General features: G+C 50.6%; 1 protein-coding gene across 1 annotated transcript; it reads right to left on the bottom strand.

The window, feature by feature from the left end:
* Positions 1–669: 669 nt before the first annotated feature.
* Positions 670–32,311, bottom strand: LOC133347876 (Friend leukemia integration 1 transcription factor-like). The gene is given in 10 exon segments (XM_061560594.1): positions 670–3,079; positions 3,081–3,541; positions 5,050–5,097; positions 5,600–5,656; positions 6,239–6,310; positions 18,183–18,254; positions 22,546–22,749; positions 24,362–24,519; positions 29,711–29,964; positions 32,050–32,311. Coding segments are annotated over 10 exon segments (1,533 nt in total). The 5' UTR covers positions 32,176–32,311; the 3' UTR covers positions 670–2,998.
* Between the last annotated feature and the right edge of the window lie 28,637 nt (positions 32,312–60,948).

Raw genomic sequence — 60,948 nt, 5'->3', positions numbered from 1 at the left:
GAGTCAAATTGCTGGCGCTGTCTGCATCACGGAACACAGCCAAGAACACGACACTTCTCCTCTACTCGAATCAACGTTCTTAGGTCAAGGGCAAACAGATGTGCACACATACAGCAGCAGCATTGTCGATCTTAATTTGATTCAGCACGCTCTAGGGCTCGTGGTACCAGTTTGCCAATCATCAGGCACGCGCAGCATGTCATTACTTATTTCGATTTTTGTAAATGGACATTGCGGGTGGGAGGGGTGCGTGGAATGGCATGGCACGGTGGGTGTCAAGGACTGGAGTTTGGGGGTGGAAACCCTGGCATGGAATACGTTACATAGATACACAAAAAAAACATCTGCACGCATCGTGTGTTAGCAAATATAAGCCCGAGTTCAACTCGTCACGTAGCGGAGTTAGCAAATAATATTTAATGCATAATTTAATTAGTCATCTCTGTTTAAAAACACAACAATAAAACAGATAACACATAAAAAAATCAAGGCACGTGTATAAAGACATTTTTTTTGCCTTTTTCTTTTAATATTTTTTTGTGTGAAAGTGACGTTTTTACAAACGCCCAGCGTTCGTGTACGTGCGTTGCTGAGGGGACATTGTGGGCGGAGGGGAGCGGGTGGGAGATTCGAACCGGGGTTCAATGCAATCAGCGGTGAATAATTCGGTTACAGCAGAAGAAAAAAAAACGTCGCGCGACTCGGCTCTTTGAAGCGCTTTTAACAACAAAAACGACGGCGTGGGACTGACGAGTGGCTTGTTTATCTCCTCCTTGTGCTCACATATTTTATACATCTCCAAAGTGTCACCCCCCCACCCCCATCTCCCACCCCCGTCGTACGCGTGGCGGGTTTTCTCCTGGACTCTTCGCTCGATTTCACTCCCACACGCCGCCACCCAATTCTTGTAAATCTGGGGCTTGGGGGGCGGGGATCAGAGCAAAATGAGGGCAATTTGCCGCCAGGACTCAACCAAAAAGCGCCCCCCCCCCCCTCTCAACAACTGGCCGAATGTTCTTGTAGTTGCTCGTGAATAGCAGCCCCCAACCCTCCCCAACCTGTGTGGCAATCTGCCCACGGGTCTCAAAGAGACCTCTTGGGCAGCCCGAGCCTCAGCAGGATCCACCTTGAATACAGGAAAAAAGACGAGAGTCTTGAGACTCGGTGAGGTTTCTTCTTTCCGGGATAATGTTTGAAAAAGAAAAAAGGTCATTATTCCTATTGTTAATACCCGAATACGGCCGTATTTTGCTGCTGGTCTTAACCCACACACAAAATGGGGAACACGAGAGAAAAGAAAGGCACTTTTCAGTAATTGATACGCGACGCGTTGATTGTGCTCGCAGGCCCCGGAGACGGGCGGATGATACCTTGCAATGCCTTGCATTCGTTGTTTTCACAAAGTGGTGGTGGAAGAGAGGCTTCTTTTTTTAATTACAAAAACGACGACGACAAAATAATTCCACACCGGGACGCGCTTCGAATAATATTGTACAGTACACGATTAGGATTGTGAGAGCAAGTGGTTCTGGGTCCTTGGGATATTCTATGCGCGGTAGACAAAATAAGTTGGGGTAACAGAGGGTTTTTTTTCTCCCTTTCCGCATTTCAGTGCAACTACGCAGCACACGTGGCAAGTTTCCGTCGTGCCCGATACAACTCCTTACAAATGCTGCTTTGCGTTTCATTATTATTTTTGTTTTCTTCGACACACAACATCACATTGAGAACTTTGGTGGCGAGTGAGTGCGCTCCGTCAAGGGATATTCTTCTCACGTTTACGGTTACAGTATTACAAATCCAGTGGAGGAGGTGCACCTCTTTGAGTTCAAGGAGGTCAAGCAGGCGCTTGCTTGAAGACGACAGCGGCCATTTAAAAAAAAAAGTCTCTTAAAAAATCATTGTTCCTGTCTCAAGGAGACACGTCGTATTGTCACGCGCTGTCCATCTTTGTTCACTGTGCCTGGGTCATTCAGCTTTTGTTGTTGCTGTTGCTGACAGGCAGACATGTCTGGTTGTTGTTCTTGTTGTTGCTGCGATGGTGGTGGTGGTGGTGGCGGTGGTGGTGCAGACTTAATCGTCTCTCGTTGCTCTTCTCTCCGCATCTTTACAAAGTGTACCCAGAAGAAACGGTGGCACAGATCGTCTGGCCCGCAACAGGTGACTGTGGGTGAGACAGCGATCTCCGCAAAGCAAACTGTGCCCCCCCCCCTTCCTCACACAGGGTTGACACTGCAGTAGGGAGGGGGGGGGTGTTCGTTACCAAACGTCTGAAATTACGCTACTTGGGATACATCCTGTGCTGGTGACCCAGTGGAATGGAGCGCTTGACTCGGCTGGAGAGTTTCATTCCGAGGCAGCCCATCGCAGCTGTGGGCTCGCTAGCAACGACTACCACCACTCCGTGGGAAGTCCTAGCAGTGGTCGTCATGTGCAATGGACTGCTCCCGGTCATTGGAATGTGGAATTGTCACCACTGGCTCAGAGGTGATGAAGACAAAATACGCGCAGAAAAAACATTGGTCAGTTGAGCCGGAAAACACTTTTGACTTTGACGTGACCTGAATACAAAATGTCATCAATATCTGGTCAAGATATTCATGCTTCTTAAATTCACACCGCATCAGTGCTCGTTTGCAAGCATCGTCCAGACGTTGCAGGAGTGGGGCGAATGGATGGCGAGGGGGGGGGGGGAGTTGCAAGCAAGTTGTGCCTTGCGACGTTGTCCCATCCACCCGGTGACGTCGCGTGGGTTGTGGCCTAACCCCACACAGGAACTACTTTTTTGGGTACACTTTGTAACATTGCTTCTCCAACCCCCCCCCAACCCACAGGAAAATTGCAAGTCCGGCACAGGTGACTACCACCACCACTACTACTACAACCACTACAGGAACCCACTACCAACCACTCGGCATGGCATGCTACCGCCACCACCCCCGACCCTTCTAATCCCCCACCACCAGCCCCACCACCACCCCCATCACCACCACCACGCTCAATAATAGGTGCCCAGGTGCGAGGGCACGTGGGGGCTGGGGTGCCGCGCCACTCCGGGCGGCGCCGGGTACATGCCAGGCAGCCGCCGGCGAGCTCCAGTAGGGCGCGGTGGCCGCGAAGAAACTCGAGGTGGTGGCGGGCATCGAGGGCGGCGGGTGCTGCGACACGAAGTTGATCTTCTGCTGGTGGTGCGCGTGGTACGGCGACACGTAGGACAGCTCCGACGGGTACTTGTAGACGCTCGACTCGGTGGGGTGCGGCTGCAGCGCCTGTGCGATGCCGTGGAAGTCGAACTTGTAGGCGTAGCGCTTGCCGTGCACCTTGGTCATGATGTTCTTGTCGTAGTAGTAGCGCAGCGCGCGGCTCAGCTTGTCGTAGTTCATGTTGGGCTTGGACTTGCGCTCGCCCCAGCGGCGCGCCACCTCGTCCGGGTCGGTCATCTTGAACTCGCCGTTGGTGCCCTCCCACGTGATGCAGTTGGCGTTGGAGCTGTCGGAGAGCAGCTCGAGGAGGAACTGCCACAGCTGGATCTGGCCGCTCCCTGTGCGCATCAGGAGCAGCGAGGAGGAGGAGAACGGCATTGGTTGTTGGCAACGTTCGAGCGCGCCGCCGTCGGCGTGGCGGGCGGCGTCAGCTGCTGCTACCATAGGGCATCACCAATCATAACATTCGGCGTCAGCGTTAGCCATCAACGGGGTCATCGCAATCGGCACATTGTATTGTCATCGTGATTAGCAGCGGCAGTGGCAGCGGCGATTCATGCATTCAGTCGTAAATCGGCATTCGGCATCATCAAATCATGATCATCGTCATCATCAGTAGCAACAGAATCGGCAGCAACAGCATCATATCATCACTGTGAGCAATTTTCACCAACGTCATGATTTCATATCGTGAGCAGCAGTGGCATCTTAATCGGCTTCCGAAGTAATCGTACCAACCGGTCCATCAAGAAGTAGCCAAACTCCCATGGGTGGGGGGTGGGGGTGGCATGGGAGATCGAAGTGGGGGGGGGCAGAGGGTGGGCTGCCCCTGGCACCCCCTGCCGAGGGGGGAGCGTCACCCGAATGTCGAACCCCCAATTGTTTGGAAACGGAGTGAGCTTTTGTAACGTGGCGGCTGGTGGCTCAAACTTATTGGTGGGGCAGTGCCAGTGCCGGGGGGTGGGTGGGGCTAGGGCGGATGAGGGGGTGAGTTGGGGCTGGTGGGGGTGAGTGGGGGATGGAGGTGAGTGGGGGTGAGTGGGGGGAGGTGGAAGAAGGGGGGGGGGGGCGCAATGATGATACGTTGTCTCGATGCAGAGCTATGGAACTTTTAAATCTCGATTGAAAACTCATTCCTTTAAAACTGCTTTGTGTGTTTAGTTTGTTGTCCTTCCCCCGCACAATGCAATTAGCACGGTTGACGTTGCAAAAGAAGATCAACAATGATACAGACAATAATGTTTTACATGCAATTCCCATCAGGTGCCCATGGTGTAAACAAGTGTGGTCTTCAACTCTTATTTTCCTACTCTTAGATCTCTCTAGCCCCTCTATTTATGTCCTTTAAAGAATGGCCATTGCCAGAAACGTCAATAATTATCTAATATATATTAAGTTCATTTTAAGACCACGCAGCGTTTTTGACATTGTATAATTGCATTAATTATGCACCACTGGAGATATAGCAGCATCGCCACAGGTGGCGAGATGTTAACTACCTCGCCTGGTATACAGAGGTCGTGGGTTCGATCCCAACCCTGACGCCTGCTGCATATTTGGAGTTTGCATGTTTTCTCTCCCTGTGGTCGCATGGATTTTTCTCCGGGTCCTCCGGCTTTTCCTCCACATTTAGAATCGACGTGCATTTAGAGTATTTAGCAGCTATACATTTCCACACGATGATAAGCCACTTTCGTTGAGCTATCATTTGTGATAGCCAGGTCGCGTACGAAGAAAAGAGCGATATATCTCATTGGACCTGACCTGGTAAAATTAAAATAAAGTTGACTTTATAAAGCGTCTGGCTACGGCTCTGCTCATCCGAAGTGGGTGGGAGAATACGCACCGGGGTTAGCGAGGCGACTGCTCGTCGGTCCGAGGATCTGGTAGGGATCTGTAATCACAAAAACAGAGGAGGAAAATCGCACGTGAAGACCGGCACAAATATTTCCCTGAACAGACTTGTGACAAATGCTGTCGGCGAGCACCTACGACGGCCGGCACGGCACACGAGGGGGTGGGTGGGCCAGCATAACGCTCGGCCGCCTTTGTCTCCCCAGAGGCGAATGTTTTAATACTCCGCACCAGGTACTCATTTTTAAGTTCGAGTCGACCTCGGGGAAGGCCCAGGACGGTTCAGATAATCCGTCACCGGTGTTGAGCGTGAGCGGGAATCGAACTCGGGTGGCCGGGTTCGTGGCGCATCGCGCTAGCCGTTGCACTATTGCGCCCCGCAAAACAATTAGACGCAAATCTCATGAGAAGTCCCGCACCACGACCACCACCACGACCACCGCACACGCACACAACGCTCTGAACCAATGCAAACGATAACAAACCCCCCACCCCGTTCATGAATGCAAGGCGGGTGGATTGTGACACGCGAAACGCCGTACCAGGTTGTGTGCGCCCCTCGGTGGATTTGTTTAGGCTCTGCACGCTGGGCGTGCTCCCTTTGCACAAAGAGAAGAAACACAAAGGCGATCAACAATCGTTACAATATAAAAAAACAGGCAAAGCTCCCCCCTATAGCCTTGACAGACTGTTGGGGAAAGTGCTGTTTGCGAGCACCAATGAAGGCCGGCACGGGAACACGTGGGAGTGGGTAGGCCAATACCACGCCCAGGCCACCTTTGTCTTCCCAGTGACAATGTTACACTCTGCTCTGGGCAGTGATTTTTAAGGCTGAGTCGACCTAGTGGAAGTTTAGATTCAGATAATGGTCGCTGGTGCTGGTCGTGAGGACTAATCGAACTCGGGTCGCCGGCTTCGTAGCGCAGTGCGAAAACCACGGCGCCACCGTTCATATTACAATCTATACAGACACAAAATCAAACTCTGTTTTGGGGTCTGTTCCATCGGACCAGGCAGGGTTACAGGGACCGAGGGGAGTGTGGGGGAGGGTGGAGACTTTGGCGGCATAACTCAGGGATGGGCGAGGCCACAAATATGGACACGGATTTACTCAGCTGTGGATAAATCAGGGCTGATGGTGATGCTGCTGCTGGTGGTGGCGCATTGTGACGTTGTCTCACCTTTAGTGGTTGGGGTGGTCGGAGCGCCTGTCCAAGTCGCTGTGCGCCTGATGCTGTCATATGAAGATGGGTCTAGGGGCAGCACACACACACAAACCGCACAGCTGACGCGGCCGCACACGCATGTGTGTGGTGTGTGTGCGTGTGTGTGGTGTGTGCGCATGTGTGTGGTGTATGTGTGCGTGTGTGTGGTGTGTGCGCATGTGTGTGGTGTGTGTGTGCGTGTGTGCGTGCTTATGCGTGCACGTGTGTTTACGTGTGGTTGCAGTGGTGTGTACCTGTGCATATTTGACTCTTCCTGACATGTTGTGTTACATTTGTGTGTGTTTACATGTGTGTATGTGCGCGTGCGTGCGCGCGTGTGCACACGTGAATCAACCAAGCTTGTTTTTTGTTCTTTGTCGCAAACGAGAAGCCACCTACTCGTGAGCACATCTCCATGAGCCGAGCCGCTACGCCCGCAGTCCTGCCCCTGCATCCGCCGCCCCAACCCAACCGCACTCGACGACACTGCCGGACGATGGCCCTTTCCGCTAACCACGTGTCCAGCGTGCGAGTTCATCAGAGCGCTGCCGACCATCCCCTTCGCCTCCCCCTTTTCATCACCCTCGCGCACACACGCGCGTGCACGCTGCACAGGACACGCATCAAACACGGAGCGTGTTGACACGGCGGAGCGGAAACGTGAATGGATGCGGCACCGCTGGAACACCCGTGGGCACAGGTGGCGTGGCTCGGCACGTGAGAATAGACGGGGGTGGTGGGGGAATTGGTGGGGGGGGGGGTTAGTGGTGGGGGGGGGGTGGTCCCCGCTTGTCTCACCGCCCCAGCCCACTATTACACACGACCCCTATCCTCACTGCCTCCCCACCCCCTCCCACACACCGGGTAAACCGCACGGAAATTCACAACGGGAACCCACCGCCGTCGCTTCGCTGCCAGCCAGCCAGTGGCGTCGACATCCGAGTGTTCAGGCGGTGCGACTGCACGCCGGATCCCACGGGCCACAGGGGGGCCCAGGTAGCGTGGGCTATGGAGAGGGGGGAAATGTGAACGGATGCGCCGCCTCTCCCTTCGCTTCACGCCTTGCACCAGGGTCCCATGACAACCGCTCGCTACGACGCCCCTGCGGCGTGCTTACGCCGCTGTTGGCAAGATGTGCCGTGTGCACTTGCGAGGATGCCCACACTCGCTCCTTCGGGGTGAATACAACAACGGCAACAAAACCGTGATTTTGTGTGTTCGCGCATTTATCCAGGCCACGCGTTGCATTGGCTCACACGTGCTTTGCATGACGGGACGCCAGCAGTGACGACGGAAGACACATGTCATCTCTGCTCCTCGTTGTCCTAAGTAGGGAGACGCTGGAGTTTGACTTACGATGTTTTTCCACCGACACGAAATTCGCACTGAACAATGATAGTATCAGAACACCGCCAGTTTTTCGCCCGGACAAAAACCTCAACCGAGTCTCGAGGCGTTAGCAAGAGGACCCTGCTCCAGTGGGACGTTTGACCAATTCCATGAATGAGAGTTTGACTTCACGTGGGAGGAAATCAAGAGGAAAACAACCACGCTCCGTGCGAAGGCGTGAGACACTCGACAATGCCACTTCCTCGCCACACCTCGCAGCCCCAAACCTACAACACCTGGCAAGCCCTGGTTGGTCGCATATCCGAGTACTAACTCAGGTCCTGCTGAGCATCCCCGATCTGCGAGAGCCGGGACGAATTCTCAGTGGTCCGGTCCCATGGTGATCTGTATCAGTGGTCCTAAATAGAACCCGCCAAATATTATTGATCATACACTTAAGTAAAAAGTAAGCGCATACGAGGAAAACGATTTATGCGCATCGGCAGATTTCTATGTCACACTCTGGCCTTGGTAGCCGCTGCTGATGCTTCCATATTAGTTTTGCTAGCTCCTTTCATACCGAGTGGTGAAGAACAGGGGGAAAAAACCGAAAATACAAGCTGAAGCATCTCGCTTCAACACATTAGCGAGCCACCACCTGCCTTTTTCATGGCAATGGAGGCTTTGTTGACGGGCACTCACCTCGACCCCATTATTGGGCGAGGGAGGGAGAGCGCGAGAGAGCGAGATCCCTGAAGCACCACGGCTGCACTGCCCACAATGGGAAACGCGCACTCTCAAGACGCGTCGCGTTTTGTTTTTAACATCCGCGGCTCCGCTAACCGCCGTAGCCGCCGTCAGTTGCCATCATCGCCCGTTCCGTACGCGACAAGCGGTGCAGCTGCCGCGCCTTCGCGAGGTTTGCCCGTCGAATGGGAAAAGGCGCGCGGTGTCGAGCCCGCGCTCTCGCGTGATTTCAGAATATTTTGTTCTTTGTATTCATTCATTTATTCGGGAGGAGGAATCCGAAGAGCTATGAAGCTCTTTTTCGCAGATGGCCAGTAGGGGCGCTCGAGTCAGAGGAGTGCAAAGTTGAGAAAGGGTAAGCTAGTCGCTAGAAAAAATAAATACAAATAAAGTTATAAGCACGTAGTATGTTGAACTTCTTTCGCACCGTACGTAGCCAACCGTGCTAATCAGAGGTGCGGGGAAAGGTCAACAATTAAACGCAAAAGGAAACAAACACTAAACACAAAAAACACTAAACACAAAAAAACAATACGGGGGTTGCACGCGCCAATCCCACGATATGTAGATGACAATTCTCGTAAGCTGCACACGGAAATTCGGCAAACTGCGCATGAACATTCTGTGGACCTTCCGTGGCACCTGTAGGATCTACATAACAAACCCGTAGACTGTACATGGAAAATCTGTAGGATCTCGAGATTTTAAAGTTGCCGAGTTGATCCTTCCATGAAGTTCCTAGCATCGTATTTGTCGCGAAAGCCTACGTGTTGAACTTCCTAGCATCCACCACACGTACTTGTACTCAAAAGCCAGACGTTTATTTACGAGTTTCTTTGATGAAGTCCAACTCACCGACCCCATCCTAGCAGGGACATTACCTCTGCCTCAAACACCCACTAATTAAGACAAAGCTGATCTCGCCACTCATCCAAAGCGGTTCGTGTAGGGATACATGAGACATTCTACACTATACATAGAAACACTCACAGTAATGCCTGTGTTGGACGTGGACACGGTGAGGTAGTGGGAGATGCATGGAGAGACACATCTTCCACACGGGACTGCGAGTGATGGCGACGGCCTGGGGAAGCCTTCATCTAGCAGTGGATCGATCATGGCTGCTGATGATGAAAAGATGTTTGGAATTACTGTAACTCGCAGGCAATGCTTGTGGGCGGGCAAGTACACACTTCCTCAACACATGTGCAAACGCGTAAGGCCGACAAAGAATTGCGGGATTCCAAACCCAATGGTGCGCAGTGCATGAAAGTGGCCTCGTATAATGCTCAATTGAATGTTCACAATCGGAATCGTGACCATATGCTTCTGGCAAGGAGGGTAACTCACAGTTGTGTACGGGTTTCTATCTCAATAAGAGTCCATCGACAAAACCATACAACGTCAAGTCGATTTGCATTCGACTCTCACTCCCTACGACGTTAAATGCCGCGTCATCCGAAAGCCTCGGTTTCAACTGAAGTCTCCCTGCTGTAAAGCGCCTTGGAATAAGGCCGCCGCTATACGAATCTCGATGAGGTCTGATGTCTGCAATCTTTGCACGACGAGCAGCAGGCGATTCGAGTGTTTCGCGCGCGCGTGTTGCTCTCCAAGCTCCCGCCCTCCCCTCCCCTTTCCTCCTTCGGCACCACCGGCGAGGTTAACCGCACGTGGGCAACAAAGAATGTCCACAAGTCATTGAAAACACGTGGAGAGTGTGGCCGGTGGTCAGTGCGCCAACCGCTGGGTCACTTACGTGCCTCGCCTGTGACCCGGGCACAACATTGCATTCTCGCCAATTACACGCAACAACCGCATTGTTAGTGTTGCGTGTGTAGTGCAAGTAAATAACGCATTGACAAATGCCTTCAACTCCTCTTGCAAGCACAATGGATACGTTTAAATGCACGCCTCTGGTTTGACACGAGGTTTATCGTCGCAGACCCGAAGGCCCGTATAAGACAAAAAAACTAACGGCACTATTAATGAGCGCGTGATTCTCAATCATAGGGCTAAGAGTTAACATTCTTGTTAGAGGTCGACTTGTCCCACCATCATCCCTCGGATCAATAAAAATAAGTACCGCTTTTTTGATCAAACAACAGCAGTCCTGGGCATAACCTAGCCCACCTGCCATAGTAATGTGGAATTTCCACTACCGGGTCAAGAGAGACGACAGCTCGTTTGAGCACAGGCGAAACCATTTAATGAATCGGTAACATCTCGAAGCGTGGCGGTGCGTCACATTCCTGATTCATAAAGATTCCTAAACTTACGATGATCAAATCATATTTCACGATTCGCATACGTCACACGTAATGAGTTCACATCACCCCCCGCAGTCACGAGTTGCCACTGGGGCGCATTCGCCGCTTCTATTTAATCGAACCGTGACTGTGAATCGAGACCGTTCGTTTACTCGCGGGTGCTGCGGTGGATGCGTCGCTGTGGGAACTGCAGTTCCGCTTACTAGCCACTGCGCGGCGTAGGAGCACCGCGTTCTTTTCGCGAAAGTCGAGGATTTTCTTCTCGACTCCGGCAAACCCCAAGGCACTCGCTTTCGCTCTGTACAATCTATCAGAGATTTCGCTACACGGTGGCTCTGTTGATGAGCACCAGCAGGCTGAAACCAGTTCAGAGTTCACGCGTTTCAATCAATGCTGCTGGTTAACTAAAGTCTGGAAGACAGATATTGGCCGAAACACTGAAGGTCATTTTCATTTAGGATAAAACATGTTCTAGAGTTATTTACTCTATGTATCAATAAAAATAAGTACTTCTTTTTTGGTCAAACAACAGCAGCAGGGGTTGTCCTGAGCATAACCTAGCCCACCTGCCATAGTAATGTGGAATTTCCACTACCGGGTGAAGAGAGACGACAGCTCGTTTCAGCGAAACCATTTAATGAATCGGTGAGTAACATCTCAAAGTGTGGCGATGAGTCACATTCTAGATTCACAAAGATTCCTAAGCGTATGTTGAACTTATTTCGTACCATACGTAGCCAGTTACCGGGTTTCCAATCCACGCGTAATATTCACACCAAATGTGGTTTGCTGAAATAAAGAGTATTCTCTGGGTAAAAATTGACAGAGTAAATGAACACTATGCTGTACGTCCTTCCAAACAACCTGCAGGATTCATATTCTTGGTTCTTTCGGTAAAGTCAAGTAGAAGGGACTTTACCGAAAGAACCAAGAATATGAATCCCTGCACTATGGGGACCTCATTTGCCAGTAAAAATATGATAATTGGTTCTTTACCCTTCTATCTTGCCAGATAGAAGGGTAAAGAACCAATTATCATGAATCCCTGCAGTCACGAAAGCTTTAAATCGAAATTTAACCTGCAGGATACTATGCATGCACAAAATGAAAATGGATACACCGATTCATCATGACTTTGTGGGTCACATCGCGCGAGTTAAAATGTGTGTTATACACCCTCCTCCACCCGACGCAGCCGATGAATAAATTGGCCGCCCGATCCGACCTGAAAATCCATTGCGAATCGTATAATACCGGTGGTGAAAGACCTACGTGTGTTAAAATGTATACACTATACCCTTTATATATTGTTTTTAGGATACATGAATTGTGGGGGGGGGGGGGGGGGTTCATTGAATGCATTTTTATTCGGAAATAAGCTCCACGTGACTGAGTCGATCCAACAGAAGGCGGGTTATGATGAAGCCACGGTTAGGATAACAACAACCGTGTATATAACAACACACCACGGCCAGAATTGGCCGTTCAAGAGAAACAAAACCCCGCTTTTTGGGAGGGGGGAGAGAAAAAAAAAACCCCGCAAGAAACCAGCAGCTTACTTACTCAGTTTCTCCAAATGCTTTTGATTTTAATAAGCTCCCAAGTTGTCTCTGCCGCGTCTTACTGTGCGCCCAGAGACTCGGTGCCACGTTGAGAGCAGATGCCACGCTATTCGGTTTTTTTTGGTCTGCGTATGCCCGTGTCACCGTGACCTCGAAGTTATCCTGGATGTGATTGAGCCATCATTATATATAAAAAACATATATTACATTTTATATATTGTATAGCTATTACATATAACGCCAATATATTATATATTCTGGATATCATATATTAAAAACAAAATTAATGGAAATGAATAGTGGTCCGAGTCAACGGAGCCACGCGGGTGAATGGAGAACGGTTAACAATCAACACATTTAGCGGCTTTGAAAAAATTCCACCTCTTTGGAACCGTGGTGGAGGCGGGAGGGGGTGTTGGGGGTGAGTGGTGAAGAGAGGGAGAGAGTGGAGGTGGTGGTGTGGGTGGGTGGAGGTAGGTGGATTGGTTGGCGATGGAAGTCTGGTGCCAAACTGGAGAATTCGCCCCCTATCCCTCCTCCCCGATATCCCCCCCCCCAGTCCTACCTCCCAGTCGCCCCCCCCCCCGATGCCTCCATCCCTCCCCCCTTCCACTCCACGACCCAGCCTGGTTCGTCTAGCGGCGCGCTGGGGCCAAGAATAACAAACTCGTGTTGTTTTTCTGGTGCGTGCAATTATGCTCAAATGTTACGTTTTTGTTAAGCTCTCGGTTTATTTGTCCACGACAGTCGTATTTTCAGCCACCGCAACGAGTCGAGGAGTCCACTGCGCCGAGTGTGGCTAACTCACGTGTCAACCCCAGCTGCCTTTGGTATTGCAGCAACGATAATAATACTCGGGAGAAGAATGCCCTTTATTCATCTAGGAGAAATAATTTTCCGGGAGATGTTTTGGCCGAATCCATTCACGAGCAGTTCGGCTTCTTGCACGGGGAGGAAACCCAGAGAAGCACCCGCCACGCGCGCGAGGAGGAGGTGGAGGAGGAGGAGGAGGGGGAGGATGCTAACACTCAAAAGCTCCGCACAGACAGATTCAAGAATCCGTTGCGGAATTGGCGCCTGGATATCCACCTCGCGAACCACCCAAGCCTACGTACAAATATACAGCACCTGACACTCCCACCCACCTACTCACCGGCTCACAAGCCTACTTAACTGCCGAGATGTGATGAGATGGGTCACATTCAAGGTGATTTCGTCGTATGGACACCCATCGGTGAATTAAGACTGATTCACGCGTGCTGCACTGCCATCGTAGACGTCAGCCTTCAGTGTCTGTGCCAGATGTGAACGTCCATCGGTGTCGTGTGACTGGCATGTGCCCTGGTGATATGGAAGGGGGGCGGGGGGCCCTTTCTCCAATTGTCCCTCTCGCTCTTCTGCCCGTGGGCCTCGGTGCAATTTCACTGCCTGCACACTCGATAGCTACACCGCCAGCACGTGTGTGTGTGTGTCCGACAAGCAGGCTAAGCAGAGCTTCTTTAATCTTCAGCGTCACAACGTTGTCGGCTGCGAAGCGTATTTACAGTCGCCGCTGATATGCACGCGCGCGCGTTCGTTCATGGATCGTAACGAACCCTCCGCGGTTTAGACGCGCGACTTGCGTTCGGCGGGTTTCATCGATGGATGCGACACCGGGACAAAAACATCCTCTTCCTTCTCAACCAGGTATTTAAATTCTAGGTTTGAAGTTTTCGTGACTGCAAGGATCCATACTCTTTGGTTCTTTCGGTAAAGTCACGTTGGTGAAAATTTAAGTAGTAACAAAAATGAAATTAACTGTGTTGCGCCCGAAACGTCGTGATTTAATTTAGTTATTTTCATTTTTATTATTATTTTTATTTTCACCTACGTGACTTTACCGAAAGAACCAAAGAGTACAGGTATTTAAAGTCGGAGCGCTTTAAGTACGACTGATCGGACGACCCTCCTGCGTCACGTGGTGCACGTCGTAGAGACACTGATCATGGCGAGCCGGCTCGTCGGCTTTACACATCGCCCCTTTGTGGATCCACTGCTGGATGGGGGGATCCCGCATGCCGCGTCGGTCGTGGGAGGTCGTTTGACTAGACTTCACTACGTTGGGCGGCGTGGGCCGGTGAAAGGTGGGACGGGGGGAGGTTATATTTTTATGGGGGGTGTTTTGTTTCCCAGTCTCATTCGCACAGTTTTGTCCGCTCCATCATCACCCTCATTTTACGTCGTCGTTATGTCACTGGCATGTAGTTCGCCAAGCATCAAAACGGCAAATCCTTACGGAGGCCATTCGATGCGCGGTGTCGCAAAAGCCTTCAAAGCTTGGCAGTGATCAGGGTACACGAGCGCGGGCCACGGCCATGATGCCAGAGGGGACAGGTGGGCCGAGCCGATAATATCCATCTTAGCGATGTCTTTATGCTTTTGTCACACAACCGCTGACAAGCACGGAGGGGGAAGGGGGGGTGGTACGGGGGGGGCGAGAGGGGCTGCGGTTGACGTCAAAAAGAACCAAGAGAACCAGCAGCCAAGCCCAGCACGTGGGGTCTGCCAGGCCTGGCGAGCATTTCAGGAGGGGGCAATAATCTGGCAATTTTTGTAATTGAGGGTAATCCCCACGAATGTGACCACGACCGACTGGGTCATTCGGACCGGCGTGTCAGAGAGAGAGAGAGAAAGTGAGTGCAGCTGCGTATAGATTTTCGGTTTGTTCACGCAGAGCCAGTGGGGCGTTCATGTTGCGGTCAAAACAAACACTATTGAATGTTTATAGAATCCTAAAAGGGTATTTGCCGCCCTTACAGAAGTTTTTGTTGTTGTTATGCTTTTCTGGACTGCCGTAACTCCTGCTTCAACATTGTTTGAGCCAGAACAAAGCCATCGGCTGTTTCCAGACAAGGTTGTGGCATTGGAGATGCGACGTTCACCCACAGCCCTGTGTCACCCCTCGGGCAGATGCCGCCGATAGCTGCCGCCTTACAGGCTTTACTGAAGTCAGGCCCTCCACGAATCCACAATAATGCAACACCAACACGTGGACCTGTTTCCACTGAATAATGTCTTACAGCTATAACATTGTACCACCCTGGCATTTACAAGGACTAGGCCTTGAGCAATGCAGATGTACAGGGTTCACTTTTCCAATGACCTACCTACACACAGTGACTGAATAAGCTAGTGCGGGGCCTGTAGCATATGTTATAAATAGGCCCTAAAAAAAAAGAAAACACAATTTTTTTACTTGCACAGTAAAGATATAAAATATACTCTGATAATATAAGCATTGTCCTTGAAACTGATTGGTCCACACCAGAGACAAAAATGACCAGATTATTGCCTATTGGCATCCTCTGGTCTAGCACCGTTTGAGACGAGACTCAAAAGAAAGCTGTCTCTGGTGTGGACCAATTAGTTTCAAGGACAATGCATATATTATCAGAGTATGTATTTTGTTTGCATTCTGACCACAAGTATTGTGGTTAATGCAGACATGATTCGTCGTAAAAAGGTTTAAGTTTTGTTGCCAGAAAAAAGGGGAAAAACCTATTCTTATATTTTGGTACTGGCAAAGGAGGTCTCGTGATTGCGTAGTAAAATATTGTATGTTTTCATTTGCTATATAGCCAGATAATACGACAAATCGCTAACCTTAAACACCCAGTCGTTCATAAAGGTTGAAGGCGGTATAGTACTACAGTAATAGAGCAAGTGCAGAACCGGAATTGATAGCTTTAAAGCATTTAGCGCGGGGCCCATGAAAGAACGGGGCGCGTAGCACATGTAGTTACTTGTGCTACTCGTAGAATCCAGCACTGCCTACACATGGCTGTACGCGTGCACATCAACAGCCATTCTGTCAATCGACCACTGGGCGAGGGCCTCCCCGCATCATACGGGTTGTGGGGCGGTTACTGAACCACACTTTTCACCACCCCTGTCAAGGGGAATAGAAGTAGAGTACAACAGTGGATCTTTCTCTACTGCCTCCTCACGCCCGCCTCGTAACCCCGCGGCATAAAAAAAGCCTCGTATTCACGTTGGTCGCCTATCCACATTACATCCAGCAAAATGATGCTGGATGTAATTACCAGCGAAACGTCCTCCTCAAATTGTAAATGTTGTGGATTTACTCTCCAATACACCGGTGGGCTTAAGTAGTAACTAATTGGCGCATTGTTTACGTGACAAACCTTACCGGCTGTGTCGGGTGGTGGAGGGTTACGACACATGTATACTTAACGCGATCTAACCCAAAAAACTTCATTATGAATATTTTTTCAACCGATAATTAGCCACTTCGTTGAGCTATTGTTTGTGATAGCCAGGTTTCTGAAGAAAAAAAATAGTTTATATTTGTTGCACACCTGGATCGGAAAGTTGGAAAGAATCCCAACCCAGTGGTTCCTGTACCTTCTTACCTAAGCTCCTCCACCAGGACCCACTTCCAAATTAGGGTACGGCGGCTATCCCACGCTCACCATTCTTATTTACCAATTTATTTATTTTCTTTTCGCAAGCCCTAAAGCCACCGACCCCATCGAAAATCGCCACAGTCAGTGATTCCCTTCAATGCCTCCGAGCCTGTCCGGGCAGCCGGCCTGGCGAACCGCGGGGGTACCGCACGGAGCGACAGACGCACACGCTACGCACGCACACGCAGACACACGCGCGTGTGGGATTTGTTTTTCGCGAACGGGGATTACACCTGAGCTCCACAGGTGAGTCGCGTTACCCAGCGCAGATGCCCGCGCGCGCTGCCAATGACTGCGTCCTACAAACTTAAACTATATATATAAAAATTGACCAGGTAAGGCCTCCTGAGCTATGTGGCTCTTTTTTCAGAAGCGACCGGGCTATCACAAATGATATCCCGACGAAGTGGCTTATCGGTTCGAAATTGAAAACAGACAAATACTCTGAACGCACGTCGATTCTAAATGTGGAGCGAAAAAAACGGAGAGAGACACGCAAACTCCAAATATAGAGCAGGCGTCAGGTTTGGGATTTAATCCACAACCTCCTGTATACCAGGCGAGGTAGTTAACATCTCGCTGTATAATAATGTCAATCTCACTTCCGGATGAAGGCCTCCCCATGCTTTGTCAATCGAGGGGGGTTGTTTAGCCATACTTCACCACGCTGGTCAGTGTATGTTGGTCAAGGCTATAGGGGGGGAAGTTTAGGTTTGGTAACCCAGGAAAGACTGAGTCTCAAGACTCTTTTCAGGAGGGCCCTGCCAGGTTTTCGCAGAGGCCGGGGGTGATATTACTGCTACTGCCGCGTGTGTAATTCCATTCGAGTCATCACAGGTATTTTTTTTTGCAGTGGGATGTTTTGGTCGAGACCAGTTACACCACGTGTGTTTTCAGCTTTGGGATGAAACCGGAGAATCCAGAGGAAACGCATACAGAACAGGGGGAAAACATACAAACTGCACAAAGGATGGCACCAAAAAAGAGTGTAACCATTGCACCACAACCTTGCCACCCATCTCTAACTAGTTGGGCTACCGGGTTCAAACAGAGTCAGAATATGTATTCATACTGGAGGAATCCGATGAGCTAAAAATCTCTTTTTCGCAGATGTCCAGTAGCTGCAGTGCGCTAACCCATTGTGCCACCGCTCCGCAACACGCTATTCTTACACCTCGCCCACACGTGCACGAACAAGAGTGGACAGAACCGTCCCGACAGTGCACGGGGCGAATGAGCGAATGGCGAAATCTCGCGACAGCGGTGTTTCACGTTAGTATGTACGTTGAACTTCTAAGCGCACCGTACGTAGCCCAACCGTGTTCTAATTAGAGGTGCGGGACACCAAACTAAATACATTGTTAATGCTCCACAGCAGTGCCTGGCGAGGTTGTATACAACGCAGTGATGTCATGTTAAGGGCCCATGGTGTAAAGAGAAGCCACTCACCAATAACAAGGGCCCATCTGTGGGGAGGGGGAGTGTACGACACGTGCTGCATCTCGTGCCCCCCCCCCTTCTCCCACCGCCCGCCCCCCCCGCATCTCACCTGGCTTCGTGGCGAGTCTCGCCGCCTGCTCCGAGTAAGCCGACGCGTTGGGGTAGGCGAATGCGGAGCTGCCTGTAGGAGACACACAACAGCTGCTCGTGGTCGGGTGTACGCGGACACGCGCTCGCCCGCTCGCTCAACCGCTCGCTCGCGCCGTTCGCGTTCCTCCCCCACGTCCTCTCGTGCCACGTCGGCGCGCCCCGGATGGTCCCCGCGGGGGGCACGCACCCCACGGGGACACGGGGGAATTCATGGGGCTCAGTCGCCGGGACAAATGCAGAGTAAATTAAAAAAAATCCCTAATTGTAAACTCGCGCTTCGCGTGTTACTTTGCCGCCCGGGGGAACGCTCTCTGACGCATTGCCCGTCAGCGCTGCTTTGTAAATGCGTTCTTCCCTAAGTGTTGTGTCGTGTGCACGGAAGCGGAGTGCTAGGTGTGCTAGGTGCGTGTGTGCGTGCTAGGTGTGTGTGCTCGGTGTCCGAGTTGCGTGTGTGTACGAGAGCCAAGGCAGCGGAGGACACGTGTTTGGGTGAGCGCATCTCCAGCAAGCAAAGTCGAGCAGCGCAGGTGGTGGGTGGTTCTGGTCGCGCGAGCGGGGGGGGGGGTGCGGACCCAGCACGGGCAGGAATGGTACGAGGACATGCCGCCAGCCTTGCCACAACCCCGCCTCCTGTCACCAACCCCTAGGACCTCTCCCAGAACCCAGGATCCCCTCCTCCCCCCCCACTCACCCACTCACCCACTTCCCCCCCACCCCCCCCCCCCCGATTCCAATATTTGATTGTCCATCGTGATGACGATGATGTCCGTGTGTATGCACGAGTCGCACGCGACGGTACTCGCGGCGCTGCAGCGGTAGTGTGTGGTCATAGAGGAGTGCGCTGCAGCGGTAGTGTGTGGTCATAGAGGAGTGCGCAAGCGGTGCAACTGCGCCCCACCGCGCCACGGGACCGGAGAGACCCCAGGCAGCATGCTCACGAAGAGAGGCGGTGAATTGAACAGGGGCAGGACTTCCCTTTTTCAATCCTTGCAACCATAGGGGCCATGCCAATCCGGGCTATTTTCGCCACACTGCCGCACGGTTTCGGCGTTATTGACAGATGCGGGCTGTGCACATCTCGTGAGGATGTCCGCACGAGATAGAGGCCTCAGGCGAAAGAAGAAAAAATTCCCATGGATTTTAACATTATCCAGGCCGCACATTTTTGATGATACCGTAATTATTTTTTTTTTGTGTTTCAAAGAAGCCGGTTTCCCTGCACATGAAACCGTTGTACTGTATAAATGACAACACACACACAACGCACTAAACGTCAATAATAATCATACAATCAATGAGTATGATCAGTTAGTATAATCGGTGGATAGGGATTAGTTCAGTGTGCGTTACCTGCACAGGCAGTGGCAGTTAAAGTTAAATGTAAATTTTAAAAATATGCCCGTAGGATCATTCAATAGGACTTTGTTAACAGAGTTAGTGAACGTGTGGTCGTGTCGGAAATTGCAAATACAAATTGCAGAGGCTGGAATTTGTTCTGCAATCGATGGGAAACAGGCATGCTCAATTTCGTTTGACGGGTCCATGCTTTCTGCAAGCGCTTGGACGTGCAGGCTGCATGCAAATCAAATGCGGCTCCAACCATTAAAACCCATCCGTAATTCAATGAAACGTCGCGAATCGGAGCGGCGATTGGAATTCACGAATGGATTCTCCTCCTTTACCTTCGCCCTTGCAGTGGGACAGACAGAGGGCTGCACGCACACGGTACGTGTGACGGTGTTACATTTAGGTTTGGAATCTTGAAACGTACTCGATTCTTACATGCACGAGTTGACGATGCACGTACTGCGAGTGCAAGAATCGATTACATTTTTGTCATCGTTACGACCCCACACCAATGAACATTCGTTGCACCGCGGGGGAAGAACTCTTCTGCGACGAACAAATGCATTTCTTCCGCCAATCAGAATCAGTTTTTTTAGCCAGGCGACACCGTCACGGGATATTAAACAGAGGGCACCTTCACCACCATTGGTGGCAACGATCCCAGCGGTGGCAAAGCAGGACCACGGACGCGTTGCGTGGGATGACAGTTACGATGGGCCATTTAGCGCGTACGGCTCGCGTCCGCTTTGTAATCCGAGTGTCGTTTTTTTTTTGCAGGTTGGGCCGCGTTTAACCTCCTGAAGGTGCCCGCAGCAGTGCGTGGCGGAGATTCCAAGAGAAAGAGACCGACGGTTTTGCGGCCAACGGCGAAGACCCAACCCGGACAAACAAAAATTCATAATCCACACGTGAATCGCGCCCGGGAACGTTCTCCCGTTCCGTTCGTCAGCTCCACCTCACGAGGGAAACGTCAAGAGGCGGGCGGACGCAGGCGGGGAGGCAGAGCCGCAGGAGGGAGAGGTGGCGCCATGCAGGGGCGTTGAACGGGGGGGGGGCGGGCGCGTGCGGGTGGTGAGGGGTGGTGAAGGGTGGCAGGCAGGCAAGCACATGGTGGGGGGTGTGAGGGGGGGGTGACGGAGAGGAAAGTGGGGGTGGGGGGTTGTGTCTTTGGGGAGTGGGGGTCAGGCCTAGGCTCGCTCTCCCCTCGTCTCTCTCGTTTTGCAACTTCGGGGGGAGGGGGGCGAGTGGCCGCTACCTCGAGCTTGCGTTGTCCTCGGTGACGACTGCAGGGCGCTATCCACGTCGGCACAAGTCAAGTGTGGGAGTGGCGCTGTAACAGAGTGGGGGGCAGCTCCCAGTTTACTTGCAGCCAAGCAGCAGGGGCAGGCGAGGAGGATTTCGAGTGAGGCGTGCCAGGTCACCTCATTCCCTCTTCGGAATTCATCATTAAACTCTTGACGGAAAAAAATCCAGCCCTCTCGTCCTTCCGCCTCAACCCCACCACCGCCACCCCAAGAACCTCTCCTCACCCTGCTCTCTCCAGCGCACACCCACCCACCCACCCACTCACCAATCCACCCACCCACCAACCCACCCACCCACTCACCAACCCACCGGGTATTTTTCTAGGGCGACCGTGCACCGAGCGGAGGAGATGAATGGGGGCGTTCGCGGCAAGGAGTGAGGGAGGGCCAAGACACCAGGAGGAGGCCAACGCAGTGGCGGCGTTCGAATTTTAGCGGCCAGAAGCTGCGAGTGAGGACATCTCTCGTCAACAGTTATTGAGCATGCGGGGACGCGGGGATGCGGGATGGCCAGAGGGCACCGGTCGGTTGATGTGGCGGCGGATGAGGGGGTGGACATGCAGTGTATTCTTACCTCTTGTTTTTAAACGTCCGATAAGCAGGAAGAGAATACAGAGGTAGAGTTAAAAGCGTCCGGAGAAAGAGGTCCCAAACAAGGCAGGGGGGTTAACGAAGGTCCCTTCGTCATTTTAAACGAACGTATCGCGTGCGGTGACGTGTACGCGTGGGCTAACGCATCGTGTGGGGTAACGCATCGTGTGGGGTAACGCATCGTGTGGGCTAACGCATCGTGTGGGCTAACGCATCGCGTGGGTTAACGTGTCAGCGAGCGGCTGACTGGGACGTAGCTTTTTGTGACCGGACTGAACGGTGGTCGGGCACTCGTGCGGCTCTTGTTCGTGTGAACCTGTGGCGTGTGACCTGCCTGCACGTGGCTCTAGCGCCACCGCCGTGTCCTCTCGCGTGGAGACCTTCGCCCCCCCCCCCCCCCCCACCGAGCTCCGTGACATTTGCATCTCCCCCCGTGGACGCGTTTTGAATGTTTTGCAGTCGCCTCAAATCGAGGGGCACCTTGGTAACGGGTGTGGGCCACACCGATTGTGCAACTAATTTTATTAATCACCCGATGGCTATCTACTGCCACATTCTAAAGCAATAACAACAGCAAATTTGGGTCGTCCAGGTCATTTGCCACAACACCGTTCTTAAAGACCACAAGCGACGCAACACAAGCGACGGAATTCAAGAAGTTTGCGTCACTGAATAGACTCTCTCTGTGACCCCCCCCCCCCGTTTAAATCCATCACGGGGCCCTTTCCACCCCAAGGGTGCTCTTCGTACTGGAGAATTCCACTGTTGTCTCGCGTGTCCTGATTAAATCGTCAGGAGCCAATTCGCCGACGTGGCAATTTTCCAGCGGGCGGCTGTGGGACTCCACGACACGTCCATCGAGTCGGCCGACAGACTGACCAACGACCTGACCATCGAACTGACCATCAACCCGACCATCGATGTGGCTAGCAAATTGACCATCAACCTGACCAGCGACCAAACCATCGGCCTGACCAGCGACCTGGCCATCGACCCGTCCGGCACCCGCCCTCTGCGACGAACGATCCGACGCACCCGCCCGCCCGCCGCGGCCTACCCGGCCGCGAGGTGGCCACTCACTTTCCCTGAGGTAGTTCAAGTGCGACAGCAGCACTTCGGCGTTGTAGGCCGTCGTGAGACGCATGAGGTCCTCCTTGCTCATCTTGCAGAGCTCCTTGCCGTCCACGGCCTGGAATAGAGCCGGCTCTACCTCCAGGAGGCCGTACTCCTTCACAGCCCACTCGAGCCACTGGCGCACGTGCTCAGGTGTCCACAGGGTCGGGTCTGCGAGCGGGCAAGGGGGGGGGGGGAAGGTGACCGTGTGTTGGGGTGTGCATACACGTTTGAGACGCAGTGGTGCAGCGGAAAGCACACTGCGCTATGAACCCAGCAACCCGAGTTCCGATTCCCGCACATGGCCAACGACGGTGACGATTATTTGAACTGGTCCTGGGCCTCCCCTACGTCGACTCTACCTCAAATAAGTAGCTGATGAGGTGTGTTAACACCGCCACTGGGGAGACAAAGGCGGCCGGGCGTGGCGTTGGCCACCCACCCCCTCGTCTGCCCTACCAGCCTTCATAGGTGCTCGCTAACAGCACTTGCCCCAACAGGCTGTTAAGTCTATATAGGGGATCTTTGTCATTGTACACGTACGTATGTTGAATTTCTTTCGCACTGTAAAGTAGTCAACTGTGCCAATCGAAGGTGCGGGGGGAAGGACAACAAACTAAATACAGAATGGGTAACGGGACGTGGCTTTTGACGAGACTGAGTGGTGACCGGGCACTCGTGCGGCTCATGTTCGTTTGACCTGTGTGTGACCTCTGTGTGACCTCTGTGTGACCTGTGTGTGACCTGTGTGCACTGCTCTAGCGTAGAGACCTCTAAAAAATGTTTTAACATTTAGTTTTAAAAGTGCATAACTCCAGTGGCTTCCCTAATATTGGAAGTAATAGCATTCCAGACGGCCGCAGAAACGCACCTTAAAGCGCCGCGCAATACGGTGACCGTCGTTATTTGCGCGTATGTATGATGACCTTCCGTCGCACCGTACGTAGCCAAGCGCGCTAATCGGAGGTGCGGTTTGTGCAGTCGGCTCGCAAGGCGAGGCACGAACGCGACGCGTCGAGCGACTCGTGATGCCGGCAAACAACCGAGAAGCAAACTCGACAAGCGGCCGTTACAATGCCATGCTCCACGTTGGGATTTTTAATGTCGTACGAGAAGGGAGAGAACGAGAGAGAGAGACTTAATGGGGCGACCATCAACAAACTGCACGGTGTTGAATCGCTGCGCAGTAAACAGAGGCTGCAAGGCATTATTTCCCTACATTGCAGTTGTTTGTTGTAGCCAGTTTCATTCCGATTGTGTTATTGGCAGCATGCAATGTTTTTCTCACAATTGCATTGTCGGTGTCACATCACGAAAGGATGCCATGATACCGGATATCTCTCGCAGGCCAGCGCAATGCTTTGTGTTGGAAGAACGGCCCATGGAAGTGGGTATCACAGAACTACCTCTGAGACCTCCTCTTCAAGTGACCTCTGTTCCGCACACATTAGAGGGCAGCACTTCCCACTCGCTCGACATACGAGAGTGAGGTTCAGCAAGTTGGCACAGGAGGAGGACACAGCTGGTGCATCTGCCAGTCATCTCAGTCGGTCAACCCGCACTTGCTGGGTCTGTCCTGTGACCACTTCACGTGGCCTCAAAGCGCACCTGGTCTGGCACGGGCGCCGTGGTGACGTCACCGTCACGGTGGCTGTTGTTTATTGCTACATAAATTCTTGAGCCAAACTAAAGCGCACGGCCAAATTCAACGTGATGATTGTTTTTTTCTTCTTGCCATTGTTACAATGTAGAGAAAGCGACGCATGCTTTGCATAGTCCGTACCGGCCGGTACAATGACCCGACGCTCGCTGGCCGTTGTGTTGGGCGGCGGCAGCCCCTTGTCGTCCAGGTAGCCGCCGTACCCCGGCTGCGACGCCTCCACCGCGCCCGGTGCAGGCATCTTAGCTCGCTTGGTCACGCTGCAATCAACCGGCGACTCCCTGCAAGATATTGAGTGAGAGTTAGATAGAGCGAGAGAGTGAGTGAGAGAGAGAGTGTGAGTGTTAGAGAGTGACAGAGAGTCAAAGAGAGTGTGCGCATGGGACAGCATGGTCACGAGAGCAATATGACGTTGCTTATCATGGTTAAATACATGTTTTCATTCGGGTAGCAATTGAATGCCTTGTGCTCACAAGAAGAACAAATCTTTCCAGGAGCTAAGCAGGTTTGAGCCTGGATAGGTCTTGGTTGGGTGACCGCCATGCATAACATGGGTGTTAGGGGCAGCTGTGGGTCTACAACACCAGCAGAAGGAATTGGGCAAAAGCTACTGTTGTACTGTACTACGCTACAGCGTTTCTGCTCCCCACCATCATCAGCCCACACTGCAACCAGAATGGCGAAGAATTATGAAATAAGTCCCGTGGCCCTCATCCAGCAGTGGATTGGCAAAGAGGGGGCCGTGCGGGAACATCGAGCAGGGTTGGTGTATCACACAGAGATTTGTGAAACTCGCTGGGCTGTGAGAGCAGCTGAAGGATGGCAGTACAACAAGGGGGTGGGGATGGAGGGGGTGGGGGTTCGTGAACCCATCCGTGTGGACCGCTGAATGTTATCCCCGTTGTAGGTGTGGTGGGTTTTATTTGCGTACTCTTGTTTCTTAGCTCTCCTCAGCATGCAATGCAAGGGCATTGGTCAAACATTGCAAGATAAAATGCTCCTGCAATAGAGTCTTGAGACTTAGTAAGGCTTTCACAGATAAGTGTAATAATATGATAATCATCATCAATAATATGCATTCATTGACTAAGCGTCAATCTGAGTGCACAACTCCAAATTGAAAAACAGTTCAAATCCTAATTGGGGGTCAACTCAACCCATCATCTAGTGCGGGCCACTAAAACTAGCACTAGTTTTTCTTATTTGTTTGGCAAATCAAACATTGGGCCCTCCTAGGAAAGTTACTCTGGGCCTCGTCACGAGAATGTGAAATTTCTACCGACGGCTTAGTAAAGCCAAATGGTGGGGTTAGCGCCCACCATACGTTTGTCACCGTCCACCATGTTCCAAAAAGGGGTGTGGATTTTTTTTTTGTTCAACCCCTCATCTGGTCCCGAGAAAGCAGAATTCAACTGAGAAAAGCAGAAGTCGCACACTGTATTCACACATCGTTTCTCAACAGAAGTGTAAAAAAACGGCGAACATTGGCACACGCACGCCGCTATCGGAGCGGGAACACGCCGATTGCGTTCACTTATTTATTATTATATTGACTGTGCCACCTTAGTGACCAAGCCACCTTGAATGTACCCAATCTTGTCACGTCCATCTCATAGGGCGCCACGGTGGCGAGATGTTAACTACCTCGACTGGTATGCAGGAGCTTTTGGTGGCGGGCGTTACCTGGTAAAAAATTTAAAAATAGTTTTAATAAGCTCAGCAGGATTGAGCCTGGATGACGCTCGAATGGGTGACCACCGTGCGTGACAATAAGCTGCTGGTAGGCTACGTTGCGGGCAGCGGAGGGTGATGAAAAATCCATTGTTTTTTTGTCCGCTCCAACGTCTACACTTCCTCGCCTTCACCAACCTGCACAGACCAGCGTGGTTAAGTATGGTCAAATAACCCCCCCCCCCCCAACACACAACCCACATGGCGTGGGTGGCCCTCATCGAGCGATGGATGGACAAAGATGGCTGTACGCAGCCAACACACAACAGAGGCGACCACCGCATCTCGCACTTTCAGATGCGCTGCAACCCTCTTCCTTCCGATATTCGGAAGCCACTGGGAACTGTGCACTTTTAAATCACCTGGATTGAAACACTCATCTGTCCTTCCCCCCCGCACCTCTGATGAGCACGGTTGGCCACGTTACAGTGCCGAAAGAAGTTCAACTTGCACACACGTGACGTACAAACGGAGACAAGAATACAAGCGACGAGCAAAGTCAAACGCCTCTCTTGCGTGCCTAACAAATTGTCCGCGAATGCCAACGACACCAATCAGACATACGCGCGTGCTTAAATGGGCAAAATAAAGTCAACACACGATACTGCATCGATGCTGTCGCCCTTACGAATTGGAAGGGTGCTCTCGAAGGTATCATTCATTATGAGAGAATCACAAGACGGCAGTTTTTAACCGCACTGTTGGAAACGTTGTCAGCATATTGCTCACGTATTTAAGGTGAACAACGTCCATCCTGGACATCGTCAGGAGAATGGCACCAGACAGAGAGGTAGGTAGGTGGATATACGTCGTTACACTGAAAATGCTTCAGTGGATCTTCTGTCATACGGGACAAATAATTCGAATTGGTCACAGCCGAGACGTTGGCCAACGGCTGGGACTCTTCCAAATCTCGACACCGCGGAGGACGCGTGGCGGCAAGCAAGGATGACAAGCCGATGAAATATTCACGTCTGTAAACGATGAGAAAGCCCCCATCGTCAGGGAGCAATAGCCCAGAGAGCCGCGCATTTCTAGCGACACACGCATCGAGAGGGCACGGCCTCTGTGCGTCATGCAAGCAGAAAGAAGAACACAATCGGCTTTTCCTGAAGAGGTGCATTGTGGTCCGCTTGTCTTCAATCACCGTCAGAACAAATTTGAGCGCATTCGACCAGCTGACAGCAGCAGTGGTGCAGTGATAGGCAACCGTTGACAATGGTGACTGCGCCGTGCTGATGAGTCACAATGAGGACAAAACTGGTCCACAGTTTGCATCAACGTTGCCGCAGTCAGTCGGTCACATTTGCTCAAATATATTTCAATGGTCGCCTAAGACAAGAGGACTACAATATGCACTTGTTCAGGAAATACTGGTGGTGTATTTCCATACGCACATATAATCGCAATACCAAATGCGCTGTCTAATTACGAACCCTTAATGACACATTTTGGGGGGAGTGGTGGTGCAGTGGTTAGCACATTGCGCTCTGAACCCGGCTGCCTGAGTTAGATTCCCGGCCACGGCTAAGATCATTGTAAAGTGATATCTGAACCTGTCCTGGAAAATCCTTTGACGTAACGAACAGCTTGGTGAAGTATGGTCAGACGACCCATGCCTGGCCTTTCATTCTCGCGGACTGACAAAGAGACTGTAAATAAGTATAATGGACAATACCCCTTTTGAACACCCAGTACATCCCGGTCGTACATTACCGAATCACGTTGCGAATGTAAACATTAACTCTTTCTGTTGTTGCTTGAACGCGGATACGAAAAGCTCACAATCTCCCACTTTCACCGCAGCACGAGTGACATACGTAGCGCGTTCCAGTTCAGACCATTGTGTTTAGCGCCTTCACCCCCCCCCCCCCCCCCCTCGTCACGAGAGTGACTGTGAGCATTCTCTGGCCGTGTTTACGCACTCGGGCTGGTACGCGCGCGCACGCACAATAACAGCAGCGCAAAAAAAAAACCCGCTCCGAGTAAATCGCATTGTCTGGCCTCAAAGCAAAATGTCAACACCGCGTTCCCGTTTCCTGCATTTGTCTGACTTGAGCGCCTGGACCTGGGACCGGGACTCGACCTGCACGCAGCTGTGCGTAACATAGCGCGGAGTTGCAGCTAGTCATTAATTGTTTTACTCTGGTTTGTGTCTCCGAGGTTTGGCCCAACCCTTTGATGCATTTCACCAGTTATCAAATCATCGGTAAGGCCCTCGTAGCAACAACGACAAAAATGAACAGAATCAGAATTTGTATGTCCCCTGGAAGAATCTGCTGAGCTGTGAAGCTCTTTTTCACAATGTCCAACTGTGCACTGCGAGCTGGGCGGTATTGGATCATCTGCACGAGGGTTATCGTGGCCATCATGCCATTCTCCCTCCACAATTGAGATTATTGAGATTATTTTGACGCTATAAATGTCCAAATGATGGTCCACTTTGTTGAGCTATCATTTGTGGCCAGGTCGTTTCTGAAAAACAAGTTAATACCTCAGTGGGCTTTGCCTGGTGTGATGGGGAGGGTTTAGTTTTATTTCGGTGATGTTTACCTTTATTGTACTTTCCACTACCATCATGTTGTTGTACTGTTTGTCATCACGTTCTTACCCACCCCTACAGGACATCTGTGAAAAAGAGCTTTATAGCTCATCGGATTCATCCAGCGTAGATAAATACTCTGATTCAGATTAAATCCCCTTTTGAAGAAAACACACAAATCACTCACCGTCGGTTAGCCACCTCCCTATGACTCTTAAATCGCTGCTACTGCTAGCACGGTTATTGTTCCCATGAACATCACTCAGACACTCTGGAACCCACAACAGCACATTCACTCACTCGCTCACACACTCGCACACTCACCCACTCACTCAGCCACTCACTCACTTACCCACCCACTCACTCACCCACTCACTAACTCACGCAGCCACTCACACACTCACCACAGTGCAGGTCACACCAGCACAACCAGTAACTCACCCACTTACTCACTCACTTACTCACCCACCCACCTTCTCACTAACATACTCAAAAACTAACTCGCTCACCAACTCATTCACTCGCCCATCCACTCACTAACTCACTAACCCACTGACTCACTCACTCACCCACTTACACACTCACCAAACTGCAGGTCAAACCAGCACACCCACTCTCGTCTCTTTCCCTAAGTTCGAATACTGCACAGTAGTAGAAATTATAATAATAATCTTGCTTAATAATTCTAGATTTGAAGCTTTCGTGACTGCAAGGATTCATATTCTTAGGTTTTTTCGGTAAAGTCACGTAGGTAAAACATCAAAATTAATGAAAATAAAGTAAAATAAAACAAAAATCACGACGTTACGGAGGCAACACAAGTCTCCGTCATCAGGTGTGACGGTCCCACCTGATGACGGAGACTTGTGTTGCCTCCGAAACGTCGTGATTTTTGTTTTATTTTATTTTATTTTCATTAATTTTGATGTTTTACCTACGGTCCCACCTGATGACGGAGACTTGTGTTGCCTCCGAAACGTCGTGATTTTTGTTTTATTTTATTTTATTTTCATTAATTTTGATGTTTTACCTACGTGACTTGCTTAATAAATTCTAGAAACGCGCTCACGCTTATCGCTCCCAACTTTAACGGTGCTGCACGTTACTTAGCCGCGCGTGCCTCCGTGATCGGCAACCCGCGATTGACAACAAAACAATAAATCAACAACAACAACGGGACACCGAACGTCGCCAGTCACCTGCTGCCGTTGATGTGCTCGTACTCTCGCTTGACGCTCACGCGCCCGCCCTGCGCCAACCACTCGGTCTGGGGAAGAGGGCTCAGCCGGCCACCCTGCGTGAATTCACCGGGAGCCGAGGCGGTCATCTCTCCCTTGAGGAGCGAAGAGGGGACACCCACGGGCGCGCTCGCCGTGCCCTGGAGCGCCGAGGACACGAACGCGGGCGAATCGACGAAGAGGGCTTGGTCGTCACTCACGACGGACAGCGCTTCCTGCGAAGGGCAGATCGCACGCCGCATCGTCAGCATCAGTAATAGAAGCAGCAATATCATCATCATCATCAGTCGCAGCAGCTGCAGCAGGATCATCATTAGCAGCCGCATGATTACCATAATCAGCATCAGGATATCGTCATGAGTATCATCAACGGGATCATCATCAGTAGCCAGAGCAGGAACATTAGTATCAGTAGCAGCAGTAGGATCATCGTTATCAGTAGCAGCAGCAGGATTATCATCAGTAGCAGCAGCAGGATCATCATCTGCAGCAGAATCAGAATTATCAGCGGCCACAAGATTATCAGCAGTAACAGAATCATCATCAACATCATCTGTAGCAGGCGCTGGATCATCATCTGCAGCAGCAGCAGGATCATCATCATCTGCAGCAGAAGCAGGATTATCAGCGGCCACAGCAGGAACAGGATCATCATCTGCAGCAGCAGCCTTCCCAGTAAACATGGAACGTTGGACCAACGATGGCCCAACAGTTCCGAGCCACATGCCATCAAGGCTTACCCAAGCCGTCCCCATCTCTCATGGTTCTGATATGTAATGACCCGCCGCTCGGCACCCATGTATCGTAGTGACGCACCCAGTCAATCGCGGATTGAATGTACTTCGGCTACTGTATGAGGAAGCATGGCACCTGCAGAGAGTGATGGGTGATCGGAAAAAAACTAGACTATAAAAACAATAAACTATTTTTTTTGTATTTTACCTGGTAAGGCCCACTGAATTTTTCAGAAGCGACCTGGGCACAAATGATAGCTCAACGAAGTGGCTTATCACGTGTAAATTTATGGGAACCAAATACTCTGAAGCACATTTTTTTTATAAATGTGGTGGGAAAGATCGGAAGACCCGGAGAAAAATACACGCGGACCAGGGGGAGAAAAACACGCAAACTCCAAATATACAACAGGCATCGTCAGCGTCGAGATCGAACCCACGACCTCCTGTATACCAGACAAGGTAGTTAACATCTCGTCACCGTGGCGTCCGAAAACAGGAGCAGTGTATGGCGGAGGTGAAGACCCGAGAGACAAATATAGCAGAGTAACAGGAGGCTGCCATGTGGATGGAGTTCAGGGACAGAGAGGGGAATTTCAGAATCAGAATATTCATTTATCTTGGAGGAATCCGATGAGCTATAAAACTTTTTTTCACAGGTGTTCAGGTGTCCAACTTGCATGGGGTGAAGAGGATTCACCTGCCAATGTTGCAAGGACGCAGTTAAACAATGCCAACGTTGGCTCGGCATTGGCACGTGGTGGAAACCGTTGGACTAACGTTAGCCAAACGTTCCATGTTGCTCTCGGGGGCTCGGGAGGTGAGTGGGTGGGTCGGGGAAGAGAGTTCAAAGAGGGGGTAGATTTGAGAAATCATTGGGGGACTTGTAAGTTTCTCTAGCTGGGCTCTCTCGTCTGAGTAGAGTGGCAGAAGAGGTGTGAGTAGAGTGGCAGAGGCGGTATGCCTGTTTTGGGGCGAGAGATGAAGCTGTGGGTAGAGTAGCAGTTGAGAGAGCCTGCTCACAGTGCGGTCTTGCAGAGGAGATCTACCTGCTGTATTGTAGGTTCTCGTCACGACAAAGAGTATGACGGGCCCATGGGTGCTGCGTGCAACTTAAAAATAACAACATAACCTCACGTAGCGTGACTACTTTATGTAAATGAGCAATGCAGTTAGCAATTGCGCAACCTCTCCCCTCTGCACTCTTCCCTGTGTGTATCCACACGTCCCATTTTACCAGCCGGTCGCACAGCTCAATGACACGACCACTCGCCTAGCCCGGCAGACGACTGCGCGACTTGAATGAGAACTCTTCAGAACGTGTCCATTCACACGAGTTTTGTGTGAATCTCGCGAAAGACTGAGAACCGCGGTTGTTAATCATCCTTTCACACGTGATCCCAACATTCCCATTTTCGAACCACTTCAGAGGCCCTCCGTTAATCCACCGCTGGATATATATTATGGCCATGTTCGGTGGTGGGGGGTTTGGAGGCAGCGGGAATGGGGGGGGGTGTTTAACCATACTTCACCATCGCCGGTCCGGTGCCCGGTTGGTCAACTCACCGCTGCTGATGTGAGCCATGGGCCAGCCCCCCAAATCGAACCGAGATTGCCGGCGGGATCATGGTGCTGTGGTGCGGCGAGTAAGCCCACGCTGCAACACTGCGCGACGTCGTGGTCGTCCAACATCGCCGGCGTTACCCGCTGCTTAAGTCAGCACATGCCTCGCAGATGTGGGGGGCCCTTCGTGCTGTTAGAGCCACTTAATTGTGCGCTACTGGCACGAAGATGCTCAACCGTGCCACGCGGTGGTGGTGGTGGTGGTGGTTTGAATGTTCTTTTTTGAGCCGTTCAATTGCAACGGGCACAAGAAAACCACGGGACCCATTGCACGTGCCGGTCACAGAATCAGAATCGGTGGCTAACCCCGGCGGTGATTGATTTGTGCGTTTTGTCTCAAAGGGGGTTTAATGAGAATATGTATTGATACTGGAGGAATCAGATGGAATCCGATGAGCTATGAAGCTCTTTTATTTCAGAGATGTCCAGCAGGGGCGGGTAAGAACGTCTTCGACAAACAGTACAACAAGATGATGGTTAGTGCAAAGTACAAGAAAGGCAAAATAAATCACCCAAACACATACAAATACAAAATAAACCATTCCCGTCCTACTAGATCAAGCCCACTGAGGTATTAACTTATTGTTCAGAAGCGACCTGGACACGAATGATACCTCAACAAAGCAGTTTATCATTTATCTAAAGTGACCTCCTGCTGTAAATATGTAAATAGTTGAGTTCCCTATTATCTCTCTCCATGTCTCTGTGGTCCGAAGGAGGTCCGTTGAACGGAACGTCTATTATAGGTAAAAAAAAAAACAATCCTTTTTAAAGCAGTAGTTATTGACGATTGTGTTGTTTTTTGGGTGTTTTAGTGTGTACTGGTTTAAGGCAGTTAATGGAAAATGTGATGAGTGTTAGTGGTCACTTCTCTTGCACATTTCTCACCACTTACAAACTCAGTTCCTTATATTTGTTTTTTTACGCAAACGGGTCGTGTGGCCAGAACGTCGCAAGCCCCAGCCGTCTTTATCTCCCCACCCTTCTCTCTCAACCCCCCACCACCACCCCTCCAACTTCCTATACTGACACGTCGCACCAGATAAACCTACCTACTCATTTTAGGCTGAGTGGACCTAAGCGCAGGCCTTGGTCGTTTCCAAATGCAATGGGCTGTCACCCCCACGGTGACGAGTCCACGCAATGCGACAACCGCTGCGCCACCACTCCCCGTACACAGTCATGTTCTATACACTGCTGGATGAAGGCATCACCACACCGTTTCAGTGGTGAGGGTTGTTTGACCATACTTCCCCATGCTGGTTCGTGGTGGGTGGGGGGGGGCAGGAATCGAACTCAGCCAGTCACTGCTACGTTGGGTGTAGAAGGCAGTGCCGCTTAACCCGTGCTCCGGACATCCCTTTTACAGATTTATATATAAACGCCTTAATCAATTATTATAAAAGTGTACGTAAGATAGTGGTGGAAATGGAAGTTCACATCGTACAACTGTTTGTGTGTGTGTGTTAAGTTTGTCCTTTCCCCGCACCTCCGATTAGCACGGTTGGCTACGTACGGTGCGAAAGAAGTTAAAATTACGTACTTACAAAGAACACATTTTGAATGTAAATCTTTAAGCGTTAGTGGAGCAAAAGTCGCATCGTCTCGTGTGACAAAATAAACGTACTAATAGCAGAAGTGCGGAGTCTAACAGAGAGCTATTGGCAACATTGTACAAGTACATGTCGATATATATACACGTTTACATGCATAGTGTATAGTTGTGTGTTTGTAATATTTAGTTTGAAGCTGTTGGTAACACAATCGCTGTGTGTTCATTTACGAACGCGTGGGGTGGGAGCGGTGGCGCAATGGTTAGCGCGCTCTGCTTCGCAACAACAACAAGTGGTGAACACTTGAACCGGTCCTGGGCCTTCCCTAGGTCCGTTCGGCCCTTAATTACAATGTTACGGCTACCCTGGTGCGGTGTGTAAACATCGGCACTGGGGAGACAAAGGCGGCCGGGCGTGGTGTTTGCCAACCACCCCCTCGTAGGTCCTGCTCGCTAACAGCTTGCCCCAACAGTCTGTTAAGTCTACACGTATATGTGTAAGTATGTCTGAGTATGAATGTTTATGTTTGTCGGTGAACATAAATACGTAATGTGCATGTTTATGTACGGATACGTACGCATGTATCTGTATACGAGTCTTTAACGTGGACGTTTGCGAATGTGAGCATCAATGCGGGTGTACTTATAAATGCGTATTTATATGCACTAGTCTTCGCGTGTATGTATATTGTGTGAGTATGTATATTGTGTGAGTATGAATATTTTGTGTATGTATATTGTGTGAGTGTGAATATTGTGTGAGTATGTATATTGTGTGAGTATGAATATTGTGTGAGTATGAATGCGTTTGTGTGGGGAGCGGTAGTGTCGTGGTTAGCGCTACACAACCGGCCACCCGAGTTCGATTCCTGCTCACGGCCAACACCAAGTGACGATTATCTGAACCGGTCCCCTGGCCCTCCTCTAGGTCTACTCAGCCTCTAATGAGTACCTGGTGCGGTGTGTAAACATCGCCACTAGGGGAGACAAAGGCGGCCGGGCGTGGTGCTGGCCACACTTCATAGGTGCTCGCTAACAGCACTTGCCCCTACAGTCTGTCAAGGCTACACGGGGGATCTTTGTCTTTTATGTATGTGTATGCATGTGTGTGTGTCTTTACATGTATGTGAGTATTAAAGTGTACATTGTGTATACTTGTGTGTGTGTATATATATGATGTGCATATGTAGGCAGAGGGAAGGGGCGTTTTTGTAGCAGTTTTAATAATAATAATAATCGCGCTCGATCGCTGTGATTCGTTTGAAAGCAAAGCAGCCGCTTGTTAGTTAGTCGTAGTGTTGTTATTATTAGTGACATTACCGCTAAGATTTACACGGCGGACGCTTTTACTACGAAACGCGAAACGCTCACGGTGACATCTGTTTTGCGTTAACGAGTTTGCGTTTAATGTACATGACCGTGCACGCTTACGAATATGTCACTATCATATCATATATAATACTTGTATATAGACCCAGAAGAACATCGAGGGCCCTTTAATCCGGTAGTAGATTGGCGAAGCGATTGTGAGTAATAATCATTCGTTAGATGTGTCGACACGTCCCTTAAATCGATGATGTTATATGGTGAGGTCTGCATACACAAACACGGACTGTATACAGACCTAACCCATACATTCTATTCGATTCCCGTTCACGTTGGTTATTTGAACCGGTCCCGGGTCTCCCCAAGGTCGACTCAGCCTCAAATGAGTAACCCCCCTTCCCACCCCCAGGTGTGGTGCGTGGTTAACATCGCCACGAGGGGAGACAAAGGCGGCCGGGCGTGGTGCTTACTCACTAAACAAACACTTGCCCCTAATAGTCTATTAAGGTTATAGAAGCGAGTGTTTGTCTGTGTATACGTGGTGTGTGTGTGTGTCTATATTAGGGATGGATTCGATTCGAGAATCCATCTTCTCGGCTGGTGGCTTTGGACTGTTTCTGTCGTTTTTTTATTATTATTACACGCTTTTTTATTTTATACGCTTTTATTATTGCACGCTTTTATTTAACTTGCTCTGTCTGTTGTTGTTGTCGTATCCTCAAATCTTGTAACTCAATTATTACCCACTTTCCAATGCGGTATCGACTGCAAAACTTGGTATACTTGTGTCATACTGATGACAATACCATATTCTATCACACAAAATTAAACCAATTTTAAACTATCTATTTATACGCTTTTATTTAACTCGCACTGTCTGTCTGTTGTTGTATCCTCAAATCTTGTAACTCAATTCTTACCCACTTTCCAATGCGGTATCGACTGCAAAACTTGGTATACGTATGGCATACTGATGACAATACTATATTATATCATTAAAAATTAAAAATAAATATTTTTAAACATTATTTTGTAAATTTTATGTTTCGGCTTGGGTCTAATTGTCCACGCTCAACTCACGTTGGCTGTAATTGCCCACGGCCCCTTACGTTGTGGCAAGCTTCGGGGCCACTTCCTGGAGTCGTGGAGTTCTGCCTTTACTAGAACAGTACATTTCATTAAAGCGTGTTTTTTTAAAGTATTTTTAAATATTACTTATTTGTATCTCTCGTTTTGACAGCGCCGCTTGCTTTTGCTGCTTTCAGCCTCGGTGTAGCATCAGCAGATCCACCACCACCATCCATCCTACTTGCAAAAATATTCTTTACACCGAGAGAGCAAATGAGCGATTGTAAACACGGGGTTTGATCGTCAGCTTGACGACTCAATGGTATTCGTTACAAACCTTGTAGATTATGTTAATATACACACAATTATATTACACGCTTGACATGCATACGCTAAAGCAAAAAAAAACGGTTCATATCCGTTAACTTATTGCATAATAATTGAAAGATGTTTCAATTAGCTGACAGATTAATGTACGTGTAGCTAAGCCTCATTATGAACAGAATCGTTTGGGGTAAGGGTGGAGGGGTTACGCTTGAGGGTGCATGTGAACGTACCGAATAACGTTGTAGAATTCGCTACGTACAACAGTCGTAAGGGAAATGTCAATCCACTGCTGGATGAAGGCCTCCTTGACCATTCTTCACCACACACTGGTGGGCGTGGGCACAAGTGGCTGGGTGACAGAGCCGGTTTATTTGAGATATTATCACTCGCCACCTAACGCTGAGAGCAGTGGCCTGGAATCGAACTTCGGTTGGGTGCGTTTATCGCTTAGTGCGTTAACCAATGGCGCTAATCACTGCAAAGACAACGATTCATCCGAATAGCATTAACAGAATGTTGGGGCAAGTGCTGTTAGCGTGCACCTTTGAAAGCAGGCACGACACACAAGGGGGTGGGGGGGGGATGGCCAGCACCACGCCCGACCGCCTTTGTCTCCCCAGTGGCGACGTTTACACACCGAGTCTTCCTCGGGGAGGTCCAGGACCGGTTCAGAAAATCGTCACTGGTGTTGGTCGTGAGCGGGAATCGAACTCGGGTCGCCGGGGTTCAATCGGCTCACACCATCGCTCCAAGCCCAGCCAAACACAACGTGTGCATCACCAACTCGCACAAAGAGAGAGAGGCCCCATTCTTGGTTTTTTTTATTTGAGCCCCATTCTTGTGAGTATCGGTTGGCCTGGAGGTATCCGGAGGCAGGCCGTGTCGCCCGCAAGTAAACGGGATTGACAAGTGCCGCCTTGTTCGCCCCGTGCTCTTCATTGCGAGGCCCGAGGGGGCCACTGGCGGCCCGTGGTGGCCTTTAGTGCGGCCCCTGACGGGCGGGTCCCCCCGACAATACACAAACGGTGAAAACATCCCCCAACATCATCATCATCGTGCCGCTGTCAAACCCCCCAATGGTTTCAAATGGTGTGGCGGCCCCTCACATTGATTATGTCTTATCGTCGAAAGTGCCCCCCCACCACCCATCTCTCCCAATGAAAATGTAGCGAAGACCGCTGCTGGAGACAGCCGCATTGTCTGGTGATGCATCGGGCACGAAGGCCGAGCAGTGTCAGAGAGAGAAGTGTGGGCGCGCGAGAAATCGTTTCAAATTAAAGTTTGCGTTGTGGCTCAACGCAGCCACAAAAGACCGTCCCGTCCCCCCAGCACATTACAGTAGATACGTGTACACACACACGCGCGTGTGTTTGGAATTGATAACAGTCAGCATACATATTGAATGAAGTGGCGCGCCATTTCACACCAGCTCTTTGTGTTGAGTCTATAATGAATGCCTTCAGGGCACGTGCCAAAGCACTTTTAATTAATTGCAATTGGTCAGACATTCCAATTGCAGTACTCTCCCGACAAAAAAAAAACAGTATTGAGATTCAATGCATATTTCCTGGGATATATAATTGCTCTTATTTATTCTGATGATGATTCTTATAATTTAGATTAATATACTGCTGCCCGACGTTTAGTTTCAATCAAATTAAGTAACAAGACGAGAAACGCAATTAACATGGGATCTGGTTTCAGTCGCTGGGAGGAAGAATACAGTCTCAACGTTCCGGCCGAAGAGCCTTCTTCACGAAGATGAGAGTTTATTGTGAGACAGTACACACGTGATGTTCCTTTCAAGGACGGCGTAGTGATTGTGGATAAGTACGCTTTATATTAAGAGACTAAAACATGAAATATTCTACTTTGCAATCAACTAATTTCGCCTGGTATGATACGTCACGAAAAATTGCGCCAATTCCATTGGCTGTGGCTTCACTGAACAACTCACAACGTCAGTCGGAGCAATTCATAACGGGGCGACGTTTCGGGAAACGGCCCCTCTTCAGAGTACAGAGAAGGCCAGAGATGTGAACACAAATCGACGACAACAAAGACACTGGTGTGGCACTGTCGTGGACCGTTCCGTGTGACGAACCGACTAAATCTACCCCCGTGTGTGTCTCTACGCGAAATTCGAAATGACACCAGCATTGTGGTGTTAGGCTTGCCATCGGGCTCCGATGCCGATAGGGCGCACCTACTTAGGTTAAGTGTGGAGATAAGGGACGCAACTTCGCAGTAACGATTATTATTGACCAATAAATGCCAACCCGCTGCTGGATTGAGGAGGCGACCTGAACTCCGTGTCCATCACGGAGGTTGCCTACCCATACTTCACCACGAATTGGTGAATAGGGAGGTGGTGGTGGTGGGAGAGGAGGGTGGGGGGTGATAGATTGGACCGCTGGACACATTCACTCCCCCCTGCTCGTGTTGGCCCCGACCGAGAATCGAACTCAGGGGGGGCTTTGCAGCAGCGTGTTTAGACTCGCCACTGACTCGCCACCGCTCCAGCCCGTGCCTGCCCGGGCAGTGCGCACTGCGCGGTAACTTGACGGTGGCCCTACCCGTTAACCTTTATTTTTTTTTTGCGTAGCTCCGGACGCGGTGCGGATGGCGGTGGACCGCGTGAAATCCTCCCGGCCGCGTTTTCACCACGTGTGTGTGTGCGCTCTTACGGGTAATACGGGGGGGGGGGGGGGGTGGTTACTCGCCACGTTAATGGCATCGTAAAAATAGTGGCTGTTTTCTTTTTGAGAGTCGTGTTAAAGCGTGGCCCACTCCATTCCACCGCTAACGACGCAGCAACTCGCTGTGAGATCGCGTCTCTTCGGAGACCGACAGAGGCTAACCGCGGAACTCATGAATAATCGTCAGCGGAGCAGTAGCGCAGTGGTGGTCTTAAGAACCCGCTGAGCCGAGAGGTTCGATTCCTGGCCACGGTTATATGTTATTGGCGGGTGATATCCGTACGAGTTCTTGTTTGCTGACTCCAACTTCATCTACCCTTCCACCAGCCGGCTCTAACCAGCGTGGTGAAGTATGACCAAACGAATTCCGCGGGATCGACACGCCGTCTGGGGTTTTAAATCCAGCAGTGGATTGACCAAACCGTGTTATTGTGTTATACGCATACTCTACAGCAATACGCATTTTATATATATAATAGAAACATGTCACATTCGTATACCACTCGGCCATCTCGAACAACAACAACAACGCAGCGTAAGAGCGACGCAAAGAGGTGAGGTCAGCAATAGGCCCCTTAGAGGTACAAACACTGCCGGAGTAAGCTAGTGCGGGCCCTGTAGCATACGTTATAAAGGGGCCCTAAATAAAAAACACATTTTAAAATGTTTTGTAACTTGTATATTCAATTAATTGTATTTTTTCATTTGATATACAGCCATATAATGCAACAAATCGCTAAACTTAAACACCTGGTCGTTCACAAAAGTTGAAGGCGGTATAGTACTATGATAATACAGCAAGTACAGAATCACTGAACCGGAATTAATAGCTTCAAAGCGTTTAGCCCTTGAAAGTGCGGGGCCCGTAGCATGTGTAGCTACTTGTGCTCCGAGGATAATCCGGCACTGGGTATAAAACGATGGGTCCCTGGTAATTAAGAACAAGAGTGAGATATTTACGGTCACACGAACCACACGCGCGCCACGCAACCAGACTGCACCCCGAGACGTGAGCCCACCGCCTCCACGCAACGTTTCACCCTCCAACGTGTATGCGTGTCCGTATGTTGAACTTCTTTCGCACCGTACGCAGGCAGAAATTCGTTTTCAATCCAGGTTTAAAAGTGCACCATAGCTCCAGTGGCTTTCTAACATCGGAAGGAAGAGACCCATAGAGACCCCACAGAGATTCGGAGGTTCAAATAGAACCACAGAGACCCATAGAGACCCTCAAAAACCCACACAGACCTATAGCGACCCATACTCATATACATGCGCATGTTGAACCTATTTTGCAGCCTACGTAGCCAACTGTTCTAATCGGAGATGCGGGGGAAGGACAACAACACTAAACACATAAAGCAATTATAAATAAATGAGTTTTCAATCTAAATTTAGAAGTGCATATCTCCCAGCGGCTTCCTAATGGCTCCAGTGGCTTCCTAACTTCGCAACCCCAACTCGCTCTCACTCACTCCGCCAAATTGCGTAACCAAAGTTGTTGTTGTTTTGTGTATACCCCATTGGGCGTCCGAGCTTTACCGACAGCATTTTTCTTCTCGTTTGAATAAACCACAGCACCCTCCTCGCTCAAATATTACAAAGACAACCGCAATGTCTCCCTCCTCCATCCCCACCCCCCGCGTTTTAGCCGTACAGATTATTGGGGGCACGTGCTGTTAGCGAGCACCTGTCAAGGCGCGAGCAGCGTGGGGATGCTGTGGTCAGCACTCACGCCTCGCCGCATTAGCAATACATTCGGCACACACACAAAGATCCCCCAGGATAGCCTGAATAGACTGTTGGGGCACGTGCTGCGAGCGATCACCCATTGAGACCGACACGGCACACGAATGCGTGGGGTGGCCTGCACCACGCCAGGCTGCATTTGCCTCCCCAGTGCCAATGTTTACACCCTCGCACCGGGGCACTCATTTAAGGCTGACTCGACCTCGTCGATTCGAAGAAACAGACACACGTAAATGCATACATACACGCACATCCATGGACAAAGACGCATGGGCAAGGCAGCGCAGACGCGACAACGATAGACACATCTCATTGCCTCTGCTCCTCTTAGCACATGACGTTCTGCGTCCATCACAGCACCTATATAGTTACTTACATTGGGGTGGACCCGTTAGTCGATAGGAAGCAACTGAGCCAAACGCTGCTGCTGCTGCTGCTCTCTGCGAGCATGCGTGGCGAAGTTCCGCACAAATCCTTCCCCGGCTCTGCCCGCCACCACCTCCTCCTCCTCCGACGCCACCGCCGTGTTGAAGCGGCCCCGTCCTGCGGGTTGCTACGCGCCGCTCTGTCCGTTCGCTCTGCGAGGTTCTTCTGCACGCGTGGGTTGTTGTCTTGCCTGGCTGGTCTCTCTCTCTCGCTCTCTCTCTCTCGAGCGAGCGAGCACTCTTAAAGCTGCAGCTAGCAAGATAAGGAAGCCTATTTTGGCGTTTCGATCAACTCGGTGATTAGAGGAAGGTCTGTGTGGGTTTTTTTCTCTCTCTCTCTGTTTCACGGCCGTGGCCTTAAAATGCAGAAGCTGCCGTTGTCCCGACGATGCTGCTGCTGTTGCTGCTGTTGCCCACCACTTGCTTCTGTTGCTGCACAAACGCCGCACCATTCGATGGGAATTCGAAGGGCTGGGTTTCGGATTCGGGATAACGGGTGTTAGTGTTGTTTTGTTAAATTATGAAAAAAAACAACAACAACAACGACATGGCTACGGTAAATTATCGTGTAGACATAGTACACTACTATATATACACAAATATATACAAATTTAAACTTTCTCCGTACAGCCTTTAATAGACTGTTGGGGCAAGTGCTGTGCGGGAGCACCTATGAAGGCCGGTACTCCGACGAGGATGAGGGATGAGTGGTCGACATCACGCACGGTAAAGCTTGTCTCCACAGCGCTGATATTTCATACAAACCGCACCAGGTACACATTTAAGGCCGAGTCGACCTAGGGGAGGCCCAGGACCGGATCAAACATTCGCCACCGCCGTTGCCCGAGAGCTAGATTCGAACTCAGGTCGCCGGGTTCGTAGAGTGCGCTAACCATTACGCCACTGCTCCCCACAATACACTATGTATATACACACACACAATGGTGGCGCAGTGGTTGACAGATTGCAACTTTAATTCCGGCGACCTGAGTTTGAGTCTCGTCTACGGCTAACAAACATCAGCGACGAGTGCGATGTGACCCGGTCCGGTGGGCCTCCATCTTCTACCACCCGCACCGCCCAGCGTGGTGAAGTATGGTCAAAACAACTCCCATTAGCGACATGTGGCGTGTAGGTAAGCCTTCACATCAGCAGTGGATTGACAGGTTCCGTACATGCAACAACGTGCAGCCTCGGTTTAAGTCCAGGGTTGAGACCTTCCCCTCTCCTATGCCGGACTGACTGAATACTTTTCCATATATTGACGCGTCTCGTTCAATACAAAGGAAGTCTCTCCAACTTGCAGATTTTGTATCAAAATATATAAAATTCTGCCCGAGTCCCCACGGCACCATAATGCGTGTATCGTTTTTCATGCGAACAATCGCCGTGGGATGCGGACGCATTAAGTACGCCTTCTACTCCTACTCCTTTAAAGCCCATCGTTGTGTATGTTTTGTATTTCGCGGATTAAAGAATCATAATTGCATTATTGCGATGCAATAACTGCAAATGTCTTGGGGATTTCTACCCCAGTCCGACTTTCATCCTCGATGACCTCACCCACAAATAAAACGTTTAACACGCGTGCCGTGCTCCGTGTCAATATCCCCCTCGCTGCTGCCTTACAATACGTCTGCTGTACTGCAGAACACCATAAGACGACAGAAGGCGACCATGAATCGTCCACTGGACAAACACATGCACGTTATAATGAATCAATGAAAACGTGGCCTCATCTCGAGACGAAAACACACTCTCTCAAAGCAAATATAATAATCAAATACAGTCCACATTTTTTTTAAGTTATGAATCGTCAGCCTCATCTCGAACCTCGTTACGCACAACCAGTCCCCGTTGTTATTGCGTGATCGCGAGATTCACTCATTCTCATTTCAAGACAGAGCCATCAAAAGGCGAAGGCGCAGCGCTGCAATTGCTCCGCTCACGGCACTGCTGGCGGAAGATGCCTTTCCTCAAGAAGGAGCATTAAAGAGGCTTTCTCTCTTTCCCGGAGGGTATTTGTGGCCCACACGTCCACGCTGACCAGCAGGGTACTGTTGGCATCGTTGGGAGAAGCCGACACTTTGCCACAGTACACACGCGACTATGCCAGTCGACTAACTGTGCTGCTGCTGCTGGTGGTTAAACTCGTGTCTATACTACTGAGTGGACAGACAAGAGGAGACGGAAGAATTGAAGAAACTTACCCATGGTTTCAATTAACGCGCCGGGGGTGTGGGGGGGGGGGCGATGGGGTCGAGCCTGCCACCTCTGTGGGTCGTAATTCCAGCGTGCTGCTAACCAGTACAGCCTCTTATTGCCACGTACGTGGCGAGACCACAGGGAGCGAGACGGCGGTGCTGGCATAGACGCGTGGGTCGCCGTAGCGTCGAGTCCGTGTCGCGACGGCTATCGTGCCGTCGCCTGTACGCGGCACACGACCCTCGTGTGCTGCACAGCGCCACGTGTTTGTCAACGCTTTAGCTATTGCACAACCACGGGGGTTCTATTTGTGGGGGGGGGGGGGGGGGGGGTGGGTTGGAGGCACATCACGTGTCCTATACATCTGGTTGAGTCAGAAAGTGTTGGTAAACGTGAATATGAGCGGAACTCAGTACAGTCACGACGGGTAAGTGAAACAACCAAAGAAATATTGCTTTGGTCAAACTACGTATTGGTTAACTTTTCTTTTTTAACACAGTCGTCAATAACACTGGCCTTAAAAGGGCGGGAAAATAAATATATGTACACTAGGCGACGTTTCGGGCAATTTCTCTTCTTCATAGTACATTGGCTTTCCAGACCAAATATTATCTAGCAGCGTGTGCTTAGGCCAGGCAAACTCGTGGACCGGTTTCGATCTCCTTGGTCTTATCAGCAGAGTCAAGTTCGTTCAATAAAATGCCGCTGTTTTGCCCAGATGTGTCTTGGCCACGAGCACTCCATTGCGAGTGGTAAGGGTATAGTCGGGGAGTTTGGGGAGGCGACTCGGGGTGGTTATCGGACCCTGTGGGAAAGCGCCCAATTCGCTCGCCGCATCGAAGCGCAGTAATGTATTTATTAAAAACGAAACTATTTTTTTTTATTTTACCCGGCTAAGGCTCACTGAGCTGTATAGCTCTTTTTTTCAGAAGCGTCCTGGCCACAATTGATAGCTCAACAAAGTGGATGATGTTGATTTTTTTTTAGTAGCCAATACAATGAACACACGTTTGTAAAATGTGGAGGGGAAAACCCCGGACGACACGGAGAGACAAAAATCACGTGACCACGGGGAGAGAGACACGCAAACTCCAAATATACAGGCATCAAGATTGGGATCGAACCCACAACCTCCTGTATACCAGGCGTGGTGGTTAACATCTCGCCACCGTGGCGTCCGTGTCACACGCGCTGGCGTTACAACGCCTAATACTAACACACCATTCACCCCGTGTGTGCGTGTCTGTCTGCAAGGGCCTCCCCTAGGTCGATTCAGCCTAAAATCAGTAGCTGGTTCGGTGCGTAAACACCGCCGCTTGCGATAGAAACGGCGGCAAGGCTTAGTGCTGGCCACCCACCCACCCCTCGTGTGCCGTGGCGGCTCTGCATAGGTGCCGGCTAACAGTTCTTTACCCAACAGGTTATACGCGGGATATTTGTATCTGTTTTGTGTCGATATCATTGTCTATATTGACTGTCTATGCCTGTAAGTTATGTTCGTCAAAAGCGACCCGGCGTGATGCTAGCCTTACGCCGTTCTGACCTTAATAGCTGCTCACTAACAACACTCGACTGGCCCGTCCGCGTGGCTGGCTATACGCGGAAACTTTGTCTTATTTGTGTATATATATTTAAGACCGTTGTATATTCAAGCTCCACAGGCGGTCAAAAACGTGTTGACGGTGACATCGTTTGCTAAATATATACTGCGACGTTTTTACGTCGTTTAAATCACAGTTTTCTGAACACAAACCCAAGTGCCCCAAAACGCCAAGCGACCGGTAATGAACAAGCATTATTGACGGTGTTAGAGGATAACAGTTGTGATGCGTTGTGAATACGTAGATCGAATTCAGTGAATTCATAAAAACCTGTATCGAGGGGGGGGGGGGGGACGACGACGAGATGATGAGAGGGATTTTTTTTTCAAACTGTGAGCGGTGCGAGGGAAAACGGCAGAACGAGAAGAAGGAGAAAGGGCTGTCACCTGCAGTGTGGTGGATGACCACAGCGTGTGGATGAGACGAAATAAATCTGGCATTTTAACTCAGGTTAGGCATATCCTGGAGACACGTACGCAATGGATCAGATATACAGTAACACGGCTGTAATCTTGACACACGAAGTAATGGATTATTAAATTCACAAATATCACATTTTCTCGTTTTCCTACTCATTAACGAGATGCAAATGCCCCACCCACGATGCACAGCGCCAAAACGGCCAACCCCTGGCCAGCCTCCGGCCCAAGGGGTGCAGCACTCAGAACGAGAGTCGAACTTGGCCACATCGCTTCAAAGGCCACCACCCTGTGGGTGACATCGCCAAGCGGGCGAGAGGGGGAACTGGTCGTCTTTTGAGGGATGAGGTTAAGGTGGGGGAGCAGAGGAGGTTGGGGAGGGGGGGGGGTTAGTTGAGGGATGGGACATGGGGGGGGAGGGGGTCCTAGCAAGGGAGGGGTGGTGCGGTGAATTGGGTACCAGTGGTGAGGGCCAGGAGAGAGGTGGGGGCTGGCTGGAGCGAGAGGGGGGAGGGGGTAAGGAGAGAGATGAGTATGAAGGGGGGGGGGGAGATGGAGGGGGTTTGAAAATGGGGGGGGGGGGGGTGGAGAAGGGCATGAATATAAGGTGGGGGGTCGAGAGACGGGAGGGGCTGGCTGGGGCGAGGGGGGGTCAGGAGAGAGATGAGATGAAGATGGGGGGGTCAACTGGGGGGTGGTGGGGTGGGGTCCTTACTGGGGGGGAGGGAGGGGGGGGTGTGAGATTGAAGGGGCTCGAGTCTCTGGTCCCGCGGAGCGGAAGGACTGTGACTTGCCCCTTGGTCGTGCGCGCCCTCGCTTCCTCCGAGGCGTGCGGACCGAGAGGAAACTTTCTTGCAGGAAATCAGATTACTCGCGCAGGAAATAGCTGCATGCTGCTGATAAACCACCTGATGGGAAACCACCAAACGCTAATCAATCAAACTCTACCCCCCCCCCTTCTCTCTCGCGCCTGCGCGCGCGCTTGTCCGCTCATTCAAAACAGCCGCCTCTCTCTTTGACATATTCCCGAGGCAGATTTAATACTTTTAAGAGTTCGCGTGTTGTTGTTGTTGTCGATTTTGTTGTTGTTGTTGTTGCAGCAAAGAAAGCAACGCGGATCTAGCGAATCGCGTTATTGCGCTCGACAACTGCCAAACTCGCAAATATGAACGAACTACACGGTCGCGCTGAGCCTTAATCTTGCTGGCTGCATGGCCCGCGACAATGCCACGTTGATATACAAGCGCGTTTCGACTTTCACGTTACAACCGCGCAGGACTTTGCCGCCGCTGCGTATCTAACTATCGTCTCTTTAAACACATTTCACAAATGTAAGATCGACATTGGTCACCCTTAGGTCTAACTCGGTATGCGTTTGCCCATTCCTGCAGGTGTGGAGTATTTTTTTGTCATCTCTCTCAAATAAAAACTACGTAAAAAAATGTTTTTTTATACATATATATATAAAATCAAGTCGGTTGAATTCCAAGAAATTTACCAACGGGCGCACGCAACGCTGTGTACTCAACTGGCTGCGAGCGGAACATGAGGTCCGGGGCATTGCGATTGAATTCGCGACCTCTTCTGCCGAGCCCGTTGCGGTCAGAGAACATCTGCAGACATTGGCACGAAAGCGGCCTCCGATCGGCTTGAACGGGAATCTAACTCATCAAAAACCGTCGCATCTCCCGTGCCTCGGGCTCAGGCCACGTAGCGGCTCCTCCGAGGTGGGGGCGCGCGGCTGCTGTACTGCTTGGACGTCTGTGAAAAAGATGAGCTCTGTAGCTCATCATCGGATTCCTGCTCCGGTCAAAACGAAGATTTTTGAAAGTGCAGGACACGGTCACGTACGCCGAATTAAATCAACATGCGAGCACAGCGCTCGTATTAACCAGGAAATAACATCAGAGTCGTTATACTTGTTATCATTTACAGCGCCTTTGGAAATGCTGGATGAAGGCTTCCTTTCCCAAGCCGTGTTGTTGATCAATGGGAATTGTTTGGGCCATACTTCACCACGCTGGTCGCGCCGGATATAGGTAGTACTCGTTGCTAATGCTCTCTGCGAAATAGGCAATCGAACTCGGGTCGCCGAGTGTAAAGCACAACGCGCCAACCACTGCACCACCGCTCGCTGCCCTATAGCGCATACTACAACGTGAATTAAAACAGCGCGAAACATACATATGTTTATATATATAAAACAAATATTTCCACTTACCGCGTATACATCATTTTCGTACGTCGATACAGTTTCTACGGAACGTCGCCGCAGTCATCACTGCCCAGCGTCGCTCGTCGCGTTACAGTCTAGAATGTATACTGTCACCGTCAACGCGCTACATCTCCCCGACAAGGTCTGTAATCCCATCCACGCACGGAGAACTAACGAAACAAAAAGGCGATAGATAGAGAGAGAGATGCTCACGTGTACAACGAGAGCGCTATTGAGTGAACCCCCATGGGCACAGACTTAAGAGAGGCTTTTACACCCGTCTAAAAAAAAACTAAATAAAAACAGACAATAGAAACAGGAGTCTAGGAGAAATCCCCGCTTGTTTGCCGGTCACCGTTAACTCTAACACGAGTCGAAACGAGCGGACTGACCGCGCTTGGAAGCTGTTGTGCCCCCTTTGCGAAAGCCTCGGGCTTCTCATAACCACCTCCAGTTTAAAGAGGGGTGGTGGCGTGTGGAGAGCAAGGGGGGGGGGGGTGTGAAAGAGAAGAAAAAAAACAGGATGGAAAAAGGAAATCCAGCGCAAGAAAAGGAAGAAAAGGAAATCGGTTACCGTTTGCAATCCACCACGGGAGTTTTTGCAGTTCGCGGCCAGCGTCAGTCGCTCAAACCGCCGCACTAAACGCGCCCCTTGCAAAAAGCGCAGCGCGCCCCTTAACTCGCTCTCGTTTCCTCCCCTCCTCGCTCGTTCGCTCTCTCTCGCTCACTCTCGCTCACTCTCGATTTACGCGCGCCTCTGCTCCGTGTGCGCGCTCTTCACTCACGTCCCCGCAGCCGATTACCTTTATGGTCCCGTCCATGACTCCCGCGCGCGCGCGCGCACACGCGCAAACAAAAAAAAGTGAATTCCCCCTCCTCGGTAGCTCCTACTCCTGGGCGGCCGAGAGTGAAGAAGCCCCCTCCCCCCCCGCTCGCTCTCTCGCTCTCTCTCTCTCTCTCGCTCTCACCAGGAGAGTCCGCGTGACGCCGACATGGCTTAATTGCTGTGAAATTGTTCCACACAGAAAACTTTAACCGGATGAAATTTAGCTAATTTTGGGAAGTGAAGTCACGCGCCCGGGAGGAAGCCCATTTCCTATTGGTCGAAGCCGGGCGCACATTTTTTTTTCCTTCGTGTAACAGGATATTTGGTGCGGCGAGATAAGACGCGCCAAAACAATGCTAATTCATCGATATTGTTCGTACGTCGCTATCTCTCGCGAACAGCCGGCGGAGGCTTAAGCGCCATCAAAAAAACAGCCCTTAAAAGTGCAGACACCAGTGGTGCTGGGTGCATTTTTTTTGTTTTAGTCTGCTCTCTCTCTCTCTCTCGTTCTCTTTCTTCGCCTCAATCAGAGCAACGCAAGAACAGAACTTAAGAATAACAGAAAACATCATTAAACGCGAAGGGCGCGACGGGGGGCCCGCGCCGTACCCAACGCACGCACTCACGAACTCACGCACAACTCACTCACTGGCGGGCCCCCTCCTCGCCTGCTTCGAGAGCGAGAGCAGCCACGCTTCCACGGCGCGGCTGAGTGGCTGAGTCTTAGAATTCGCAGCAGTTCGAAGACGCAGCAGCTGCCCTCGCACGGGACACTGCGCATTGTGGATGTTCGTGCGTGCGATGTAGCATTAGTCGCTAGGAACACACACACAAACAGTACAACTACGCACGCACACATGCACGTATGTATCCACACACACAAGTACACTTACGCACGTAGCTACGCATACGCGTACACTTACGCACGCACCTACCTACACACACGTACGCTTACGCGCGTACTTACGCACACGTACACTTACGTACGCACCTACGCAACTACACTTACGCACGCACCTAAACACCTACACTTACGCACGTAGCTACGCACACGTACACATACGCACGCTCTTACACACACACACGTACACTTACGCACGCACCTACACACTTACACCTTACACACGTACACCTACGCACACACGTACCTACCGACACGAACACCTACGCATGCACGTACCTACACACAACAATAACAACCTCAGCTCGCCACCAAGTGGCAGTGACGTCACCGCGGCGCTTGTGCCAGGCTAGGTGCACACGGACACGCGTGTCGACACATCGCCGTACCTTTCCAGCTGAGCCGGCGCGCTCATGAAGAAGTCTCGGTGCGAACGCCTGCCACGAAGAATCAGCCAGCATTGTTGTTTTTATATGCCGCACCCCACGCACACTGCAGACGTCTGGAACTCCACGCTTCGCCGTACGGCTACGCGGTCACCACTATAGCGAGTGCCGATGCAGCGAGAGAACTCCTCCACCTTTCGTTATGCGATCGTCCCAAACGCGTCGCGGATGAATCCTCGCGAAGCGGGCACGCGTCGGAGTTGTGATACGTGACAGGCCGGCGCGCAATCTTGATGGCTCTCTCTCGCCTGTAAGCCGTGTTATATACAGTATATAAAATCTACGTGTCGTTCCTCTTTGGTATTATAAAGCGACGCCACGGTCGTTCCACTAGGAGTCGTTAGCACGCGTACACCCCTACTTGATTATCAATACTTGTTATTCACCAGCAGCCATGGTCAATCCACTGCTGGATGAAAGCCTCCTCCTCCCTCTCCCGCCGTCGCCCCGCCTCCGCCACCTCTCACGATCACCGTCCAGCGATGTTTGTAACAAGTCCTTCACCAAGCGCCCGCAATGGACTCACCTCGCCGTTCCATCTCCACCACTGGAGGTGCTCGAGGACGCGCTCCATCCCATTGTACATCGGACAATGTACCCGATATTGAACGTAGCGGGAGTTAACGGGTTAAATGTGAGCAGCGAGTCATTACCAGGCGTATGCACAGGTTCGTGTAACGCGTGTGCCCCTAACCTTAACGAATTTTTTTTATTTTTTAAACACACACACACATACACTATCAACGCCGCTACGTTGTTTGTGGAAAATTGTCAAGGAAGTATTTTTTTTTGTAATATCACGTTTGCTGAGCACAGAGCCCAAAGGCCAACCCCGCCAAGAGACCAGCAACAATCAGCACTTATTATAGCGGTTACAGATAAGAGTTCGTGCGATTGTTTGGAGTCGAGCAACGGTCGGTTACACGAACTCGGGGGGGGGGGGGGCGGGGGTGGAGAGAGACGATGAGAAGTGAATTGCAAATTCGAACGCTGCGAGGGAAGAAGAAGAAGAGGAGGTGAGACAAATTGTCGAGTGGTTCGAAACGGTGCGGGCGAGAACGGAACCGTGGGTGTCCGAGTCCTCGAACCGGGAGGGTCAAGAATCAATGCCGCCAAGTTCATGGAAGCAGTCGCCGTGGTAGTTGCAGGAGCGATCGAAGAGCGGTCACTTGTGGCGCCGGAACGCTCCTGCCATGCACTCAATACGCACATGTGTATATGCAAATACACCCCAATAACAACAACAACAAACAAAGCTCCCCCGTATAGCCTTAACAAACTGTTAGGGGCAAGTGCTGTGAGGGAGCACCTATGAAGGCCGGCACGGCACACGAGGAGGTGGGTGGCCTGCACCATGCCCGGCCGCCGTTGGATAATTACTCATTTGAGGTTGAGTCGACCTAGGAGAGGCCCAGGGACCGCATGTCTATCTGGCATGGGAGCCACTTGCAACGTTTCCAGAGGCGGGTGCGTTCGAAGTCCGGGCGAGTGTGAGCGAGAGAGTTTGCGGAAGGCCGTGGAACTGTGTCTCGTCCTCTGGGCGTCTTCTTCCGAGCTACATTGTCAACGCCACGCTTGCCTCTGGGGGTCAATCCAGTCCAGTTCTCAGCAGCCACCGGTGGGGGGACGGGGGTGGTGGGTGGAGGTGCTCCTCCAGTAGCAACGCCTACCCCGCACTCATTTACGCGCCTCGCCACTCACTTGCGCACCACCCACCTGCACCCGTGCTGAGCGACGTTGGTGACATGAAAACAAACAAAAAAGCCCCAACGTATATTTGACGTCTCCGTTCACATCGCGATGACCGCAGACCGACGTGAGCGCGGAAGAGTAGGCCGACATTTGCCCTCGGGTGGGGCGGAGGGGGAATCTCTCTCTCTCTCTCTAAAGCGATTTCTAGCGTGTATTCGTTTGTTTGCTGGTGACTGTGTATATCGTATCGGAATCGCCTCCAGTGTTGTTGCTGCTGGCGGCAATACAATTTATTTAAAAGTCAAACGTCTAAGGTGCATTTAGCGCCACGGCGCGTGGAATTATCGCGTTGGTATTTTGTTTGCTGGTGACTGTGTCTTTCGTATCGGAATCGCCTCCAGTGATGTTGCTGCTGGCGGCAATAAAAGTTATAAATTAAAAAAAATCTCTCTCCAAAGCTCCCTCGAGCGGAGGTTCTTTCAGCAGCGGTGGCGTGGAGAAGGTCAATTCCAGGGCTCGCGTCTTGGCGTCTCGAGACGTCTTCACCACTCCCACCCTCGTCTCGGCTTTTGCAAGCGGCGAGGGCACCACGAGGGGTAGCGGCGGAGTGGAGTGTTACTACTACAACAAGCATTGTCTCCTTTTTTTGTTACAACAAAAACTAACTTTGCTCCGCACGCCCTTAAGTGGTGTACTGGGGGGCCGTGCGATGCACTAACGCCATGCGCTAACACCCTGCGAGCAAAATCCCGTCCGGAGGTGGTGGGTGGTGTGGGAGTGGGGGGCTCCGTGCATGTGGCCAGGCCAAGACGTCTGTCTGGCAAGAGCCCCCGCGACACGCCAAGCAAAACAACTGACGAAACAGATCGAGCGCAAGGCTCACACTCTGTCACACGCACAACAAATCATAAGTACATTTTTTTTCACTCTCTCTCTTTCTCTCTCATTCCTCCTCCATAGTGTCTGTTTGGCGGACGTGACCAGACTAATACTGCGCTCCGAGGTTTGAACGCTGCAAAAGAAAGCATCGCCATCTCTCGAGGGGGTGTAGAGAACTTGGGGGATGGGGTGAACGGGGGGGGGGGTATAGATGGGGTAGGGTTAGACTAGCAGGGGCCCTGTTATTCCAGCTTTGCGTACCCCCAACTCAGTACGAACACCCCCTCTCTATCCTTTTCTCTCTCTCTCTGTCCACGTCCCTGGTGAATGGACGTACGCCGAGGCATCAGCACCAACCGCTGTCTTCCCAGAGATGGGAGGGAGTGTGGCGCTATGGAAACGAGGACGGCGACTCGGCGATGATATTGATTTCGCCGACTGTCTAGCACGGTTCGTCGCGAAGGTGACGACGGCGCCTTGTGCTTGAAGCAACACGGCCGCTGCGTTTCGAAGGCGCAGTCAACTTCGACGCAGTCCCGACAATCGAATTCCCCCGGTTCTCCCTGCCCGCGACAAGGCGGAGTGACGTGGATCTGCCCCGGTCACTGCCCCCTCCTCCGCCTTCATCTCTCGTTTATCAATGAACCCGAGGGAGAGAAAGGGAGAGAAATACAGAGACTACCTCTGGAGGGGTATCTGAGGTTACGTGGATGGATGGGCCCCACTGGTAGAAGCTGATGGTGTGTGCGTGCGTGCGTTTGTATCTTGCTGGGGAGCGATCGTGTAGCGGGTTAGCGCTACGAAACCCGGCTAGCCGAGTTCGATTCCCGCTCACGGCCAACACCAGTGACGATTATCTGAATCGGTCATGGGCCTCCCCTAGGTCGACTCAGCCTCAATTGAGTATCTGGTGCGATGCGTAAACGTCGCCACTAGGGATACAAAGGCGATCGGGCGTGGTGCTGGCCTCTCATCCCCTCGTGTGCCGTCCAGGTATTCATAGGTGCCCGCTGACAGTACCTGCCCCAACGGTCGGCCACGTACGGTGCGAAAGAAGTTCAACATAAACACACGGCTATACGTGGATCTTTGTTTGTGTGTAAATGTGTGAATGAATGGGTGTATACATTTGTGGTGTGCGTGTGTATGCGTGTAAGAATGTGTGTATAAACGTGTGTGTATAAATGCGTGTGTGTGTGTGTGTATATGTGGGCGTCCTTAAGCGAAGGTTTAAGGGAGGGGGAGAAAGGAACGCATCTTGGGCGCGTATAGCGGCGCTTGCGCCGATTTAAATGCTAAAACAACACGGGGCATTTTTAACGTGCAAATTCTTCCTATCCACCCACCTCCCTCCCCCCGAGTCAATAAAAGAAATAGCTCCTCGAGCCGGAGCCCGTTCTATGAATGAATTACAGCGCGGGTCACATTCAATGGACGTGGTGAGCACGTGTGCGGCCAATATTGTCGCGAATGGCTACGACACAATCCACCCACGGATACTCGCGAGCCTGGATTTGCTACCTACTAATTCATCTCATTCGTTCGTTCGTACGGCTGCTGACGTAGATGCAGAGCAGCGACTACAGTGTCACATTCAGGCGGTCAAGCTCAGCAGACAACCGCGTCAGCAGGAGCAGCGGAGTTGAATCATCGCTGCGTGTGTCTCCGTCGCATTTGGGGATCGGGACATTTGCGTCGCTATACGTTGTACGGTCTGTTCTGGATGACCACAGTCGCACACTGGAGAGTTTTTAATTGTCAATATGTGCATCAGCTATCTGCATCTGCCATGGTCTGTGGAGTGGATGCGGTTTTGGGTGGACCATGAGCTTCGTGGGTCTTTCACAACAAAGTGTTCGTTGGAACTCCATTCAGCTCTCCAAGCTTTGTCGGGGTTGAATTCGCATTGTTGGGTTTGCTCCCAAGGCTTGACTCATAGGGGCGCCGCGGTGGCGAGATGCTAACTTCATCGCCTGGTATACAGGAGGTCGTGGGGTCGATCACGACCCCGATCCCGACTCTTTCTGTATATTTGGAGTTTGCGTGGATTTTTCTCCGGGGTTTCCCTTCGTTGAGCTGTCATTTGTGGCCAGGTCGCTTCTGAAAAAGAGCTATACAGTGTTGCAGAGGCTTGTTGTGGAGGTCGAGTGAGAAATGAAGCCCTGAGAATAGGTTTTCCCCTTTTTTCTCTCTGGTCTAACACCGTTTGAGACTAGGCTCCAAAGAAAGCTGTCTCTGGTGTGGACCAATCAGTTTCAAAGACAATGCATATATTATCAGAGTATGTGTTTTGTTTGCATTCTGACAACAAGTATTGTGGTTAATGCAGACATGATTCCTTGTTAAAGGTTTCAGTTTGGTGTTTTAACATCTTAACACCTGTTTTGTTGCAGAAAAAAGGGGAAAACCTATTTTCATATTTTGGTACTGGCAAAGGAGGTCCCAAAATGAAGCCCTGTTTATATAGTTGTGGATTTTATGTTAATCCGTGTGCGAAAATAAACCGTTAAATGTCGAATTTGAACAATGCTAACGGTAAAATTTTGATTTAAAGCTTTCGTGACTGCAGGGATTCATATTCTTGGTTCTTTCGGTAAAGTCACGTATAAGGGAAATAATAAAATTATATTAATATAAAACAATAAAAATTCTCACGACGTTTTGACTGCAACGTCGTGAGAATTGTTATTATTTTATATTTATATTATTTTATTATTTCCCTTCTACGTGACTTTACCGAAAGAACCAATAATATAATTCTAACGGTGTTCGCAAATAAGTCTGGCAAATGTGTTGAGTGTGAATCTTGTCATCACATGGGCTAGATAACAGATGGACTGACGCGGCACAACAGAAGGATGTGAGCTGATTGGACTTGCCAATGACTGGAGATTGGCCTCTGTGGAGGAGGCGCGTGAAGGATACTACTGGAAGGTTGGAGGCAGTCGCCCCCATGCAACAACGGAGGGTGGAGAAGCGACGCTCACAACAACGAGCGGAGCGCCGGGTGACTAAATCGTAGCAATTTACCACAGTAAGGAGCACGGGTGATGTATCTGCCAGTGATCTCATTTAGTTAACGCATGGCACATGGGTCTGTTCCATGACCTGCCAGTGAGCTTTCGAGACTTCACGTGTCCTCAAAGTGGACCTAGCCTGACACAAGCGACGTGTTCATGTCACCTCCACTTCCTCCTCATGTGCTGTACCGTACGGCCTTCATATGTGTTACTTGCTCACAGCACTTGCCCAAAAAGTCGGGTTAAGGCTATACGGGGGAGCTTTGTTTCATTGCTTTGTTTGACACGTTTATTCTTTTGCGTTTCCACGGCAAAGACCGTATTCTCCCCCCCCAACCACCCCCAAAATAAAAAAGCAGGCCCTTTGGCAAAGCCACTCGGCTCTATGCCGGCAAAGTAACAGCTGATCGATATTCAGCTGACAAATTCTGGTTCGCACGTTGTTATTTTGGACAAGAACAAAGCAAAGCCGGGTAGGCCCAGTATCAATGTAAAAAAAAGAGTCTGGCTTTTAGTGTCCGTGGAGATAAATCTGAATTAAAAAGAACATGGACCAGCGACTGCAAATCCATCTTCATTTATTTAGCGGCATTATTGGTCGCTGTTGTTATGTACACACCCACAGACTGTATCGTGTCTGTTAGGTTAAAATAAAAAAGTGTTGGTGCAATTGGTTCGTGCAGCTGTTAAACCTCAGTTCGATTCCTGGCCACGTCTGAACATCAAGTGGCAAGTTATATATCTGTAGCGAGGCGTATACAGTAGTAGTAACGTGCAGAGCCAACTTAACCTGTGGATAAATAGGTGACAGCGAAGGAGACTTCAGATGTAGTTCTGTGACATTTATTTCCACGGGCGGGTCTCCAACACGATGCGATGGGCTGCTCTGTAAGACTTCCCACTCAGACACATTTTCATCTCATGGGCATGAGCTGATAGAAAATTTAGAATGAAATTGAAAAAAAAAATGCTCTTTATTGTTAACACCAACATTCGGATGAACACCCATTGATTCGAAGCATTGCCACGTTTAGCATTTCACATCGTTCTCATAGCGCAAGGCGATTACAAAGGAGCTGTTTCACATACGACTATGGTCTGCAGTGGCTTCCCGATAGGGGGCGCTGATTGCTGGGTGTTCTTCCAATTCGATAATTTTCGGGTATTTATTGTACTTTATTCGGCCAATTTATTTACCGTAACGCCGGCACACTGGGATCTGTTCTTTAATGTATTCAAATAACGGCACGGGATCTTTAACGCCCACTGTGTGTGAATCAGACGCGGTACGTCACGCATTACTTTTTATGATTGCTCCACTTGCAGCAGGGGCATTAACCAGCGCGGCAGCTGGGTTCGAACCGCGGAGCTCTTGCAAACATAATCAGAATCTTGATTTATCCTGGTGGGAATCCGATGAGCTATGAAGCTCTTTTTTTACAGATGTCCAGTAGGGGCGTGGAGCCTGATAGTTTCATCAACAAACAATACAAAAAGACGATGTGATTGCAAGATCGAGAAAAGGTGAATGAGTCACTATACATAAATATAACAAATACAAACATTTCTGCTGATTTGTCAACACCAAATGCAAGCTTGCGGCAAGGCAGCAAAACAATAACAACAGTCACACCACACCAAGACAACAACACACATCCCTCGATTACATTGCACATGAACATTGAACTATCAATGTTACACGGGTCAGGTTCAAAGTTACAAATCACATCTGCAAATGTGGCCGTATCGAGCTCACAAGTGTCTGGGGCGCCGCAGTGGCGAGATGTTACTTCCCTCGCCTGGTAAGCAGTAGGTCGTGGGTTCGATCCCGATTTGGAGTTTGAATGTTCTCCCCGTGGCTTTCCCCTCCACATTTAGAAATGTGTTTTTGGATTGCGTGGCTGCTATAGATGTCCACATGATAAGTTACTTCGTCAATCGTGGCCAGGTCGCTTCTTAAAAAAAACTGCTTATAGCTCAGTGGGCTTTACCTAGTGGAAAAAATAAAATTGTTTGTTAGGAGTTACGTGGGCATGTACCGTGGAGTTCCGTTGCCGCACAACGATATATCTGCCTCTGCAGAGGTCCCGTGCAGCACGGTTGGCTCCGTACGGTGCGAACGAAGTTCAACATACAGTACGTCAACTTACATGCATACATACGTACGTACATGCGTAAGTAGATTGAGCTCTCGGGAAGCAGAAGACGGAGGATGAGCGATTTTTGGTGGATTGGCCATAGTTGCAGAATGTTAAAGAGTCGGCGTGCTCAGGGCATCCCTGTGGCCCCATTATTCAAGAAGCCAGAGGGGGGAAAGAACGAAACGAAACTGCGAACGCGCGGTGGTATACAGGGTCTTGTTGAGTAACAGGCGCGTTTGGGAAACTGTGTTTGTGTTGGAGTGACCTTGAGAGACAATCCTAAAATTCCCCCCCGCCCCTCTTTCCAACATGCGTATATAATACCCATCTCTTGTCTCTTCCCCTGTATGTTGGCTGCGACGAGGTTATAATAAGAGTGAAATATATCCAGAAAGGTCTGAATGCCAGAGGGGTTGCATTGTCCATACTTCACTACTCTGGTCAAATGGGGGTTCGTGAAAAGGAGGGAAGTGCAATAATTTATTTCCTTTATTTTGGATATCACTCGTCAACGGTGTTAGTCGTGGTTAGGAATCAAACTCAGGTGGTCGGATTTATAGCGCAGTACGCCAACCACTGTACCACTGCACTTCTGTATGCATTCATGTGTAGTGACATAGAATTGGTCACTACGTAGCATAGCAGCTGGCTGCTGGCAGGGAAGGGGATCTGCAGCTTGGAGCAGCCCTGACTGACAGCAGGCCACGTGATAGACCCGAGAGGGATCTCGGGTAAAGTTTACGGAAGGGACACGTCGGGAACCCGCTAGTAGGTTCTAGAAAGGGGGCATGGCCGGGGCGGAGCGAGGCTACGCTGGGAGGATAAAGGGGACCCCGAGCGGGAGCTCGGGGCTGTCGTGTGGAGTGGGATCCCTGTTGTATTCATCGCCGTTGATGCTGAAGATCATCACCATTGCCGCTGTCATCTCCACTTGATAATTGCGCTTCTAGACGCAGTTGGCTGTCTTAGTTCAGCGCCGTCAGTGTCAGACGGCTAGCGTTGTGTGTAGGCTAGCAACCAGTGTAGAGGGTGTGTATTGTATAAAGTGTACAAAGTGTGCTCGGTGTTTAATTAAATAATTGCCTCCAAGAAGTTACGTTTCCAAGTCAGTCACTGCACATGTCCAAATGTATAGACATGTGTCCATTTCAGACGAATCCCTCGACTAGATTATGGCCGATTGGGTCGAGACTCGGGACGGAATGGTCGCCCAAAGGAGTGCATTCCTCCAAAAGTCCGCCCACCATGGAGATGGAGCGACGAAATCCGTCTCACGTGCAGCAGTGATCTGGATGGTAGCAGCGCTGTTCCTTGAGGAATGACGGTGGCGTGTAGAAGACCTTCACGTATCTATGCACGCGTGTGCGTATTTGAATACGTACGTACTGTATATATATTTGGCTCTGCAGTCAGTCACACGTGATCCGTTACTTTTTTTAAAAAGCTCTCTGCGCTCATCGCTTCCCCGGGGTCCCTTGCGTGATGAATGGAGCGTCGGGTGCTCAATGGGGTCCCAGGATAAGGGGGGGCAGGGGAGTGAGTTGACGGGCGGAGACGGTGAGTGTGTCGGAGGGGGGGGTCAGTGGGATTGGGGGGGCGGTGTCTGGGACACGGTGGCGAGATGTTAGCTACCTCGCTGGGTGTACAGGAGGTCGTGGGTTCGATCCCAACCCTGACGCCTGCTGCTGTATATTTCGAGTTTACGTGTCTCTCTCCCCGTGGTCGCGTGAACATTTTCTCCAGGTCATCTGGTTTTTACCTTTCCACGGGCGTTTAGAGTATGTGGCTGCTGTACATTTCCACATGATAAGCACTTCGTCGAGCTATCATATGTGGCCAGGTTGCTTCTGAAAAAGAACGATATAGCACAGTTAGCTTTACCTGGTAACAAAGTGTTTTTTTTTTAAGTTGCGTCTCTCTGTAAGCCATAGGGAAATCACGAGGGTGCATGTTTGTTGGGGGCAAAGGCCCTTACCCTCGCGAAAACAACAACTCGGTACCGGATTTTATACACAGCACCGCTATTGTCTGGTGGGAGATCGGGGTGATGATGATGATGGGGCTGGCTCTCTAAGTTGGCAACGGACACGTGAGTGGCCACAAATCGACGGCTCGTCAACGATTCTCGAATGTGAGTTGTGCTTCCCGCTACAACTACAACGCCGCCGCAAGTCGCCAGACTAATTTGAGCTGTCGAAAAGATGTCACGTTTGTAATCAAGCGGCGTTTAAAACGCAACACACTTCCAAATTTAAACATTCACGGACCTCGGGGTGGTTGGGCAGCGCAAGAACTAAAATATCGGCATTTGGGTTTTTCTTGTCATAATCGTAGACGAGACTGCGTTCATGCCAGATTTTTAGTTCTTAAATATCGTTATAATTGACGTCAGTCATTTAACCCACTCACCACCCCCCGCTCATATGTTTGTAATATTAGGTCTGCTGGTGTTTGTAGCGATGAGAATTCGATTGTCTCTGCATGTGTGTGAGTTACATCAGTTATTGTGTTTAGCTACTACTAACCGCTTATCAGTGTTGATTTAGTTTCGCTACGTATGCATTATTCATCATCATTATCCTCATCAGCCATGCTCAGTCCACTGCAGGATGAAGGCCTCCTCTCGGTCGCCACCATGCCTCACCATCCTCCAATTTTGATGATCCATCGAGCACCTTAACACTACCAGCTAACCCCATCACTCCATCTCCTCGGTGAACCAACTATCGGATGCGTTCCATTCCCTGGCTGCTGCTCCATCATTATTCTTGCCCATTAGCCATCATTAGCATCATTATCATCATCATCCCCCTCGCACTGCCGATGAGAACAGTTGGCTACGTACGGTGCGAACGAAGTTCCACGTGCATGCATGGTGGCGTGTTACTGCTCAAACCCACTTAGTTTGAGTGATGCCATTAACTTGCGTACATCCTAAAATGTGCACGTCAATTACATGTTTAGTAGACCATACGCCACTTCTCACATGCCAAACTGCTGCTCTTGCTTGTATTCTTATTTTAGAAGATGACTTGCAGACCCTTTGTTTCTGCTGATGTTGTGGATACGACACTCGTTAAATTACGATGTTTGAAAAACAGAAAAGCCCTGCGTCTCCTCCTCCCTCCTATCCTCTACCTCCTTCCCAAAACATCTTAGCTCCCGTATCCCATATTCATCCACATCGGGTAGGGGAAGGGGGTGGAGACGTGGCATGGGATTAGCTGCACCAGGTTTTTTTCCCCCCTCTACATTTAAAAACACGCGTTTTGGATCGTTTCGATTATTTCGCTGCTATAAATGTCCACGTGATAAGCCGCTTCGTTGAGCCATATCATTTGTGGCCAGGTC

This window comes from Lethenteron reissneri, chromosome 26 (assembly GCF_015708825.2).
Source record: "Lethenteron reissneri isolate LAM-NWPU_2019-01 chromosome 26, ASM1570882v1, whole genome shotgun sequence".
In the NCBI taxonomy this organism is placed as follows: Eukaryota; Metazoa; Chordata; class Hyperoartia; order Petromyzontiformes; family Petromyzontidae; genus Lethenteron; species Lethenteron reissneri.
Note: the sequence above shows the minus strand (reverse complement) of the source record. Positions and strands in the feature narration are given on the sequence as shown.